This window comes from Silurus aristotelis (assembly GCF_946808225.1).
Source record: "Silurus aristotelis genome assembly, chromosome: 26".
NCBI lineage: Eukaryota > Metazoa > Chordata > Actinopteri > Siluriformes > Siluridae > Silurus > Silurus aristotelis.
Window position 1 is genome coordinate 7028735 of NC_139599.1, and position 71842 is coordinate 7100576.

The following is a 71842-nucleotide window of genomic DNA, read 5'->3' on the forward strand; positions in this document are numbered from 1 at the left end:
CTGTACTCTAAAAGATCTACCAACTCTCCAAAGAGCTCCTGCATATCCATAATATGTTTGTGGGCCAAAGAACCATCTAGCGGTCCATCCAAAAGACCATCATGAGAACCATCCAGAGAGCACTTATTCTTCCTAAGGGGTCTTATTAGCATGTTTGTGTTAATAGGCTTTAACGCATATGTATGAGCTCTTCTGGATGGTTCCTTGGAAATTACCTTTGAAGGTTCTACCTAAGAAACATGTTAGGAGATAACCTTTGGAAATCCACTTACACTTCCTTGTGTGTTTGAAAACGACAAGCAGTGTGTGTGTTATCTCTTATACTCACCCTGAGCTCATGCTCGGTTCGATGGAGCCCGAGTTTCTTCAAGCCGATGGTCAGGTCGTTCACGCAGATCCCTCCGTCTCGGTTCACGTCCAGGATCTGGAAGAGAACTTTGAGGCGATTCTCCTGCTGGGGGCCGCCGCACGCGACGCACATGTGCGGCTCGTCTTTCGCAGCAGCGATCCGGGCGCTAACTGCGGCATCAGCTCCGCTAATACCGCCGCCCGGGTCCGAAAGCCGGTACTCCTCCGAGCTGCACTGGCATAGAACATCGCCCAGGATGGGGGAGGCAAACGAGCCCTGCTGGTGCATCATGCGATATAGAGCGGATTGTAGCCGAAAAAATGAACTAGTCTTTGTGTGTGTGCGCGGGTGAGAGAGTGTGTGTGAGAAAGAGGTTTCACGGAATCCCCGAGAACACGTTTTCACACAACTTTTGCAGTCCTATACTCGCTGTACGAGCTAACGGCTAGTTTTACTCTTCTATGATAAAAAATATTCTTTTCACAAATATTTGTGATAAAGGATAAAAACACCACAACCAAATTCCTTTTTTCTTGTGCTCCACAAAAGTCCAAAAAGTGTTTTAAACAGGTCCTGAGTGAAACCCGTTTAAGCTCCTCTGAGAGAGATGAGGTGGATGCTAGCGGGAGTTTAGCCGGGGAAGAAAAAAAAAACCCCGCCGGTTTTCACACCGACAAGCACCAAATATAGAATTCGATAATATCAGACTTTTTTGTTAAATATATCCTGTGACACATTCGGAGAATAAATGTCCGCTCTGGTTGAACATCGCCGGATAATCCGTGTCGAACCGCCTACTCGCTGACAGATGATGAGAAAAAACGCCGGTAGAGCGGTTCCGAGTGGGCGGGGCTTCGACAAAAGGAAATGTGACGACTTGCTAAGGAAAAAGGGCGGAGCGCTAGAAACCGGGCGTGATGGATGGCTTGGTTAGCCAATCATATGTTTGTAAAACGCAACCGCCTTCAACCCGCCCACCCGGCTTTAGTCACGCGCGTGAATTTGCAGGCGGCTTCCGTTTCAAAAAAGAATGTATCCGGCATGTGCAGGCTGGAGACTGGAGCACTACAGTACACTCACGTAGCAAGTGTATCCAGAATATTCATGTGACGAGAGATCAAATCCCAAAATATCAACAAATAGTGGACTATATATCAAATTATATTATAATAATGTAGAAAACTGGTAGAAAGAAAATGAACAATATTTTATTCACAGAAATACAGAGCTAGCATAGTTCATGGCTTGTGTAGTGCTAACCAGATCTTAATCTTTAGTCATAAAATATATCCTTGAAAATAATAATGTAATAATAATGTAGTTTGTGAAAGTAATGTTGTTACACAGTTATAATTACTAGTCTGTATATAAAAAATAAAATAAATGATTATCTGACATCACTATAAATTAACGGACATATACATATCTGACGTCACAATGAATAAAGGAACATATACATATCTGATATCACTATAAATAAAGAGACATATACATATCTGACGTCACAATACATAAAGGAACATATACATATCTGATATCACTATAAATAAAAAGACATACATATCTGACATCACTAAAATAAAGGGACATATGCATATCTGATATCACTATAAATAAAGAGACATATACATATCTGATATCACTATAAATAAAGAGACATATACATATCTGATATCACTAAAATAAAGGGACATATACATATCTGATATCACTATAAATAAAGAGACATATACATATCTGATATCACTATAAATAAAGAGACATATACATATCTGACATCACTAAAATAAAGGGACATATACATATCTGATATCACTATAAATAAAGAGACATATACATATCTGACATCACTAAAATAAAGGGACATATACATATCTGACATCACTAAAATAAAGGGACATATACATATCTGATATCACTATAAATAAAGAGACATATACATATCTGACATCACTAAAATAAAGGGACATATACATATCTGACATCACTAAAATAAAGGGACATATACATATCTGATATCACTATAAATAAAGAGACATATACATATCTGACATCACTAAAATAAAGGGACATATACATATCTGATATCACTATAAATAAAGAGACATATACATATCTGACATCACTAAAATAAAGGGACATATACATATCTGATATCACTATAAATAAAGAGACATATACATATCTGATATCACTATAAATAAAGAGACATATACATATCTGATATCAATATAAATAAAGGGACATATACATATCTGATATCACTATAAATAACATATACAGTACCATCTGTATAACATATACAGTACCAGTCAAAAGTTAAAACACACCTTCTTCTGTGTTTTTACTTTATTTCCTTATTGTTTTCAATATTGTACATTAATACTGACGACATACAAGATATTACAGATGTTTGGAATTATGTAGCAAACAAAAAAGTGTTAAATATCTTAGCAAATGTTTCATGTTTTCGATTCCAAATTGTAGCCTCCTTTTATATATTATATATAGTATATATATTCATTCATTTATTTTCTCCCGCTTATCCGTAATTCGGGTCGCGGGGGCAGCAGTCTAAGAAGGCCCCTGCCTTCGACTGCTGCCCAATCCTCACAGCACCGTCCCTTACGGTCCCTCCTGCAGGTGGTGAGCCCACGGGAAGATATATATATATATATATATATATATATATATATATATATATATATATATATATATATATATATATATATATATATATATATATATGTTTTTTTTACCCCAGAGAGTTGATTGTGTGCATCATGGCAGATATCAGACTTGGCCCATCAATAAAACAAATGTTTACTGATTACAATTATTTTGGTCACATATCTATCCAATTCCAGCCTTGCTGAAGCACCCCCAGATCATCACTGACCCTCCTCCATATATTACAGTTGTTGCAGGACACTGTGGGTTGTAGGCCTCTCCACATCTTCGTCTAACCAGAACACACCCGAGTGTCAAGCAAAGCTGAAAACTGGACTCATCAGAAAAGTGCAGTACATTTTAGGGCTTTTTTGTGGCTTTGTATGACTTCAGCTTTGCATGTAGAAGCATGTTTCAAACCTTTCTTGCTGTGCAAGTCTCAGTTTGCCACTGTTGTTGAAGGTCACTTCAAATGATCCAAAATGCAGCTGCACGACTTGTGTTCAATCTGCCCAAGTTTTCACTGATGCTTGCCTACAAGGCCAAAAATGAACAAGCACCATCTTACCTCAGAGACCTCATCACATCTCGCACTGCACCACGCTGGCTGAGATCCTCCAGCACTGCTCGACTGGTACCACCTTCTTTCAGAATGAGAGGTAAGTACACTTCAAGGGTCTTCTCTGTTCTGGCACCGAGGTGGTGGAATGAACTTCCCTTAGATGTTCGTACAGCAGAGTCCCTGACTATCTTCAAGCGACGATTGAAGACTTACCTCTTCCTGAAACACTTAAATGAGCACTTTCCAGGTTTGCTTTGTAGAATTCAAGAGTTATATTTATATTAAGTTTGTAATCTTGCGTACCAGTGTAGATTTATTCATTGCTAGAGACTCAAAGCACTTTTGTACGTCGCTCTGGATAAGGGAGTCTGCTAAATGCCGCAAATGTAAATGTAAATGTCACTTGAGGTCAGACTACGGTTCTACTGACCCGTTTTCGGCCTGTTCCAGGCTAAAGCTTTGTTGCTTCTAGTGTCTGTTGCTTGATCTTGTTTTAGAACTGCTGTCTCTGAAATATTAAGGATAGAAGCAACTTGACACTTACTGAATCTTTGTGCCAGTAATGCTAGGATTGAGCCTCTTTTTCCACTGTTTTTGGCATGTCATTTACCTTTGAAAGACTTCTAGAACTTTTTACTATCCTATTGGTCACATTGCTAAAGGATTGTGTTGATTACAGCAGTGCTTTTTATACTTTTTACCCCATTAAATACGATTGGATTCAGGTGGTCACCAAATCGGTACCTCATTAAGAAGATTGAGGTGCGCTTGTGTATAAATTAAGCAAAGCCTGGCATGGAATGCTTGTCATACTCAACAAGATGCTGATTTAGGAATAAATTGCAGCGGTCTCTTATTTTTTTCAGAGCTGTATATAGTAAACACACCTCAAGGTGTGTTTAGCGTCATTGTCTTGTTGGAATACAAATTTTGGTTCTACTATGTGCAAATCAGATGGCATATCACTGCAAAATGCTGTGGTAGCCATGCTGGTTAAGTGTGTCCTCAATTTTGACTAAATCACCAACTGAAGCAAAACGCTTCCACACCATTACACCTGGATGCCATAAGTCATTAAAGCTAAACTTATCTAGTTTGGACAATATAAAACAAAAACATATTCTGGGTTGTTTGTTTCCTACATATATCCATGTGTGTTCTTTCATAGTTTGGATGTGTTCTGTGTTAATTTACAATTAATTCCCCCAATTCCACATTCCAAAAAGTTGGAACACTGTGTAAAATGAAAATAAAAACTCCCTGTTGGCCACTAGATGGCGGTACAGGAGCTATTTACATTTTTTTCAGTTGTTTTGGAGCGTTTCTCAGATCAGACATGAAATTCTCAAAACTACTTGTTGAACCGCCACATAATTTAGTCAATTGTGCTCATCATAAGAACATTTCTTGTTGCTTTGATCAAATTGCGAATGCTTTGGTACATTCGTTTAATCGACTTTGACAATTGTCTGCTGTTTCCTACACTATCACGTGTTTATGTCACGTTGATCAAAATATATTATACTGTTTTCACCTAAATAGTCTTAACCCCCAAACAATCTCAGCATCAGTTCCAAAGCATCTGAGAAAAACTGTAAATACGCAGGGATCGAGTTTTCAGCGTAACCGGACACGTTTGAATATAACTGCACTTCAGAACTGGAGTATGCAAATGAGCGGCGTTAGGGAAATAGACACGTCACTGCAGTGGGCGTGGCTTACCCGCGGGGGGGGGGGGCTCTATTTAAAATGCGCCTACTTGCGTACTAGTGAGTGTGTATGCGTGGGCCGCTGCAGTAAAGGCAGCTCGCGCACTCTGTAATAAGGAAGGGTGCAGGGCGCTCAATGGACGTTAGTCAGAGATTGAACTTGAGTTGCGCTGCTTTGTTGCCTTTCACTCCACACCGAGAGTCAGGTAGCTCTTCTGCTAACGTGTTAATTCACTGAAATACGTTAGAAAGAAAGGTTAGTATTTTGTAAGGGTTTTCCGACTGTTTCTTGCGGGACTTGTGTTGGTTGAAACGCTCAAACCCGTCGTGGTTCTTCTCTCCATTGACTGCTCTTCTTTGGTGTCTTTGGAAACGACGGTGTTTTTCTTGTTGGGGTGATATATATATATATATTTTTACCATAGTCTCCATTCCGAGCGGGTTTTTTCTTGTATTAAAAAAAAAAAGTAGCTCGAACGTAAAAGAATAAGATTTACGAGGTTTCTCGATAACAAGTCGTTTTTGTTTCTCGTAGCACGGAGTTTTGTAGACCTTGGACCAGAGACGAAAAGCAGCTCAGGCTGCACTTTCACCAGCCTTCAGGTAGGTGTTTATTAATAACCCGAGTCATATTAATGCTCCATGGTTCACTTCTACACTTATTTTTGATACAGTTTGATTGGTTTTGTTTTTTTGTACAGTCTCTTCGGGTTTAATATCTATTGGAGATGCTAATCCCAGTCCTAGGCGTCAAGAAGGAGGACTTCCAAGCTCCAGATTAACCACCATTACCTACCTCTTTATTTAACGCCAACCATCGGTTTCCCACTCCAGTTTACAAACACCATGGCTTTTCTGATGAAGAAGAAGAAGTTCAAGTTCCACGTCCATTTCACTCTGGAAGAGCTGACGGCTGTGCCGTTCATCAACGGGATGCTCTTCTGCAAAATCCGGCTTCTGGAAGGGGGAGACTTTGTCATATGCTCGTCTAGGTAGGAGAAACGCTTGAGCCTTCATCTTTCATCTAGAAGTCTTTAATATATCTGTCTTTTCATTCAAACTAGATCTTGTGGTCCTTCAGCTAAGATTAGAAGGTTGTGTAGAACTCTGGTATGAGAATTGGATTTTTCTTTAATAAATATTACGTGACTTTTTTATCATCAGTAGTTTTTGTTTGACCTCTTCTAGAAGTGATCTGGATTTTCAGATGTTTAGTGAGAGATCTGAATTTCTTTTGGTCACTTATATGGATCTTCAGACTCTATTATTTGTGTGTCTTGAGACAAACGTTACAAATCTGTAACTTTTGATCTTGAAAAAAGATATCGTCAGTATCTTGTGGTTTTAGAATTGGATTCTACTTTGCTAAAGTTTAGTAGACCTTCATCATTGTCATCATAATTAAAGAGGACTTGGGGTTCCTCACTATTAAAGCTGGCCATTCAGATCCTCTGAGATGAGCGCTATTGATTTTAGAGAGGCCTCCTCTGATCATCTGATCTCATTTATTTAGAGACATCTGGATACTTCATTTAGATGTTTGTACCTCCTAATTAGATCACATCTTTTTTTTTTTTTATCTCATTTAATCTCTTTATTTATCATTTTAACATGGCAAATTGCAGTGTTGATTTCAGAGAGGTGTTCTGATCATATGATCTCATTTTTTTTTAGAGATACCTGGATTATGCCACTTCATTTAGGGTTGTCTAGATGTTTGTACCTCCTAATTAGAGAAACCAGAACCTTCTATTATCTATGTAGGATATCTAAATTGTGGCCATTTGTTCTCGCCTATTAGCGATATCTGGATCTTCTGACCTCTTCTTCTTGAAGTTATCTAATTATCTTAAAATTCAGAATGAGAATATCTGCATTTCTATTGGTTACCTGCCTCGATCTTCAGTCTGTTTATTGTCACTATATTTTGATCTTTACTACCATATATATCTAACATTTGTTGTTTATTTATGAGAGATTCTTCTTTATTAAGTCGACCATCATCATCATCATTGTAATTAGAGAGTATTTGGAGTTAATCACTGTTGTAGATGGTAATGGTGAGATGAGAGCTATTGATTTTTATTGATTGAGGTTTTGCCATTGTCTGATCTCATTTTTTAACATATCTGTATTTTGCCACTTCATTTAAGGTTGTCTAGACCTTTGTACCTCTTATCTATCCTTTTTTTTTGTTTGTTTGTTTCTGAGTCAGTCTTTTGCTCAATTATGGATCTTCAGACTCTTTTTATAATTCAAGTGTTTTGACCTTCAATACTAGATAAACGTTACAAATCTGTAACTTTTGATCTTTATTGACAAAAGATATCGTCAGTATCTTGGGGTATGAGAATTGGATTCTACTTTGGTAAAGTCAAGTGGACCTTCCTCATTGTCATCATAATTAAAGAGGACTTGGGGTTTCTCACTATTGAAGATGGCCATGGAGATCCTCTGAGATGAGAGCTATTGATTTTAGAGAGGCCTCCCCTGATCATCTGATAGCATTTATTTAGAGACATCAGTCACTTCATTTAGGGTTATAGAGTTTTTTTTTTATTTTTTATTTTTTTTAAATAGCGTTCATTCATTTAGGGTTGTCCAGACCTTTGTACTTTTCATCTATCTGGGTTTTTTTTTTTTTTTAGTTTTTGAGTCTTTTGGTCACTTATATGGATCTTTAGACCCATTACTATTTGTGTGGTGTGGGTTTTTTTTTTTTTATTTTTTATTTTTTATCATTTTTTTAAAAATAAATCTTCAGTACTAAATAAATGTTACAAATCTGAGAAAAACTAAATATCTATTGGACTGTTTTTGGATCACCAGGCTGTCAATTATCAGTGTGCTCTGATTTTTAGTACTAGATTTATCTGCAACAAAAAATGATTTAGTTAGAGATCTTTAATATATAATTGTATTTGAATTGGCTTGCTCTTTACTAAAGGTATCTGGAACGTCATCATTCTCATTATTATTGTAATGAGGGAGTACTTGGGATTCATCACTGTTCATCACATGTTGGGATGAGGGCTATAGATGATCAGTATCCTAATCACTTCATTTAGGGTTGTTTAGACCTTTGTGCCAGTAATTAGAGAAACCAGTACCGCATAATAGCTTCTCAAGATAAAAGATTTGGATCTTTTTGTTTCAGAGTGAGAGAGATCTAGATTTCCATTGGTGACCTGTCTGGATCTTCAAGCTTTTTATTATAACTATCTCTATCTGTAACATTTGATCTTTATATGTGAGAGATGTACAGCACTTTGTAGTATGAGAATTGGATTGTTCTTTACTATAAGATAACTAAGATATTATAGTAATTAGAGGATACTTGGACCTCATCACTGTTGTAGGCAGCTAGGTTGAGATGAGATGATCGATTTTGATTTATTTCTTTTTTTTAAATAGAGATCTCGATTTTGTAATTTAGGGTTGTCTGGTCCTTTGTACCTGTAATTAGCAGGACCAGGATCTTCTAATTTCTATTTGAGCTTTCTGAATTTTGTAGTCATTTAATCTCAATTATCAGCAGGGTCTGGATCTTGTGACCTATGCTCATCTGCATCTTTTTTATTTTCTGTGTGAGAAATATCTGGATTTATATGGGTAATGTTTGGTTCTTTTTTTTTATTTTTTATAATAATGTATTTTCTCTAATACCAGATATATCTGTAACATTGAATCTTTATTGGTGAGCAATATCTAGATCTTCTAGTTCTGCACACCTTAAATGGCTAAACCACAGTGTTGTCTCACAAATGCACTTGAAATATGTTTTGTTGTTTTGATCCCAGGATTAGCCTGAAGCGAGCTGTTTCAGCTCCCGCTAAGTGTTCGCCTAAATCAGGTGTGTTTTGCGCTGATGAATCGCCAGACTGATTATCTGGTCTATAAGTATCTCACAAGCTGTTTCACAAACCATAATTTTGGGAAAAATATTCAGCAATGCTTTACAGATCAATAAGAGAATTCAGAATTGTAGTAGTCATATTCTATAGATGTTATAGTCACTTTGGATATGAGTGATATTTTGACATGGTGTATTAATAGGGTTCATGGTTTTTGGTTATATAAATGCTGGTTACTAGGAGTTTACATTCTGTTGCTTATATGGAATAATGTGTATTTTTACCATCATGGGTCACTTGAGGTGAACACTTTATATTCATTTTGGGCATTAGAATGTCCATTATGTGCATCTCATCTGAAACGGGGTTTTGTCGCTTTATGTGGGTGTTTTTTTCCGATGGTATTTTTGGGCACATGCTATGGCGTGGTAAGCGCTGATTCTCTGGCAGTGCCAGGCACGTTTGTGTACTTGTTGCACTGAACTGCCCCCGTGCATTCATCCTGCACAATGCTGTGTCTGTCTACTGAGTCCAGGCATGTAGGGGTTATGTCCCCATCTCATTACCATTCCTTCAAAAGGGATGGTGAGATGGCAGGAGAGAGGCTATGCAGAGCAGACAGAATGCATGTTGCTTTAAAACCAACAAAAAAGAAGCGAAGATAAAGGCTGTCGGGAGAAAAAAGAGAGAGACTCGGCCTGAGAGAGAGAAAGAGAAACGCACAAGAGACTCGAACGATACTATACACAGAGGGCTTTTTGTCCCCTCCAAGACACACTGTTCAGTTTCTTTCTCTTCCTCCTCCCTGGTTCTTTTCTCTCATATTTCTCCTTCCCTCCCTCTTTATCCTGGTGGCTTGCGCTCGCGAAGCGGCCTATCAACAACAGCGAGCTCGGTTTTGTTTAAGGGTGAAGACACGCATGAGTTGACTCGGTGAAAGAGGAGCTCAGCGCTACGGATGAAGACGAAGTATCCGCTTCGGATTTGTCCCAGAAGCCCGGGAAGTGGGGGCTTGTAGGATGGCAGGGTGACTGAATGGGTTGCAGTTTATGGATCTGGGATGTAAACCCTGATCTAAAAAAAAGTTACATATCGTCTATCAAATCTGCGGACACGAAAAGGCTGTGATCCAGATCCAGTAAACTCTTCGAAGCACGTTGTGAAAATAAATGTTTTGTATTGGATTAAACCTCTTTATCTCCCCACCCTTATTTCTCCTTCCATTTTTTTTTTTTTTTTTTAAACCACCAATTTGGTCAAATCCCATTCACTAGTTAATGCAGGGCTCACACTATGCGATTTTGGCCACACTTTGGCTGTCTGAGACAAAAAATTTTTTAATCCTAAAAGAATCCTTTGAAAATCTGTCTGACATTAATCTGATCTGTGGTGCAAAAAAGGTTTGGGACCACTGAGGAATGTACAGTGCATGAGCAGCCTCAGTAGTCCTGCAGTTAGTTTGCTGTATTGATGTGCAGAGCAGAAATTCAACTGAAATTGCATTCAATCTGATTCTTGTTTAAACCAAGATCATTCTTTTTGTAATTTTAAAATTTTTCTACATTCAAGTTCTCTGTTATTGGTTAACCTGCAATTTATCAAATTTCTGTTTGATTCCTGTTGATTCCCGTTAATTCCCTTAGAAAGTTCCCCGTCTGGAAAATTCCTGGACCCTAGTTTTTACACATGCTGTGCCACAGGGTATTGTGTATTGCCCTGAGGAAAACGCCACCTGCCCTCTTCCTTGTACACGAGCTCTCAGATCCCCACGATCAGCTCGGGTCACTGTGATTGGCTAAGAAGAAAAATAGCCTGTTATCTTGACTTTTCAAACTCGATTTTGTGAAAGCTAATTTGTTGCACCACTTTAGTGCAGCAACTCCTTTTTTTTTTTTTTTTTTTTTTTTTTCTTCCCCCTTTGCTTGCTTCTGATATGACTGTGTGTTTTGGCTGCACCGTGTTTGATCGGCAGGTTCTCTGTCTGCTCTCTTGCGGTCACCGGAGCGGCACCCTGAACATGTTTTGCAAACCTGCGGGACGTCTTTAACTTCATTCGAACTGTGGCTCCTCGAAACCCTTCAGAACCGCCGATGACGGGGTCTAGTGTAATTTTAGCAATCAATGGGATGATGTACACGTGAAATAAGACCAATTAGGTTCCTGAGACAAAGTGCCACAACGTGTTTCTTCATCTTTACACTGCAGCAGTTTTCTGACCTGCACATTTTAACCATAGCAGATATTGTTTGATGAGTCGGTTCCTGTTACCGCTCGCTTTTTGACAGCATTACCTCCGCATCCTTTCCTCTTTCCTCTCTCACTTGTAGTTAATATAAAGCAGATAATGCCCTTTCAGTGTTTGTAAAAAATCTTTATGGTCTAGTTTTGTCATTTGAAAGCTTTTGTCCGGAGCTGAAATGCATATTATTACATATTATTTCTAAAGCAAAGGAAAATAAATAAAAGGGAAGCAGACCTATAAAGAGTCTGGTGTGCAAGTTTAGCATTGGTATACATGGAGTAAAGGTGTGTGTGCGTGTGTGTGTGCTGTAAATTCTTGTTTTTATTGTGCTTGTCTTGCCAGTCTGACAGGAGGGTTTTCGCTTTGGATGGAGTGATAAATGGATCTCTGTATAAATTCCTTCTAAAATTCAAAGCTGTAGCTTTCTGTGCAGTGTGGGGTTGTCTAGGAAACCTCTGTAGAGTGTGTGTGTGTGTGTGTGTGTGTGTTTTTAGATTCCAGTGATGTCTGAATGTTATGATTCTAGACTGTAATTATAATCAATGTTATTCTGTAGATGCTGTTCTAGAGTATTACACACATCTATCTAATATATATATTTGTGTGTGTGTGTGTGTATATACACACACACACCCACACAACCAGTGATTCAAGTGTTAAACCACATGTTTTGGTGCAAATATATGAAGGCTGTGTTAGGAAGTGAGCACCGGTGGTTTGGACTGAGGAACATTCCACACACACACACACACACACACACAGGGAGTCATGCTTATGTAAAAGCTTAACGCATTTGCTTTATTGGTTCATGTATCTGGACTCTTTGTGCGTGGTTACTCAAAAGCAAAACACTCAGTATCAGCACACACCTAAACACTTAACACTCCCAACACAAACAAGCATCACTCATGATAACTGTTCCAAAAGGGCAACAGGTGCTTGTACTAAACCTGATTGTGTTTTCAAGGTGTGAGGAATTATGTGTGATCAGAATGGATGAAAGTATAGCTCAGGGTATGTCTGAGTCTGGTTTTTGATCAGGAACAGAACTGTACCATGATGATGGAAAATCATAATGAAATTGGTGGCTGAGAAACATCAGTTTGAGATTAGAGCAGAACTGAAGCAGAGGAGCTGCTTATTTAATCAGGGATAACAATATGGTCATGTCTGTCTGTGCCAGTGTGTTGTTTTTTTTCTTTTTTCTTTTCCCCTCTCTCTCTCTCTCTTTGTCTTGTTTTCTGTTTCTTGCTCTCCCTGCTTTTTCTTTTTTTTTAATTCTGTCTGTTGTCTTTTGCTGTATGTCTTCCTGTCTGTCCCCCCCCCCTTTTCTAATCTTTTTTTTTTATTTTTTATTTATATATATTTTTTTATTCTGTCAGTGTTTTGTCTCTGCTGCTCTCTTTGTTTTTTTATTTGTTTCCTCTTTTTATGTTTTGTTTTTCTCTTGCTCTCTGTCTTCCTGTCTGTTTCTCTCTCTCTCCCTCCCTCCCTCCCTCCTATGTCTGTGTCTCCTTTGCTCTGTAATTCCCATTCCTTGTCTCTGATCACCGGGTATCTAATGTCTTTCATTTTCTGGATCAGCGAGCCTCTGTTATAGACACAGAGAGAGCGAGAGAGCGAGAAATTAAATTTTGTAAAGAGCAGTGTGAGAATAGAAAGTTGTTCGAGTGCAACCCAGCTCCATAAAACTGGAACAGGGCTGGGCATCTGGCACTGAGATTTAAAGGTTTATAAATTCTCTCACACACACACACACACACACACTCTCATACCTTATCTGCCCTTAGCGTTTTGCTGATTTGGCCCCTGCGGTGTTGTGAAAAGCCCGTAGCCTTCCCTTATCTCTGTCCTACAAACACAAGTGCACATTATCCTGGCCGTACTGCACACCGCCTGCCCTACAGCTGATTATCAAGAATGCTGGGAAAAACATCTGACGCTTTACCAGGCGCTTCTATAGCATGTGTGTGTATATAGACATTTATGTGTTCATTTGTTAACCTGTGTGTGTGTGTGTGTGTGTGTGTGTGTGTGTGTGTGTGTGTGTGATATCCATACATCAGTTTTTGTAATGTAATGGTATGACATTTTCAGTAGAGATAGGGAGAAGAAATGCAAAACATAAAATTGCTTGTCGTTTTTATTTTTAAAAGCAGTTTATTATTAACATTTCTTTAAACAATTAGTTTTTGTTAAAAACACTTTGTATAGCTGTGAAGATCTAAGCATCTGAAATATAATTAATTTAATTTTGTATAATAATTAAATGATATATGCATAAATTAAATATGCAAGCATTGAACGTAGTAAAGCCGCAGTAAATCAGATTTGAAAACATCCGATTAATCGATTAGCAAAATAATCGTTCGTTGCAGCCCTGGTCTGAGTAATGGCTTCTAATTGTGAAGCGAATAGAAAGAGAATGACCAAACACTGGAATATCCTTTTAAACCCCCCCCCCCCCCCCCCACAAGCCATGAACAACACACACAAGCAATCACGGCTCTGTTTCGGCTTGAGGAATTTGACCTCTCGGGAATAGCCATTAGTGAAGCTGTTTTTTGTTCCTTTTTTCCAAATTTCTGTCTCCAGGTTCAGTTTGAACAAAGCCCATAGTCAATTCAATTCCTTTTTATTTGTATAGCGCGTATAAAAATGAACATTGTCTCAAACCAGATTTTGCTTAGACTGCTGCCCCCGCAACCCGGCTACGGATAAGCGGGAGAAGATGGATGGATGGATGGATGGATGGAATACGGTGATAAAGAATAAATAAGGTGTTCTTTTTATAAGTGGAAGTTTGTCCCTAATGAGTGAGCTGGTGGTGACTGTGACAAAGAAAATCTCCCTGTGATGGCATAAGAAAGAAACCTTGAAAGGAACGAGCCTCAAGAGGGAACCCATCCTCATCTGGGTGGCAACGTATGTCAGTTTATTACAGCGAAACAATGTTGAGGTGTGCAGTGATTCTGATCAGATGCAAACTGTAATCCTGAGTCAGTGTAGCAGACTGTTGACATATTAACTACAATCCAAATCCTCAAAGCTCCGGTTCTTACTTCGTAATTTAATGGATCCCCAGGCCGTTTATGTGAAACCATCCACAGATGCCCGGGGTGGCCTCCAATCGAAGAGAACACCATCCAGAGGCAGGCTGGGATGAAGCAGATCCGAGAAGAGGAAAGGTGCAGGAACAGTGGTCACTGGTACCTCAGGAGCCTTTTTTACTCTCGAGAGAGAGAAAGATCTGGATTATAAAGTATTCTTATTGTTGTATAAAAGTTAACACTGTGAAATTGAGGACTCTTGCAAGACTTGCTATGAACATTTTATATCCATGATCTCTCCAGATCTTCTTCTTTACCTAAAAAAAAAAAATCTACTGATAAAAGACTTAAATATGTTTTCAGCCTCGACTTGAACACTGAGACTGTGTCTGAGTCCTGAACATTAGTTCCAAGGCTGTTCATAACTGTGGTGCTGTATAAGAGAAAGATCTGCTCCCTGGTCTGCTCAAAGCCTGCACCTTTTGATCGAAGTGGGCGTCGGGGATCATATTGGTACAGAAGTTTACTCAGATACTGCAGCCTGAGTTAAGTGCTTTATACGTCAGTAGTATATCAATGGGAGATTTAATGGGGAGCCAGGGTTGATGTGGTCATATTTTCTAGATCTAGTGAGGACTATTGCTGCTGACCTGTGCTGCTGGTGCCCCTAAAGGTCTAGTTAATTTCTCGTGCCTCAGAATTGTCTCCTATAACCAGAGCTCTTTCAGGTTTCTCAGCAGGTGCGTCACTGAGGAGAGTAGCCATAGTCCTGGCAACTTCTCGTGGAAAAGATCTTGTCGATTGGTTTCTATACACATATGTGCACACACACTGCGTGAACTTTTTGAAGCAATACATTTGTGTGTCAGGGTTTGTCAAGGGTTTACTGAGCAGTATAAAGGAGTGTTTTGTTTTAAGCATCTTGTTAGTAGAACTATGCTCCGAGTTAATAGCTCAATAATAACCCTGTTTCTTTGATTTCTACTTTGTTTTATTCACTAAATGCTAAGAATACCACAGAAGGCATGTAGATTCCCTGTAAGAGGCACAATTACTTAATATTTTGTATTTAAAAAGAAATGGTCTCAGAAATATTGTGATTTTACTGCAAAACAAAAAGAAAACCTTTGGCCCGAATCATGCGAGTTATTTCATAATATTTAACAAAGGAAAGCATGTCCATGTTTTGGTTAAGCCTTTTGTAAGGAGATTGTTCCTGTCAGGACAAAGAGCTTTTTCTTGCTTATTAGTATTTGACAAGCTGCATTTATTAGCTTTGCGGGAGAGAGACCGTTGGGGGAACAGTTGTAATTGTGAAAGTGGTATTAGGAACTTGTTTTTGCAGACACTTCAGAACATCATATACATCCTTTAAATGTAAATATGTAAACGGATGTAAAGTGTCATGTGCTTAAAAAGTTGCTGTGGAATAGGAAGAATGAAAATTCTCTGCACAGAAATACTCCATAAAAAGATTTTCTATTACAGAAGTTTATCACAATATAAAATACAGCATTCAAACCGTATCGAAACAAAATTGTTCATTTAAAACGAATATAAAAGCATCAATTCTTATACCTTTATCATTATATGAAATTAATTGTTTTGTATTATTATAAGGATAATACTAATTAATTGTCCATATTTTCCAGTAATGATAAATGCATATCTAACAATGAAAAGAGGGGGAATAAAGTGTAAAATGCACAATAAAAATGTGCACAATATTAGCAATTTGTTATAATGTTAAATGTAGTTGTATTACAGAAACCTTAAATAAAATGTAAAGAACTTGATATGATGATTAGATTATATTATAATGAAAGAAAAAGGTCTACAGTATCTCAGGAAAGCTTATAGTAATGGATGGGGTCGTAATATCATTGTTTCTTAATGGCTTGAACCCGTTTCAAGATGTCGCCAACGGCAGTAACGCGAATGTAAGTTTTCCCAAATCACTTTTTTTTTTTTTTTTTTTATGAAATAAAGTCTCAGCTGAACATGGAAACTGAATATAGCACTGTGGTAACAAATCTGACCCATACACTGATTTATTCCCAGACCAGACTTAAATAACCCCAAAACTTAATGGTCCTGTCTCTTTCTTCTTCTTTTTTTTTTTTTTTTGGATCCATCTTTATCATCTCGATTGATTTCTCTTCAATTGGAAAATGGTTGGAGGATGGTTCCACCTGAGCATGAGGTTCCTGTTAAGGGTTAAACTCAAGACTGGACTGTAATTTTATAGAAAGTTTGCTAGAATGGATTAGGGCTACAATTGGCTGGAAAAGTTTGGAAAGTAAGCAGTTGATAACCTCAACAATGATGGAACTACAATGATTGTGCATTCATATTCGTTCCCATTTGAGCCATGTTTAAATTTTTTATTTTTTTTCCCCTCATACTATCTCAGGGAGTTTTCTTCTTGGCACTGTCACCACTGGCTCGCTCATTAGTAATCAACTCATAGGGACTAATTGATGATTCTGGAACTTATGTTCACATTCTGTGAAGCTGCACTATACAAATAACATTTGAATTGGATTTTGGTTGTGTTCAGCCTTAACTGTTTAAAGACGTCAGATATTTAAAGCGAAACAGCTGGAGTTCTTCCCAAGAGCCAGGCAGTTTGCAAACGCAGACCTCTGTTTAGTTGTTTAGCAGTCTGCCTTATTTCTTTCCTTCCCTCTTTTTCTATCTATCTTTCACTGTAATATAGGGCTGTTATTATTCCGAATAAAGAAAGAGAAACTTTGGATAAAGCTGAGGAATCCGAGTCTGAAAGCGAGCGCCGAAGAGAAGTAGGTTAATCGTAGTCCCGGGGGAATAGAAAGAGAGAAGAGGAGTTTGTCATTTCAGCTTTAACACAACGTTTGACTCTTCCTACAGGCAAACATTTTTCTTGTTACAATCCGAGCTTCTTGCTTGACACTGTTTGCAACACACAAACAGACCGTTCTCTTCCTTCTGTTGTGCCTCTACACGCTTCTTTTGCTCACTCGTGGGTTGCGCAAAGGTCAAAGTTCAGAGGTCAAAGTATTCCATGTCTCGAGTGTGTGTTTGTGATCCTAGGTAACCCTTCCCCCATTTAACTCTTCCAGGACCAGTTTAAAGGACCAAGCTGGAATTGTTCAACTTGAACTCTATCCACTGTATGTACAGGTTCCTCAGGCAAGAATCAGAAGTATTAAATGGAACTGAAAGAGAAACTGAATTTTTTATTTATTTTTTTTCCCTTTAGTCCAAAGTCACTAATGGTGGAAGGGGAGAATTTTGTTAATGTTTTTGCAAAGCAAATTTGTTTGATGCTTTTTATTATCATTATACAGGTCTGAATATCATCAGTTCTGAATGTATGTAATTGTCAAGAATTGTCTTGCAAGAAAGGCAAGAATTTCTTGTCCTCATTTTATTTATTTTTGCCAGTATGGGTGCAAATATTTGGGTTTTTGTTTATATCCATGCTGAACTTCTCTTCTGTTACTTTACTTCAGATTTCTTTATTTAGCATTATTATTATTTTTTTAAAATAGTTGCTATGAAAAGCTCACCTGTGCATGCTGAAGTGCTCAGGCTGCCAAGCTCACTTTTTATAACATATGATGATTCAAACTAGTTTTAATACTTAGCTTGGATCTGGTAGGGTTGAAGTGGAGAACGTGTTTCCAGCTGTGGGTAAAACCCACAGAGGCTCATCACAGTAAAGGTACTGGGTAAAATCAGGTATTTTCCATCACCCAACTTTGTCAGTATTTACACTATATATTTACAGTAATTCACACTATATGGCTAAAGGGTGATGGAGACCTGAGTCTAAGGGTTACATGTGTGGTTTTTTTTTTAAATCACACCCTATTCTTTATATAGTTCCTATTTGCTGTTAGAACCTCCACACTTTTGGGAAGATGTTCCACTATATTCTAAAGTGTTTTTATGGAGATTTCTGCTCATTCAGCGCTAGTGAAGTCTTCTACTGATCTGCGGTGCATTCTTCATTCCAATTCATCTCAAAGGTGTTCAGTAGGGTCGAGTCAGAGCTCTCTAGCAGGCCACTCAAGGTCTTCCACTCCAACCCATGTAAACCATATCATCTTATAGATGGTGTACAGGAACATTTATCATGCTGGAACAGGTTTGGGTCTCTTTGATTAAGTGAGGGGAACGATTAATGATGCCACAGCCAAAGACATCCAATATTATTTGCCTCTAACTTTGTGGTAGCAGTTGGAGGCAGGCTGGGAAAAGCCAGGTGTCCCAATACTTTTTTTCATATTGCGCACAAGTGTAAATGGTAATAGAATAAGTTTGCGCAGCAGAACATAAATTCTAATGTTTATTAATTGAGTTCTTGCACTAGATTTCTTATGACTTTCTGTCCAGGAAAATCATCCATGCTAATCACATATAAAATTTAGTTTTAATCTTTTGAAAAAGTCTTGTTCACATCGGTAGAAAGGGTGTGTGTGTGTGTGTGTGTGTGTGTGTACGCCCTTAAAAAATCCATTAGCAAATATCAGCGTGTTATTGCTGAATAATTATCATATTATTATAGCAGACTTTTCCATCAGTGGCTGTAGATTATAGAACGTTAGCTAGGATTCTATTATCTTAGAATTGTTTTCATGGAAGTATAAACTTCCTGTGAGTCATATAAATCATGAAATCCGGTTGTTCTGGTCACTTCCAAGTGTGTGTGCTTATGAATGAGCGAGTGTGTGTGTGTGTGTGAGTGTGAGTGTGATCGTTGTTTATGACTACCATGATCTCAAAATTAAAATCCTTTTTCCTGTAACTCAAGTAACCTTTAAAAGATTTTGTGGATTATTTGAGTGCGTGTGTGTTGGTTGGGGCTGGCCGATTGTCAGAGAGATTCAGACTGAAACCAATATTGAGACAGCTTGGAATATTTGGAAGAAGCCAGAGTGCATGGTGGAGAAGAAGAGATTGAGTTCATGACAAATGTACAGACTTCTCTGCTTCCACCTATGCGCTCTCAAATACATCTCCTGGTCAGGGTTTTTTATTTGGTTCGGATTGTTTTATTATTTTTTTGCTGTACATTTTGTGTACAGTGTGCTCTTCGCCCTAGATATCTTTCGTGGAGTTCCAGGTCTATCTCTCTGATCTCCGAGAGTAGGATTGTAGGCAGACCGAGTGTGGGGGGGAAATGCAGATCACAGTTCCTATTCCTACACAGTCACAGACTTGTTTCCTGACCGCAGTGGAAAGTGATTGGCAGGTGTGTCAGCGACTCGTTCTCTCCGCTTTCTACCTTAATGGATAGTAGATTGGGGGCAGAAGTAGCTCAGTGGCTCAGTTACGACCTTTCAATCAGAAGCCCAACATCTTGAGTTTAAATCTCAGCACCATTAACTGTTGGGTCCTTATACAAGTGCTTGGTTGCATAAATAAGAGAATTGTAATTGTCAAGTTTGGATAAGGGCATTTGCCAAATTCTGCAAATATAAATATAGATTGCCATAAAGGTTTGTTTTTTATTAAAAATATATATTTTTTTATTGTTAGCATGGCATAGAGTGACGCTTAAATTTTTTATTTTTTTCCCCCATTGTAAAAATCTTGCTTCTGGCTGTTCTCTTGACCAGGGTGGGTTCCAGGCCCTAAACCAGCATTCCTGGGATTGGCTCCAATCCACATGAGTGAGTGAGTTAGTAAATTAATGTGTGCATGTGTGTTGATTAATGCTAGATTTGCTAGCTAGCCTTATAAGACTGCTGAAGTGTGCTTCCCAGTTTTATGTTTTCAAGGCCCACATCTTAATGAGTGATGTCTGTACTGCATTTAATTAACTTACAAAGAAATGGACATACGAATGGACCCAGTGGTGGACAATAATGAAGTAAATGTAATGCGTTGCTGTACTTAAGTAGCAAGTCATTAATCAGGGTCGAGCGTGCGCTCTGTCTTGAACTTGTTTTGCTTGGCGGTATCTACTTATCACCAACATACAGTTCAACAGCAAGTAGAACATTTTAGGAAGAATAAATGATGGAAAGAAATTCCTGATTTGAACTCGCCACAACACTCGTGGCCTAATTTTCATTTTTTAAGTAGTTAAAAAGAAGGATTTGGGCTCATAATAATTTTAGGATATCACTGTTTGACTCATTAATAATATTCTCTTAATAGATTGATGTGCTAAGAGTTTTTATTTTTTTCATAAACTGAGTTGATTTAAGCAAAGTGTCTTGTGACAAAAATGATAAGTGGAACATTATAGCCATAACAAATCAGTTCTTCGGATACTTAAGTACATGTAAATGCAAATACTGTTGTGAAAATTTAAATCAAGGACTTTTACTGGAGTAATATTTTGTCTCTACTTTAACTTAAGTACTTAGTTTGTGTATTTCATCCACCACTAAACAAACCTCATGTCAAAATTCGGAAATACTTGCCTCAAAGCACATTGTTTTTCATATTAATAATCATAAAACAATCCTTTTTTAAATATGGCCGAATCACAAAAGCTTTTGCAAGTTATTAGATCTGGTGGACTGATGAGACACCAAACAGTTTTCTGAGGAAACTGATTTCCTCCCGGTTTCAGTAAGTGAATTTATCCTGTGGTTTTTAGCTCTGCAATACTGGTATCTTGTTAAACAAGACATTTTTTTTTTCTATTCTCCAGTCGGAGTAACATGGAAATAGCTGCTTTTGTTGCAGATTATGCAAGTAACTTGCTCATTTGACATAAATAAAGAATATGGTGTCACTTCCTGTAGACATGTGCGAATAAGTTTCCTGCATCACTTCTGAGAACATTTGGCATCCAAATCTCCCCCTCCCCCATTTTATATCATCAAGATCCTCAGTCACAGAAGCTTTCTGTCCTGCTTTTAATCGAAAGCAGACCGAAACCTTCGAAAGAATGTGTGAGCATTTTGGGGTGAGAAAGCAATCAACACATTCCTGACATAATCAAGCTCACGGTTGCTATGTTATTCTGCCAGTTTGCAATGTACGCAGCAGCTCAGGGGTGTGTATGAGTCACGACGAGCTCGGTTGACATTTACGACAGGGACTCAGGGATTTCCATGGGCACAGATAAACACATACTCGCACACCCTCTCCTACAGGCATAGAAAAGCCATTCATCATGACGTCGTGATCTTTTGCATTGTGAACAATCTCACACATTTAGCTCTGAGAAATCAAGTGGCATAACCTATTATGGTGTGTGTACATTTGTGCCTAGACTTGTCTGACGAAGGGGGGGGGGAAAGTAGGTCGTGTGAAAGAGAAGCGTTTCGGCTAAGATCAAGCCTGATCAGCCTGCACCATCTTGCATTGACAGTTTGAGGTTTTGTTGTTGTATCTACCCCAGTTGTCAGGGTAAATGCTAAGGGGGGGATCCAGTGTAGTACAGACTGGGGATTTTGTTTTTAATTCCCCCCTCTCCCCTTGCCCTGAAATTTGGCGACTCATTTTTCCCAGCACAACTACAGCTATTAGTAATCAACTGTGATGGTCAACAGTGAATATATGAATCATGAAAGTTTCCCAAAACATTTTTTTGCCAAGTCCCGCCTACAAGCCAGCTTTCACCAATCGTGAAAAAAAATCGACTTAAGTACAGAAACGAAGTATTTGCATTTTGTTACTTCCCACCTCTGGCTGTACCTCAGCCCAAGCAAGGATCTTGAAGGCTACCAGAGGCATCTTTCAAGGCTTTTCCACACTGTTGCTCATGCCGGGGTTTTGCATTTAGAGGAAAGCTACTGTCTGCCCTAAACACAAACTCAAAAATTAATGCTAAGTGCTTCTCTGATTGACAGGGGACAGAAAGAAGTGCATCCCTTCTACCCATATCACATGCTGGCTGGAAAATCGTCGGGATTTGAATTTACAATAGTGCAAATACAGCAATTATTTTTCCTATTTGTGCTCTGGAGTTGTGATTAATTAAGAATCTGGGCATGAGTGCCATTGCTTTGAGGGATTTCCCAGAAACGCAACAATCCTACCGTCTCTTCTGTGCGAAGTTGTGCGTGTATATAAGAGCATCTTCTGCTTTATTACTGGCTCTGGAAAGAGCGCACTTGGTTTACATTTCCATTTCTGTTAAAGTACACACACTGCAAATTGTCTTGGCTTTTGACGGACCTTTAGCAGCGACTCCTTAGTCTTCTAGCACGCTTGTTTATTGGAATTGCCTCTAAGCCTCTTTGTAGAATTCCAGGCTGCAGTAAGTGAGAGATGTAGAAAGGGTTTCGATTCGCAGCGGGTTTAGTGCTTGCGCGAGACGTCTGCATACAGGTCTATAAACAGCACCGAGAGGATGTAGCTACAGTCGCAGACTGAAACTGGAAGAGGTTTAAGGTCATGAGATGTACTGATGAAGAGAAGTGTGCATGTGCGTGCCTAAGCGTGTGTGTGGTTTCCATAGTTTGTCTTGTAACTGTGCTCACGCCGATAGTTTGCAAAAATGTACGCGTTGCGTTTGCATAGTCGTGCAATGGAAAGGAGCAAGGTTGCAATATGTGAAAGTGGCTGCAAGTGTGTTTCTCTAGACAAAGGTCAAATATAAGCATTCACGTTCCTTTTTTTTAAATTTCACTATTTTTCGAGCTTGTAATTACGTAATTGTATTTTAAAGGGCCGATTGCTGACACTTGGAACTCCTTCCACGATTGTCCTACACCTCGTTGTGTAAACCTTTTTTAATCTTGGATTAGCCTTATTTGGAACATCTGTCCTGCAAATCTCTGAGAATTAGCAATTGAGGCTATAGCAAAGGGTGGTTTTTTTTTTTTTCCAACCAGGCGATGAAGGATAGTTTTGTATGGTAGTAAGTAAAGGATGGTCAAACCGGCTTCAAGAATTTGCTGAGAACAATTCTTTGTATTTATAGATTTTATCTTTATGACTCCACTTTGATTCTCTTTCATTTAATTATTATTATTTTTTTATTATATCAACTAACTAACATAGCTTAGGTGTGTGTGTGTGTGTGTGTGTGTGGCCAAGCCTTCCTTTGTTTCCATTCTAGTTATTCATTTGCACTATGACGTCTACAGGGACATGTTCCTGGTTTCTCACATGACTTGTTGGAAGTTTTAATGGAGCCGCCTTCATTCCACAAACAAAAAGAACATCACTTTCCCCACAGGTGCAATTCTACATCTTAGGATTTTAACATTGCGAGATAAATTTGGCTCATATCCCGGTTAGTCCGACGCCTCTGCCTGTCTTTTGTTCCTCTCAGTTACAAGGAGAATCGCTTTAACCTTTAGTCTAATAAAAGAATAGATCGGATAGATCAGCTGCGTATTAGGTTCGATCCCAGACTTGAATTGAAGGCTTTCTTGAATCCGATTGGCTCGGAGATGTGAACAGGCGTGCCAGGCAACGTGATTTTATATAAACCGATAAAATATATTCTTAATTATTTAATTTTTTTAAGGTGATGATGCTCTTTTTGTGTAGGACTTTTTTTTTTTTTTTTTTTTGTATTGTTGGATCAAGTCTCCAATGTAATTGTCCACCATGAGAAAGTTTGGATTAAAAGTTCATGAGAAAAGTTAAGGATCGAACACATCAAGAGGAAGAAAAGGGTGTAGTGAAGGAACGATCGTTCGATGCTGTAACTGTGTGTGTGTGTGTGTGTGTGTGTGTGTGTGTGTGTGTGTATATATGTATATATGTATATATGAGAGAGAGCGAGCGATATAGAACAAGAAATGCATAAAAAAAAGTGTGATGTGTTCATGTAGCATTATAAATTGTATTCATTTCCAAAGGGCAGTGCGTTTTATGGTGGTAAGAGCAACTTGATTATTTTCCACCAGGTGCTTTATTATTGGGTGAGAGTAGAGTGAGAAGAGAAGGAGAAATGCAGGTTAGTGAGAGATTTGAGAAGTGAAAATTTAAGTAAAAAAAAAGACTGGTTTTTTTAAACAGTGTTTTTGGAGCAATGCAGTTCATACGAGTTCTTGAATGACTTCTGATACACGCACTGCTTTTTGTCACAATTTCGTCCCTTTGCCATGGCGAATCCGAATTATTTCGTGAGCCAAAATATTTCTGATGTAGATTTGTGAACTTACGCACACAACATGGACGTGTGTGATTTGTTCGTCACACATTTACAGCCGATCTTCGGCACCTTTTATTCTGTGACTGCAGTTAACTTTCCAATTTGTCACATTCGGTCTCAGGTGTGGCAACCTTTTTTATTGAACCTTACCGCTGAGACAGGATACAACTTACAACATACTCAATTACACCCAGTAACTGATTGTCAGGATCAGGATGGATCATGGAAACACGTAAAAAAAACAAGCGCACACATGCATTCACTAGGGGGGTGAGTTATCTTGACCAGTCTGCCTACAAGCCTACAGGCATGTTTTTAGGATGTGGAAGGAAACCGGAGAAGACAAACATGCACACAGAGAGAACACACACAGAAACTCTATACGGACAGTAACGTGAGCTCGGGATTGAACAAGGAACCTTGTTGCTGTGAGCGAACAACACCACCCGCTGCACCACCATTTATTTATATTGCATTCTTTTTAATATGAAAAATCTTAAAAAATTAAATGCAGAATAACTGCATGAAAAATGTCGTATGTGTACACATATACACAATATGGACAGTATTGGGACACCAGACTTTTTTAGCCAGACGTGTTTTTTTTTTTTTTTTTTTCCTCAAACTATTGCACAAAAGCCAGCTCCTCACCTACATCACTACCTGACCTTACTTAAACCCCTGTGGCTAAATGAGCGCAAATCTTCAGGCGCACACTCCTAAATCTAGTGGAACATCTTCCCAGAAGAGCGGAGACAGCAAATGGGGACTAAATTTGAGATTTTCTGACATTCTTTTATTGGCGAGGACTCACATGACACCCGCAGAACCCTGTACAAACATGTATACACACTGACATTGGCTCCATGTGGGCAGTGTTACTTGAGTGTCCTTCACTTTTCTTTCCTTCTGCTTGTCTTTCTCCAAGTCAGCACAGGTGTAATCTAATCTCGGTGAACAGAGGACCGTTTGAACACATTTTGTTTCTAGCTCTGTGGTTCTTTCCGTTGTGAGTGTTGTATAACGCATGCCTTTGTGGTACTTAATAAGGAAAGATGATTTTTTTTTTTTTTATCCTTTGATTTGGCAGGGATTTTTATATGCATTTGTATAGAGTTTAAATGTAGGTGTTATTGTTTGTGCTGCGACTGTGTGGTGATTGTAGATCATTATTTTGATCCAGATAGTTATAAATCTTAAGAAACAGATCATATAACCACCAAGTATTCTTCCTGGCCTTTTCTTCCATCAAATAAACGGGTCAGTTAATGAAAAACTGTAGCTATGTCTGTTCATGATGCAATTGGTTGACGTTTTATTTAAACTTCCAGGATGAACCGTGAACCAATGAATGAAGTCTATAATTAATACAATAATCAATCATATATATATATATTTAGGGATTATTTTATTGGTTGCTCTCTCACATTGATTAAGAAAAAAGTTTCTGAAAACGGGGAAGTGGTGGCTCCAGCGGTTAAGGCGCTGGGTTACCGATCGGAAGGTCGGGGGTTTGAGCCCCGGTATCTTGGGCCCATGAGCATGGCCCTTAACCCTCTATGCTCCAGGGGACCCTTACGAGAAAAATAAATCAAGGACCGTGACGTCGGAGCGACGTGGGGCCGCCTTCCCGTGGGCTCACCACCTGCAGGAGGGACCGTAAGGGACCGGTGCTGAGAGGATTGGGCAGCAGTCGAAGGCAGGGGGAATTTGCTTAGACTGCTGCCCCAGCGACCTGAATTACGGATAAGCGGGAGAAGATGAAATGATGAAAATGAAATGATGTTTCTGAAAACCTGATTATAAGATTCAAATATACTTTTTGAACATCCCATTCTACATTTGTTGTCATGATGATATCCTCCACTCTTCTAGGAACGTGTTGCACTAGATTTTGGATTGTGCTTGTGAAGATTTGTACTCCTTCATCTAATAAAGTCAGGTAATGATGCATTGTAAGATGAGGAGGCCTGGGGAGTACAGTCAGTGTTCCAATTCATCGCAAAGGTGTTCAGTAGGGTTATATAGCAGACCACTCAAGATCTTCCACTCACGCATGTAGTCTATATCTTCATGGCACTTTGTGCATATAGGTATTTTCCTGCTGGAACATGTTTTGGGCCTTCTAATTTAAATGATTGAAAAATGTCATGCTATAACACCTAAAGACACTTGTGTGCCTCCAAATGTACCCCAATTTATCCCAGCACCTTTGTCCATATTCAGTAGTGTAGCTGCATTGGAATGCTATCTAATGTGATTTTTTTTTTCTTTTTTTTGTCATGCATTATGAAGTAAAATTTGCAAGTATTTAAAGCATTTAACAACAATTTCAAGTGCTCTTAAAATCTGAATCGTATGTCCAAGGTTTTTGTCCCTGTCCATTAGTGTTGTAGTGGACACCACTACAATAGTATATTTTGTCCCTGTAGGTCGATCTTTCTCTAGAAAATTATAAGTTACTGAATTCACCAGCAGGTCATGGACCCCCTGAGTCCTATTGCTGTGAACTTGGAGAGCTCAAGCTCTGGAATGACTGGCATGCTCTCTCCCAGCTTGTGCCAAGTGGATCTGCACCGAAATACTCAAGAGATTCCATACCATGGAGCTGCAGTGTAGAGTCTTTTTATTGCTCACAACGTGATGGAAAAAATAAGAAGGGGCTACAGATCATTAGAGTGAAAGGGTGTATGCATGAAGTATGTGCTTTGTTTTCCTTGATCTCAATCAGCTCCCAAAGGAGTCATGGCTCAAATCCAAAACTTCACAATATCATTATCAGTTCGCATTCCTGAGATGAGCATCATGGGATAGCCATTCCAGAGTTTGCTTTCTTTCTTGCCGTCTTTCTCTTCTTTTTCTTTAAATAAACCCAGCAAGTTATTTAGTGGTCTGTATAAAATGTTATAAAATTAAGACATTATTCCTCATCAGTGAAGCACATTCATGATGAGTTACTCTTCATAGAGAAAAAGCTTCCTCACACATTATTAATGGTTAATATGGCAATATTTCCATCAGCTCATTTCTACAATGCACTATTTTTAGATTGCGCTTCAATTCTGGATTTCTTGTAAGCATAATCGTGCGTTGTGGACTGAAACGTATAACACACGCCTTATATCAAAGAATGTTGGCTGGAGCTGCCAGAGACCGAGTCAGACCACCCTGCAAACCCTCGATGAAAGATTACCATTATTAGATACAGCATTCCATCAGGGAATATTCTGGCACAGAGGGTGGGCTCATGCCCATCCATTTTAGGCTCTTTTTTTTTCTCCCATTTTACTACATCTTAGCTCAGTTTTTATAGGACACAATAAATCAAGATGAAGACGAATAGCATTTGTTTTGCATCCGTAACTGCTAGTGTTGATGTTAAGATTAAGTAGACAGGCATAGCATATACCATTATGTTATCTGGTCGCCCCCCCCCCAGATTCCAGGCAGAGGTCCCAGGTCTGACCGATTCTTGTGTTCTCTTAAAAGCTCTCTGATGCAACCTGAAGTAAATGTTTAGACCTTAAGTAGTGTTTTTTGCTACGACTGCAAGTGTATTTACAAAATGAAGCACCTGCACTGGCTTAAGGATATACTGACGTGTGCGTGTTTGAGGTTGTGGTTGTGTATATTTGTTTAACTGGCATGTAGATTGTTCAAGTCCGCCTTGTGGATTAACTCGGACAATAAAGTGTGACGTGCTTTCAGGTCTGTGTGTGTGTGTGTGTGTGTGTGTGTGTGTGTGTGAGCGAAATGTGTCCCAGAATTTGCTGCCACTCTTCTCTCTCTTTTTTTTTTTCTTTCTTTTTTTCTGCATGTCCTCCATTTCTCCGGTACTTTATGCAGTCCAGATGAGGAATGCTTCTAGAGTTTGCCATTATTATTATTTTTTTTCTGATTCGACACAGATGTCTGGCCGAGAGTGTGTAAGAGAATACATAACACACGTGGCTATGCGTGCCTCGCTCAACTTGATTATAAAGCCAGCACATGTATCGTTTCGAATTCCTTTTTCTTTGTCTGCACTTGGCTGTAGGTTTTCTATATGTTCTGACATGTTTCTCGACTCAGGTCTCCTACACGCTGTTTGAACTTGCCTTACATTTGCGCGCCGCTTTAAACGACCCGTCTGACTTTAATCAGTTTGGTAGGTATTTGTTTTTTACGAGGCACAAAAAACAATCCGAGCCTGTGGACGTTCAAGGTGCTGGGTAGCAATTTAAGAACTATAGAAATATGACTCCTGTAATGTCGGCATGCTGCAGTCTCAAACTGTAAAATGTGAATAAAGTAATCTGGACGCACAGAGACATCGGCACGCCGAGATTAAATCGGCAGAATGCGTTTATGCCGCAAGTGTTATTTATATCCCAGTGGACAGGCTAAACGTGAGGGGCCTAGAATGAGATCAGGCCATCGTGTTTATTAAAAAAACAACCGTGCATTGCAACAACAAACCAAGAGATATACTTCTGTTTCATTTGGGGGAATTACATTTTTATAATGAAAGTGATGGTTTTAAAAGCATCCGGACCAGTTTCTAGCATGAGCTATTATATAATGTTTGGGGTCGCTTTATTAGGAAACACCGGTACATTTGTTTATATTTTTGCAACTATCCAGTCACAGGCAGTAGCACTATGCATAAAATCATGTCAAGGCAGGTCAAAAGCTTATTTTAATGTTTCCATCGAACATCAATATGAATTAAAATGTGATCTCCGTGACTACGCCACGGTTGTTGGTACCAAAAGAGCTGAACCATGTCCTATTCAGAAAGTAATCCTGAAACTGCTGATGTTTTTGCTTTTTCGGTTGCACAGAATGGTGTGGAAATTGCCAGTAGCTTAAATAATCACTCTTTGCCTCCGTGGTGATCAGAAAAGTATCGCGAGTGGCTTCTTTTCCAAAGTTGGTTCCACATAGAACTTTTTTAGGAAGCCAAGACGCCTTGACCTCTCCAAGGAATCCAGAGTGGGTCCTGCATTGTCTCTTCCAGTTCATCACTATTGGCATTTGGTGAAATTTTTTTTTTTTTAATAATAGTGTTTTTAATCCAATTGTAAATAAATGGAATGAGTTGTAAGTGCAAAATTTGGATTGAATGGTTTGTTTGTCCGTCCCTTTTTTAAAATGTATTTATTTATTTATTTTTATTAAAAGCTTTATCCTGCAGTACTGTGTCCCCAAACCACCAGCCTTCCAATTACAAGCCCACAAAGCTACCGTTAGCTTTTTTTTAATAAGACCACATAAACATTTCACCATGTGCCCACATCACCCTGTGTACTGCATACAACTATGTTAAATAAAGAGTAAGAGAATCTATAGAGAATCAAGTATGGGACAGTGGACAGACCCATGATGGACACCTATAAAAATAAAAGTGAAGAGGAAAAAAAATACACAAACCATAGCTCCTTACTAATTACTAGCCTTCTAGATAATTAATAGCCTCACTGTTTAAAATCTGTGGGTTTAAAGAGCACTGGTTGAGACTAATGCTGTGATCATAATCATTATTTGTGAAATCAGCTGTTGGGCTGGAGGAAGTGCTTTCTTGAGAAACTCCCTTCCGACCTGTGCTTCAGTGTGTTTAGTGCGCCAACAGGCAAGTGAAGGCGTCGAGGTGTTGTGTTTTCACATGTGCCACACAGAAGCACGTATGCAAACCGTAAATGTAGACCAGATGTTTGTAGACATTTGACCATCTGATTCCAAATGTAGCCTTCTTTTGTTATAATAGCCTCCAGGGAATAGGTCATTTATAAATTGTTTCTTCTCAGTGTTGAAGCATGGATTTTCAGTGGTGGTGTGGTCCGGGTTTTGTGCAGCAGTTCTTCTGCTCTATGTCTTGATCAAGCACGTTTTTTTTTATTGCACACTGGTACTTTTGTGCTAGAACAGGTTTAGGTTTTTTGGTTCTAGTGAAGAGAAATTGCAAAGCTGCATCATACAAAGACAGATTTAAGGTGCTTGGTTCCGGTGAGAGGAAATTGCGAAATCGACCAAAGCAAAGACATTCTATACAATCAAGTTTTCCGTGTTCTGAAGGTCTGCCTGAATCATATGAGTGAGTGAGTTGTACTTTAAATGCATGGCTATAGAGCAATTCAGACTGAATCTGTTGAACGGGTGGGCATTGCATCTAGACAGCAATAAAACCACCAGAAGGGAGTATGAGATTCTTGTGGATCGTATTTAATTGCAAACATGACGTGATTATGAACATCGCATCCAAGTAATCAAAAAGATCACCAGAGAAACGAAACTACGCTGGCTTTTATTTTAGTTCGGGGTTGAACCCGTATTCCAGCAAGAAGCCTTAATTTTTTTTATTTTGTGACTTCTATGACTCATGTATATGAAGAAAAATCCCTCAAAAATCCCTCATAATTTTACCTACAAATCTTCTTAAGGAGGCTTGAGAAAATCACAATCATGGCCAATTTACAAGGAAATAAATTTTCAAAGACGCACAAGAAAAATACCTTTTAAAACCAAATAGTATTGCTCTCGTCCAGAATGGGATTCTGATGTAGTAATATAAAAATCTGTACCAAAGGCTGGAAAAAAAAAATCATGAATCCACCCATTTCCACATCCAACAGATTTTTGCCCTCAGAAAAAAAGTCCTTGGCATTGAGTTTAATGCTTTATTATTTGAAGGTCAGTTGCACTGTACCAGAACATGATTAGTTATCACTGTAGTTGTGTTGACTGGTCCAAATCTAAATATCTGATCTTGTTCCAGGAGGCCAGCGGTTGCTTTCGTGACTTTATTGCCACTGTATATGACACACTTTTTTTAGTCATGATGTGAGAAGGGCATGATCTGAGTCATGGTGTCACAAGGTTGGTAATTATCGTCTGACCAAGGACGACGTTTAGAAACCAATAGGATCCCAGGTTCTTGGGATTGTTTTGTGTAATCATCTGACAACTATTCTTGAGAGCTTGCATGAATGTACAGTGTGAGATCAAAAGATATGAGGCGAAAATCTGTCAAAAGTCCTCTTTAAGACATTTGTTACATTGAAATATTTTTTATGAAAAGAAGTATGAGGTGATATCGACAATGTTTTATCTTTAAAATACAGACGGGGCCATTTTATGCCCCATGCCCAGTCGATAATGTAGCTTCCGAATATGTAAATGAAGATTTTGTTAGGACATGCTTTAGGAACTATTCTATTGTTTCAGTGTCTTAAATCCTATGTAGATTTTTTTCAAATTATATCGCATATGGTCCTTCAAATCATTTTTGGTTTCGTGTTCAAACCCGGAGGCTTGTTATGTCTGCGCGTTTGTGTTGTCCGATTCTCCTCAGGGAATTCCACACCGCCGAGCCCCACACATGGAACAAATTTCAGTACAAAATACTCTAAACTTCTTTTGCTCTATTGTTGGTGTCTAATGTACTTTCATTCACCCCCTTTTTTTTTTTTTTATACATCCGTATAGTTTCGTAAGGGCACGATATTCTCACGATTGCACATTTGTAAGAATAAACAAACACATTGAGGTTTGGTAATGTTTGGGGGTTTGGTTGCATGAAGCTCATATAAAAATGCTTCTTCTTGCCTTTCGTGCCACTCTCGTATGTAAACAGGTTGGCCTTTAGACTATTCTTAAGGGGAAAAAGAGTTGCAGCATAGTATGATTTGTATGATGTCGAGAGCGGTGATTATCCGCTTTTATTGCAGAGTCTGAGGTACGATGGAGGACACCAGAGTGCACTGAGAAAACTATCATTTGGAAAAGCAACATGGGCAACAACCTCCAGACGAATTAACCTCCAGAATTTAAGCAAAGAAGGGAGACATAACGAACAATTAAAAAGGAAATGACCTTGCTATCTTAGTACTATTGCAAAAACAGTAAGATTTTCAATTGCGATTCGGGCAAATTTTTTTAGTCCTGCCGTATCTGAAAGAAATTAATAAATGAGCGCTCAACAAAAAGGATTTTTAACTGGAAAACATGCATAAAATACAGGCCCCGATTTTGTTTTTCCTGCTGTCCATTCACACGAGCAGATCAGTCTCCCAGAGTCATTTCCGTTATCAACTTGCTTAAAAACAAAATCTACGCCTTAACCTTTTTCAATCCGCTGCCAAACCTCTGCTTCATTTTCTTGAACCCCCTCCATCATCCTCAGCGTGTTGATTCCACCTACAGCTAGGATCAAACAGTGCAGTGTTCTGATGTTACGCCGCTATAGAGGCCATCAGTAAATCTGGTTACTCGTTACAGATGTGCCAGCGAGCTCTGTGCTATTAAGAAACCAGGTGGGTCTTCGCTACATCCTGACAGGAAGAGAAGAAAACCTTTTTCTTTGGGGGGGGGTGTACACTGAATTTGTGTTTTAAGATCACAGGCGGAGGTTTGTTCAAGGTTTCCTGCTTAATGCTGCGTTATTGGGTTATAGAATGGTGTAAAGAATTCTTTCCTCGTATTTTAGTAAACTATATGTATCGACTTTCATTGAGCAGGGACGAGAGTCAGAATCCAGCGTAAAAAAGATATGCTTCTATTTTAACACTCGCTAATCAGTAATCAAAAATAATAGAGGCTTTTAGGCTTTACTGTACTTAATAAACGAAATAAGCAGTATTTAATGGCTTTGCAGCCACTAGGGGGCATCCCATCAAACCATGCCCTATGCTTGAACGTGTCAAAGTTTAAAAGCGAGTGCGACTAATTAGGTATGTGTTTTTGCCAACTATTGTAGAGACATGTTGTGAAGAAAACCTACACACCAGCCTGTTATGTAATAAAGGGAAAACTGTAGCGTACTTATATAATATGCCTGTAACTTATAGTAACTACCAAAAAAGAATCTTTTTTCATTTAGACATTACACCCCTTCACCGCGTTTGCAGCTAAATTCAGCGAAGCGTGTCACAAAACTCCTCCCCATCCTCCTGAGTTGTGGGTCATATTAGCTAAAAAAAAAAAAAAAAAGTCCATCCATGTACCTCTGGGACACACAAATTCTAATCTCAGACACTATTTAGGACGGCAGTAAAGCACATGCGTATGGATTAAACATTCAGCCTCAGATTCAGGCATCACCAGTCCTTTTGATGCATTTTGAAATGTGGTCCCTGCTCCTTGTACACGTGCCTAAGCAGCTTTTTATAAATGTCCTTGCTGGCGTGTGGTTATGTGAGGTATGAGGAAGAAAAACACATTTAGCCTGCAGTTTAATTTAATCGTAATTCTAAATGTAAGAATTCAAAATTCAGGGGTGAGAGTTTACTATGTGTGTGACCAGTGCAATGAGAAGTGGTACAGCTGCTGTAAGTTCTGCTAAATGAATGACTTAATATAGCCAAATGCAAAGGTTTTGTCCTACACATTTGCATAGTGTAGGACAAAATGAACAAAAAAAAGGAACGCTTTTGATCTCATTTTTAAATATTTTTTTTATTGCCAGGATTTTAGATACATTTCCCCTCTGCCTCCAAAGAGGTCATGAGGCTTTGTGTCATTGCACGCATTTATGTTTTTCAAATAACAATATTGTATGAAATGAATCATCTGACTATAAAAAAATAAATAAAAAATCACCTGGTCTTTTCCCAATCAGCACCATTTTTTTGCATGTGTTTTTCCCCACTAAAGCCACAGACCTCTGTTATTGCCTGACTGGATGAGAACCTCATTGTTGTTCTGAGACGCTTTTCTGCTCACAGCACTTCTAAAAAAGTGGTTCAGTTGCTGTAGACCTCCAGCCAACTAAACCACTCATAGTGCTGTTTTATTATTTTACAGACTGCTTTACAGGGTTAAAGTGTATTATTAAAAGCTGAAATGAGGTATCCGGTCTGGGCTCTGTGTCTGGTTCTCATTGTGATTCAAGCTTATGTGTGGTGCCTTAGATCTGCTTTGGTCAGGGTGTGTTGGCTGTGCTGTCTGGTTGAGATGGTCTGACATTCTACCAGATAACAGAGGCAGATGCCGTGGCATGATGCCTATTAGAATGAAGAGTGGCTGAGGCTTTCAAAGGCGGTACAGAGGACAAGCTGTTGCATGAGCCTCCTCGAGTAATTTACGCAGCACGGACACTTGACTTGCAAATGCTTTTTCTACCCAAAAGTTCCAGTAAGTTCCTGAATCATCTTACCGATTTTGGTTTACAGATAGGATGGCACAAAAATAAAAAAGATTGAGGGATAATTTGGAAATGTGAGAACACAGCACAAACACTGAGACACATGGTGATAGTGGGAGCTAAGAGAGATGTGTAGGAATAAAACAGGAAGTAAAGAACATGCTGACCTCCGTTCATCATTAAAGCACTTCAGTAAGAGGAGGATGGAGAGGAAGAGGGAATAAAAGATCAGAGTAATCGATGAGGTCCTTTTCATCTGTTTAATGAGCCTTGAAAGCCTGTACTCAGACAGATATTTGCTTTAAGATGCACTTGAAACTTTTTCTTTTTAACTGGAGGACTGTTTAGGTGCTCTGAATGCTGCAATTGTGACGTTTCAGGCAGGAGATATTTGTTATATTTGGGTTCAACAACCAGAAATGTTTTTTTTTTTTTTACTTGCTAATCTACACTATATAGACAAATGTTTGTGGAAATCATTTGATTTGTATGTGCTTTTTGAACAGCTCATTCCACATTTAGTCCCCATTTGCTATCATAATAACCTCCACTCTTCTGGGAGGATGTTCCACTTGTTTTGAAAGTGTGCTTGTGGGAATTTGTGCCCATTCAGAGATCAGGGCTTTAATAAAGTCAGGTACTGATGTAGAGTGTGGAGGTCTGGGGTGCAGTCAGCATTCCAATTAATCTCATGTTCAATAGGGTCGAGTTTAGAGCTCTATAGCAGGCCACTCAAGCTCTTCCACTAGAACCCATATCTGTAAATCATATCTCCATGGAGCTGTGCACAGGGGGTTGTCATCCAGGAACAGGTTTGGGTCTCCCTGTTCCATTAAAGGCTACTGCATCCAAAGTCGTCCTATACAACTGTGTGCTTCCACATTTGTGGTAACAGTTTGGGGAAGAATTACATATAGCTGAAACGGTCTGATTCCCCAGTGCATGGTATCAGTGTATTTTTCAACTTGACACACTTCAACGCGACGTGCCGTGCCGCCATGTCAAAGTTAAGTGTGGGGTACAAGTTCAAAATCTCTCCCACACACATTGTCCACAACACTGACTCTGACTAGTAAATGTTTTTGTGCCAGTCGCACAGATACGCGATGATTTGAGAAGCTGTGCGACATATAGTCGCGTGCAAAGCTTTCAGAACTTTTCTGCTTCTGCACGCAGACGGTTGCGGTTAGACATGCCGACAAAACAGGAAGCCGCCAGCCAGACACGAGTAGTATCATTTACTAAGAATTATTTGCTGAATCTGTTACACCAGGTAAATTGGTTTACAATTAGCAGTAACTTCAAATAGCAAATTTTACTCGCATTTGTTAAAATAGAGCGTCACTGGAACAGTATTTAAAACTTCACCTAAGGACTTTAGTAAGATATTTAAAAACGTGTCCCATTGCTTTTATCAAATGCTCAATTATTAATGACGTATTTTCCCTTTAATTGCTTTAATCGTTCATTGATAAAATTTTCACAATTATCTTTATTTCTGATTGTTTTTTTTCTTAGCAGGTTTACGCTTTTCACATTACATTTATTCCTTCTATAGTCCAGACTACAGTGGAACTCAAATATGAGTGTTGTACGTTGCTCAGTGAGCGAGCGCTGTAGATCCTGTACCGTGTTCTTTTCCCGAAAGTCATTCGAGCAGTGCTGCACATTTTGTGCATTTGGTGAATTAAAAGCGCTATTCACTAAAGACCATCCTCCGACGCATATTTTGTTGCTTTGGAGCCGCACGTTTAGATCACGGTCTCTGAGCATCTTTACAAAATGCTATATTAATATATTTTTTCGACCAAGAGAGATGTTAAATTCGCTACCTTTTATCTACTCTGATTCTAATCTAAAAGATTCAGGAGATGAGGGTGTAGGGTGTGTAGACTTTTTGTTTAGAGCTTTAAAATCATAGACTACTTTGAAAGGAAATAATTTTAGAGGCCGCTTCATTTGCCGTTTGATTTGCTGCTAAATTCACGTCATATGTTTATAGATTCAGTGTGTCAGACTTCATGCATGTTCACTTGAGGACATGTAAATAATGGAAAATAATGAGCGGCGCATTTTTATTTTATTTTTTTTTATAAAAGTGCACTCTGTATTACATATTAAATAGCAAACTGTTCATTTGATCCATTTTTTACAATTAACTCTTGATATTATACATATTGATGTTATAAACAGTTGTTCTTTCTTTGTGTGTCTCTCTCTTTTTTTTTGTTGTTTTTTTCTGCAATGTGAAGCGAATGCATTTGCCCTGCAGCTGAACATCATATAGAGCTGTGCTGTTGTAGAAAAACTAGTCATTTTCTAACAAAATCGCTAGGATTAAATAGAACACGTACACTATATGGACAAAAGTATTTTAATGCCTGAGGTTTTCAGCCACGTGTGGTTCTTTATTACAAAGTTAGAGGCACACAATTGTATAGAGTGTCTTTGGGTGTGGTAGAATTAAATGCTATGCTTCCAGGAGACCCAAACTTGTTTCAGCATGACCATGCCCCTGTCTGCTCTTATTTAAATGTATAATATAAAGCTGACCCCTTTTTTTTCTTTTTTAAAGCACATGATGAAAATGGTGATGATCCATATTCATCCTCTTTCTCCCTCTCATGATTTTTTTTTTTTCTTTTCTCCATCACAGGCAAGAGGTGCAGGAGAACTGCGTTCGCTGGCGAAAGAAGTTCTCCTTTGTGTGCAAGATGAGCGCCAATCCTACGACAGGGGTGCTGGACCCCTGCATCTGTCGAGTGTCTGTGCGAAAGGTACTTAAACCCTTTTCACATCAAAGGCTTTAAAATGAATTTAAATGTAATATGTACCTTAGTGTTATTTTAGATTTATACGAAAACACCATTACTGCTTTCTCCTCGCTGGTATAAACATGTGGCAGTTACTGTGTCAGGAGTCTGGTGTTTCTTTTGCATTACACATGAACTTGGTGTCCTCACTACCTGTCACCATGGCAACAGCTGACCGATTACATAACGGGTTCTATCTCTCACTTCTCCGTCTGTCTGACTTATTTTTTTTTTCTCCCCCCCCCCCCCCCCCCGTATAGGAGCTGAAGGGCGGAAAGTCTTTCTCCAAGGTACGAGCTTGACGTTCTGTCTTTCTGAGATTGCTCGCTCTCTCTCTTTCTCTCTCTCTCTCTCTCTTTCTCTCTCTCTCTTTTAGATATATATAATAAAATAGAATAAAAACATTCACACATTTTCCTATTTTAAATTTATTTCTGTACAGCTGAATCTTTAAAATAAAAGTAGAATCTAAAAATGTATTCAACTTTGTTCCATGTTTGTCCCTAAAACTTTATCCTATAAGCAAAGAAACACAGCACAAATACACCACTACTCTTATTTTGATTTCTTGTAGGTCTAATCTATTTTCTTTCATGATCTTGGGTCTTGCCATCCTCTGCAGTCTCTCTATGTATAGAAAGCTGAAACCGGAAATGTAGATGAAGTGCATTGTATGATTGGTCGGCCTGTTAGAAATATGAATTGAGGCATTGTGATTGATTTATCGGAACATAAATAAACCGCGTTTGCCGATTTGCTAACTTTACTAGCTAAGCTCATCAACTCCGCAGTGACTTTTGTTGAATTAAACAGGAAAACCAAACATTGCGATCACAATTAAAATGCCTTTTTTGCACCTTCATAGTCACACAAACATTCACGGACGTGCGCGCACACACTCACGAGAACAATACATTCCCCAAATGGGAGCGTGTTTCTCGTGCCTTGAGTAAGCTAAATGCCATTGTGTAAAGTCTAAATATGTATAAAATGTCCAGGTTGTTGGTACATTGACAGAGAGAGAAAGTTCTGGTAGGTCGTTTAAGGGATTTGGGCTGCTTAATGCTTTTGTGTGTCTTTGTCAAGTCTTAACTTGTGCTTTGGAATGAAGTTCCTCCTTGGAATTCCTACTGTGGGTGTTCTCATGTGCATCTACTTATGTATATTTTTGTCCCAAAACCCTATATAATTTCCCTGCAATATTTTTAAAGCACTGCAAATAGCTTTGAAGGTATTTTTACTGAGATACTTCTGAGCATAGAAACTTTGAGTCCAGATGCACTGGATACTATATGTAACTTGGAAAACCCAGACCAGTAGCATAAACTTTTACTCGAATTTAAGTCAAATCATAGATCCGGTTATAGCACCGTCATAGCACACTCTCCACCCACCTCTGAGATTCGTCAGGTGTTGAGTTACGTTCTTTTATAACGCCACTTGAGCTCTGGCTGTTGTTTCGAGACGGAAATACTCTTGGATGTTACAGTATGTTAAGTTGTTGCCATCAACACCTCAGCAGGTGAAGGATAGATGTGTTTGGGTATTTTTTTTTTTTTTATGAGTGACCATGTACTTTGGCTTTTTCCTCATCTGCTGATGCAGTAGGAGAGCAACACAGCAGAACATTCTGCTGACTGTGCAGATTCAGAGAATGAGGGGGGAAAGGGCAAACCTTTTGGACCCTGGCTGACTGACCGAGACACGAAAGGCGGAAACAAGACCCAACAAGCGTGTGTCTCAGTTCCTGCTGCTTTTTAAAATGCTGATAATGCTCAAAAACACTTTTCTGTGCTTTATCTTTGTTTCTGCTCAACTGACTGAAGGCCCTTAGGGTTTCATGGGAAGTGCGATGCTTTAAGCGTATAGGAAGCGTCCGAGGCCCAAACACACATCCTCATGAATCCTGTCTGGGCGTCAGGAAGCCCCTGAAAACGGATGTCAAGAGGAAGGAGCTTGCATCAGAGAGAATGTACATGCTGAACTGATTATATCTTTAAGTGTATTGTATAGGGGCTATAGTGCGAACATTGTATTTTGTTTTGGTGGTTGTTGTTATATAAAGGGGTACAGATACACTTAGGAAATTTGTTTTTTTTAGTGCAGTGTCGCGGATTCAGTTTCAGCTTGACAGCCTTATAGTAATATATAATGTAATGTAATATATTATACTGTAGGTTCCAGAATATTTTAAATATATATAATTATCCCCAATTAGCACGGGGTGATGGTGACAAGAAAAAAAAACCTAAGATGAGCTGAAGAAGAAACCTTGATTAGAACCAGACTTAAACATGAACCCATCTTCATGTGGATAAAGTGCAGTGCAGTGCAGTGCCAGTGCAATTATAAATATTTTCTCTTCTATAACTGGATTACTATATAGTCCTGTAGAAGTGAAGTCATTACTGGTCAGTAATTGAGAATTGAGTTTTTTGCAGCTGCAGTTGGAAAATTATCCATGGAAAAGCATCCACAGCCAGCATTATGGTTTCTCTGTGGAACCATCCACGGAAATCTCATGGTGCTCTTTAGGGGCCGTCCAGTAGCAGAGTGATTTTCAGGATGGCAGTAGGAGCCAGGATGACTGCAAGATTTGTGAAAATTCAGGACAATTTTTGCAGTGTCCCGATGAAACACCACCAATTTAAAGAACATCCACCAAAGAAGTGCATTTGTTTTTCTACAATAGACGGCCTCATTCGCCATACTTTATTCTAAATTTAATTCACAAATATCCACTTTCTACGGATGTTCACTAGTAGTAGTCGGTGTTTACAAATATGCTGGTTAGTAAGCCAGAAAAAGGCAGTATTTATTGAAAAATCCACTGTAATTATTGAGAGAAGAATCGAGCGATACGTTTGACGTGTTTCGAACTCGATACAAAATGGCGCAGTGAACAGGCAGACTGTAAAGGACACACACCGACACGTACACACAGAGTGAACTGAACCACCTGTCTGACCTTCTGTCCAAGTCTCTTCTGCAGACTTTAAGCTGCTTTCTGTCAAAGCTTCTTATCAGGAAGTACTATGAGCGGTGCAGGAACTACACGTGGTCTTTTCCCAGCTACAGTCAACAAACCAGCTTAGATCTCTGGCTGTGCAGTAAAACAGGAGAGGAGGCTTTCGGTTTTCCGATATTAATAAAGTGTACTTGTTTTGCTGCATTCAATCAGAGCTTGTTTTCTGAATGAATGATTGAGCATCTGAGCAAAATCAAAGAAAAACAGGAATGGAGAGGACATTCTTATACTTCTAATTTCCTTTGTCAGCAGTTTTAAACTGTATGTGTAAACAATTGAAAATTACTGATTGTTTATGCTTGATTGCTTGATATTCCCAAATCTCAGAATTGTCTAAAAGTACTTTCCCAGAGAGCAGAAAAAAAAAGGGAGCATTTTTTTTAAAGGCCCCAGTTTGATTCTTGTGTCAGATACGGTGCCGTACTCTTGTCTTCACTGGAAACCTGCAGGAGGCAGATGGGTCAGTCAGGACTGTTAGTGAAGTCATGTGTCTGTAACCGAGATGAAACGATAATACAGTTCGAGAACATTTTGTACACGAGCGAGTGTGTTGGCAGAAGCCGTTATCACCCCAGAGAGAGAGAGACTGACGACCTTGCTATTTTTCAAGTGCTGTTAGTTGCATAACTTCAGCCAGCATCCTCCTTCTTCTTCCTGTGCGCGCGCACACGGCAAATTTAAACCGAGAATTCTTGAGCGGAACAGACGGCGTTAGAAAAGTAGGAAATACGTTAGGAAGTTCCAGAGCCGGAGTATTGAAACCCAGCAAAATGACGCTGCACACTAAGAACATGACTTCTGTTTATTTATTGGAAACCGAAAAAAAAAATGTAAATTAAAGTAAATGAAATAGTGTCTGAAGTAGTACATGCATATATAATAAATATATATATATTTTTTTTTAATCATTAAGCTCTTCCTCATCAAATATCAACTCAATAAACCTGTCAGGACTCGTATTCAACTGAGCATTATACTGTGTTTCTGTGAACTGTTTCACAGGCAAAATGTGGTCAGTTACTCATCTTGTGTGCAACAGCTTTTAATATCAAATAATCTCTCAAGTTTCTATCCTGTAAAAGCAGTGTTGGGCAACCGACTGTTAAAACACACCTCAAGCTACACTGCGAATGTAAAGAAATTGCATCAAACACGTCTCTAATTAAGGGAAAAACTCTTGCTGAATACGAAAAACACAGCAGACGGCTGTTAATTCTGGTTGATCAGCAGGTGTGGATTCATTTTCATAAACGCAGTACAGAGCTGAAGGTTTATATAAATGTGCTACGATTATATTTGTTATGGTTTATACACAGAACTCTATGGCGGATATTTAACACGTTGCTTGGTTTTCAAAGCAACACCAAGCTGCCGCTGCTGGGCCCTCAAACAAGGCCCTTAACCCTCTTTTTATTTTTTCACTCCGCCGTTTCACTGAGATAACTGTAAGTCGCTCTGGATAAGGGCTTTTACCAAAAGTGAATTTAAATGAATAAAAAGGGAGATGTTTGCATTTGGAGGAGTCTCCAGCACCTGAGCATCTCATCACAGTATTCTAAACAAAGAACTATTCCGACATGGGAAAGTCTTTAGGAAAGAGGGCTTTCCTGTTTCTCAGTACCAGGACATGCTCCTTTTACTCTTACTAACTTGGGGCCTAGAAAAAAAAAAAAAAGACAAAGACTGGCAAGGGAACAGCTGCGTGAGAGTTCAGGAAATGGCTTCGTGGCCGTACCTTAACATTAAACCAAAAATAGGCCAAATGTTTGACGGGCTTTCTTGATGCGTAATTGTAATTGTTGGTAAATTGCCAGGGTTCTTAGAACACTAGAGTTTAGGGTGTGCTGTTACAAGAAACATTAACCGCTCTGGAGAGGTTACAGTAACTCTTCTCTTCAGGTCATGTTTTATTTCTTCGGTTGCTAACTGAGAAACCGCATTGACTAACCAGACCCGTTTCAGGCCAATAAAGTGTCAAGCAGATATAACTTCCAGCAGTGAGGATGCTAGCAAATGCAAAAAGTTAACACTGTAACAGTGCCAACGTTAGAAGTCACACATTAGAAGCCAGGTTGCTTACTGTGGCAGCAGTTCACGAGTGGAGGGCGGAGCCTGACGAAACTACACTTATAGCTGATGAGATTAATCAGTGTGCCGTTCTGAGACTCTTCAGCTCTCCTCTGCTTGGTGTGTCCCTCACCCCTCCAGAGGCTGGCGTCTTTCTCTTTATTGGCGTCGCTGGACTGAAACAGAGCTCACTGATTAGTCTCCTCATCTACAGGTGTAAACTCAAACCGTGGCCACACTTAGTCTCAAATATTTTTTATTATTATTATTTTGTTATATATATTTTTTTAATTTATTATTTTTATTATTTTTTTCTTTTCTTTTTTGTTCTACCACTATTATGGGCAACCTTAGTCACTAAATGAAAGTACACGTCTTCTATTATTGCCTGCCAGTTACAAAAGTTTCCTATGAGGCTCGGTCAGCGAAGGCTCCAAACCAAACCCTAGATCCCATAAACCTTTTGGTTTTGAACCAAACCTAAGATCCCGGAACTCTTTGTTGTGGAATTGAGAGGCCGGAATTTGAAAACTCTCCAATTAAACCCTCTCAAGATTTCGGATTTAAAACGCGTTTTCCGTAGTCCGCAGAGGTGCGGAGCAGCTGCATGAAGACGAGATCAAAACCATCAGTGGTTTCTAGAGATCGTTGCGCCTTCATGGGAAAGGTCTCATGGGAAAGCTGTGTATTGTTTGCCTTGGCAGCTTTAATTCTCCCTGGAAAACTCCATCTTCAATAAATTTGGGTAGCTCACATGGTGCGTTGTTGTACTCCGTTTACCTAATGCATTCTCTTTCTCTCTTCTGCGCACAGCTTGGGTTTGCTGACCTCAACATGGCGGAGTTTGCGGGTTCAGGCTCCACCGTGCGCTGCTGTATCCTGGAAGGCTACGACACCAAGAACACTCGGCAGGACAACTCCATTCTGAAAGTGCGTGAAAAACGAGCGAACGAACAAAGAATTCCACATCCATGTCTACTTTTAACTCCAAACTATATGTGGAGATCTCCATGACTACCAGCAATTTTCTCCACAATCGCAGCCTTCATCCGCATCCACGCGGTGTCCGTGTGGGAGATGTGCGACTCGAGCAGCCCACTCGCAGCTAAATTTAAATTCGTATGCCTTAATTTAGCCCGACTCACAGTCTGGTGTATTGTCAGAAATGAACATTTTGCACTTAGAAACCTGGAACCAGTGTTTTAAGCTAATTATGTTCCTGTATATGTGGATGTGGATAAACATGTGGCTTTACAGTAACTGCTATTGTTACAGAGATTTATGACTGTTAAGTAATTGTACTTTTGTTTGTTGATTTCGTTCAAGGTTACCATTGGGATGACTCTGCTCTCAGGGGATCCTTGCTTTAAGACGTGAGTCATAATTTTCCTAGACTTGATTTAGGACGTTTTTTTTTATTTCAACAGGTCTTTCCTGAAAACTTGTCTATAAATATATACCCGACACTTTGGAATAAACATCTAACAGGTCATTGTTCATCGCTATGTTTGTACTCGTGTACATTATAATGATTACCTTCTTTTTCCTACAGTCCAATTGTGTGTACTTTTATACTGCCACCTGCTGGGAGGTGACCAGCTTTTCTATGATCCTATTGTAATTTAAAAATTAATTTTCAGCCAAATAAAGTGGACATGCTCATAAAAAATAAAAAATAAAAGCGCACTCAAAGCATTTTAGATGGATGTTCCCAGGCTACTTTTATTTATTGGAGAGAATTGTGTGGGTGGTTTTTTAAAAGAGCACAGCATTACAAATGATTAATTACTAGTTAAACTATTTATAACGATTGTGTGTAAAACACAAAATATAACACATTCAAGTGATGAGCATTTTGTTTATAACTCATTACTTTCATTTGTTACACTACTAGTACCAGAAAAAAATTAAATAAGATAAACGGTACATTTTCTTTTGTACATTATACAGCAGGAAATCACAACAAATGTAAATAATGTGATGTTATAATACATAAACAAGATTTGAAATTCATTAGCATTTTTATCTCAGATATAATGCTATTAATTGGTGCATATCTAAATCACTTATTTACTGTCCCATGTGCACATGTATTAGAGATTTCATTTGTGGTCACATTCAATGCAACCACCAGATTTAAAACACAATGTTTAAAACATTTGTCAATTAATGAATGTAAAAATTGTGAGTTTGCTCTGGTAAGAGAATGATGAACACTTGGGGGGTCCTGTATTGGGTAAACGATGGTAAATAGTGTCTAATAATATATTAAATGAGAACTTATTTCTTAGTGTACTTTATTTAAGGAAGTGTTTTTCCTTCTCAACAGGCCACCAAGTACCGCGAAAAACACAAGCCTGGCTGGTCAGGACCCGTCTCTACAGCTGGACTGTAAGGGAGAGGGCACTGGCAACAACTCGACTCTAGCAACAGGTATCAGCCCAGGAATCAGCACCAGCCGTACACTCAAACCAAGAACAGGTATAATCTGGGCCTCCTATTTTCTTTTTCGCTCTTACACACACACACACACACACACACTTACATTTATAGCATTTGGCAGACACCCTTATCTAGTGACATACAATTATCTCTTTCATACACTGAGCAGTTGTAAGGGCTGCTGGGATTTGAACTTGTGACCTTCCATACATATGAGCACGTGTGTGTGTGTGTGTGTGTGTATATTTTATTTTTATATTATATATTTATATAATATTTAATAATACACACACACACACATATATGTATGTATGTATGTGTGTGTGTGTGTGTGTGTACGTGTGTGTGTGTATATATATGTGTATATGTATATACGTATATATATATATATATATATATATATATATATATATATATATATATATATATATATATATATATATATATATATATATATACATACAGTGGGTACGGAAAGTATTCAGACCCCCTTAAATTTTTCACTCTTTGTTATATTGCAGCCATTTGCTAAAATCATTTAAGTTCATTCTTCTTCCTCATGAATGTACACACAGCTCTTCATATTGACAGAAAAACACAGAATTGTTGACATTGTTGCAGATTTATTAAAAAAGAAAAACTGAAATATCACATGGTCCTAAGTATTCAGACCCTTTGCTGTGACACTCATATATTTAACTCAGGTGCTTTCCATTTCTTCTGATCATCCTTGAGATGGTTCTACACCTTCATTTGAGTCCAGCTGTGTTTGATTATACTGATTGGACTTGATTAGGAAAGCCACACACCTGTCTATATAAGACCTTCCAGATCACAATGCATGTCAGAGCAAATGAGAATCATGAGGTCAAAGGAACTGCCTGAAGAGCTCAGAGACAGAATTGTGGCAAGGCACAGATCTGGCCAAGGTTACAAAAAGATTTCTGCTGCACTTAAGGTTCCCAAGAGCACAGTGGCCTCCATAATCCTCAAATGGAAGACGTTTGGGACGACCAGAACCCTTCCTAGAGCTGGCCGTCTGGCCAAACTGAGCTATCGGGGGAGAAGAGCCTTGGTGAGAGAGGTAAAGAAGAACCCAAAGATCACTGTGGCTGAGCTCCAGAGATGCAGTCAGTAGATGGGAGAAAGTTGTAGAAAGTCAACCATCACTGCAGCCCTCCACCAGTCGGGGCTTTTTATGGCAGAGTGGCCCGACGGAAGCCTCTCCTCAGTGTAAGACGCATGAAAGCCCGCATGGAGTTTGCTAAAAAACACCTCCAAGACTCCAAGATGGTGAGAAATAAGATTCTCTGGTCTGATGAGACCAAAATAGAACTTTTTGGCCTTAATTCTAAGCGGTATGTGTGTAGAAAACCAGGCACTGCTCATCACCTGCCCAATACAGTCCCAACAGTGACGCATGGTGGTGGCAGCATCATGCTGTGGGGGTGTTTTTCAGCTGCAGGGACAGGACGACTGGTTGCAATCGAGGGAAAGATGAATGCGGCCAAGTACAGGGACAATATATCCTGGACAAAAACCTTCTCCAGAGTGCTCTGGACCTCAGACTGGGCCGAAGGTTTACCTTCCAACAAGACAATGACCCTAAGCACACAGCTAAAATAACGAAGGAGTGGCTTCACAACAACTCCGTGACTGTTCTTGCATGGCCCAGCCAGAGCCCTGACTTAAACCCAATTGAGCATCTCTGGAGAGACCTATAAATGGCTGTCCACCAACGTTTACCATCCAACCTGACAGAACTGGAGAGGATCTGCAAGGAGGAATGGCAGAGGATCCCCAAATCCAGGTGTGAAAGACTTGTTGCATCTTTCCCAAAAAGACTCCTGGCTGTATTAGATCAAAAGGGGGCTTCTACTAAATACTGAGCAAAGGGTCTGAATACTTAGGACCATGGATATTTCAGTTTTTCTTTTTTAATAAATCTACAACAATGTCAACAATTCTGTGTTTTTCTGTCAGTATGGGGTGCTATGTGTACATTCATGAGGAAGAAGAATGAACCTAAATGATTTTATCAAATGGCTGCAATATAACAAAGAGTAAAAAATTTAAGGGGGTCTGAATACTTTCCGTACCCACTGTATATATATATATAATGTGTGTGTGTGTATTAGTGTATACATAATGTATATGAGAGAGAGAGAGAGCGAGAGAGAGAAGAATCCACACATTCACTGCAAGTGTATGTTTGTAGGTCTGCCAGAAGTGTTAGATGAGAACCTCTCAAGCCCCGAAGAAGTGTTTCACACAGGCCACTCGAGGAATTCCAGCTATGCTAGCCAACAGAGCAAAGTTTCAGGTAAAACCCTTAAACAGGTTTTACTACTTTATTTATTGTACACGCCTCATATCTATGCTGTATTGGTTTTTAAACATGTGAATTAAAGGCATTAAATCTAATGGACTGATGCCTGTACTTCCTGCAGGCTACAGCACAGAGCACTCGGGCTCATCCAGCCTGACAGACCTGAGCCAGCACCGGAGAAACACATCCACCAGCAGCAGCAACGCTTCAGCCGGGACCGCCACGGTCACAGAAAGCTCAGCAGAACCAGAAAAAGAGCCAGTGAAACCCGAAAAGCCTCCTCGTCCACCGAGGCCTACTCTAATCCCTAACCGATTGTCTAGGTAACAAAACCTGGGACTCTAGTACAGAGACGCAACTCCCTGCGTTACTTATTCTACAAGTGCTATGTGTTTTACTTTAGTATAATGTTCACACGTTTTTATGCTTTGGAATGCTGCTTTCTTCTATACTTCCTTCTTTCCTTTCTCAACCATTATTCTTCTTTATATTATATTATATTATATTATGCTTCCTTTTTCCACTTCTTGTTTTTCCCTTTTGTCCATTCTTTTTTTTTTTTTTTCCCTTCTTCACTTGTAGTAAAAAGTTTATATGTATGATGCATAATTACTGTTTCTTGGGTTATTTATGTTGCAAACTGTATTTAAGGATTTATTTGGTTATGCAGTTTTTGTCCATCTTTTGGTGGCCAGTGTTCCATCTGTTGTTATTTCCTGAATATTTATGTAGTACATTTTCTGTTCATGTTCTAGGAGGAAGAAGGACTCTATGGAGAACCACCCCACCTGGGTGGATGACACACGCATCGATGCTGATGACATCGTGGAGAAGATTGTCCAGAGTCAGGACTTTGCTGATGTCAGCAACAACGAGGGTGCGTCCAAAAGCTCACGTTTAAGTATCAGTTTTTTCCGACGCAAACCCTAATAATGCGTAGCTAATGCTTTGTTCGACAGACGATCCAATTTCTCCATTGCGTCGCAAATGACGCACAAACCTTTTGCATTCATAGCAGTGTTATTGTTTCGTAAAAGTTTCGCAAAACCATGCCATTAAAAGGCGCTCCTTTCTATTGTGCTTTTTTACAGATAGCAATTTGCAACTGTTTGTCAGTCGGGATGGTACCACTGCACTTAGCGGCATCCAGCTGGCCAACAGGTGAGTCAGGCCACGACCTTCAGTCAATCCCCTATTAACTATTTCAATTATAATATCCCCCATCACAAATAATTAATACCCGTGTTTCATCCTGCAGGGTGTCAGCGGGTGTGTATGAGCCCGTCGTGATCGAGAGTCATTAGCAGCACCAGCACTCCAACACTCCACCTAAAAGACGGCCAAAATAAGTAAGGATGAACAAGACTTCGGGGAAGACCAGCATCCCACCATCAAGATGTTTTTCCACTTTAAGGCCTTTTTTTTTCCTTTTTATTGTCTTCACTGATCAGTTTGTTCACTCTGATGAAACATCGGAAATCCTACATTGTTTTATATGCAAAAGGTGGTGGGTGTTCTTTTTTTAATTTTTTATTATTAATAATAATAATAATAATATTGTTGTTGTTGTTGTTATTATTATTAGCCACATAATCAAAAAGATGTGTTCCTGACACCCTGTTTGCAAGTAAACTAACGACTTGAAATATCTGAAGTAGTCGAACACTGTGAAAAACTGGCTTTGGCCTAGGAAACATCGTATTTATGGCCTAAACGGCAGCCCTTAGGAATTTCAAGAAGAAATACGATTCATATAATACTTAGCCTTACAGTTATTATTTAATGGTTCCGATCTGTGTTTCTCTTCTACCAGATTTGTTTTGCTGAAAAAAAAAAAAAAATGATTCATGCATTATTACAGACCACTAAAACGTGTTGGTCTTAGAATCAATATTCCTTAGCATTGATCATCCTGCTATTACTTAACCACTATGTTTTTCCTGCACTGGGAGTGATCTCGAAGGAAAATGCCGCCTTCTTTGTTATGTTTAGCAGTGCTTTAAAACAGTTTTGGTTAAATGCATGCTTTTAACTTACGGTAAATTACGCTAATTACCTAGAAGGTGTCTGCAGGGCAAAACCTATTCAGTTTCAGATTTATTTATGTCCAAATGTGGAAAAGAAGAAATGTTTTTTTAATCCTTATTGAATATTTAAAGCCAAATCTATGGGATACAAATCTGGTTTAAACGGCTACCCGACATATTTGTGTGTGTACAAGTGTGTGTGTGTGTGTGTGTGTGTGTGTGTGTGTGTGTGTGTGTGTGTGTGTGTGTATATATGTATATGTATATGTGTGTATATATACACATACAAACACATAATGTTATGTCCCTGGCAATTTCTCCAGATTCTTGAAGTTGAAATTATGTAAGGGACGTGTTTAATAAGAAAACCGATGCAGAGGTGGCAAAATCTACAATTTTCTGTAATATTTACATTATTTACTCATGACCTAACACACGTGAGAACTGCATCTTTAGGATTACTATTATTGGTTATTTAGCTTTTTGTTGACTATCTGTGATTTGATCTATGAACCTTTAGACCTATGAAATGATGAGCCTCTGACTTACCAAGCAATACCAAGCAAGCAGGCCGAACTGTGGTCTTCTAAAATGATGAGTAGCAGTGTGTAGTCACGTTACAATTTTTTTTATTGTGCCAGTGGGTTGGGGGATGCTGTCTCGTCCATCAATTAGAAAAAATCTAGCTAGCAGTTTTGCCCCCTCTGCAGTTCCTGTATTATAGCAGTGCTGTTAATTGAAATACAGTTAAATGTGAACATTTGACGATTTTGGGTTTAACTTGATTCATTGCCATATAGACTCGTTGTTTTGCAAGCTTACAAACTGAGTAGGTCTAGAAAAGCATGCTATTTTCTTGTTTTTATGCCCTATAGAAGCCTTTATGGCCTATATTACACAAAAAATTTTATTTTATTTTTTGTGTAATATGTTACTTGAAGAAAGTCATGTGATTTGCTTTAAAGCACTGCAAACATGCATAAAATATTATTTTGCTATTAGTTGGAATTTCCAAACCGTATGAGACAAAGGTGAATAGATGGATAAAACTGTATGGCTGGCCATACCGAAACACATCATATTCAGGTTAACAAGCTTTTAGTCATTCCTCCATAGAGTACAGCCTTTTGACATGTTTTTGTCGTGTGTGTGTGTGTGTGTGTGTGTGTGTGTGTGTGTGTGTGTGTGTGTGTGTGTGTTTGAGGGAATTTAAGCGTTTGGACTTGTGACTCATGTTCTCCAGCTGGCCTGGGGAATCCCACAAGTCAGATTGCTTCACATTTTAACTCCCCATCCGTGCATCCACACTCATCCTGCGCGTTTTCACTTGATTGTTTGTGCTGCAGGATTCAGCCGTTCATGCAAGTGTTCATCATAGTGTTTGTATTGTACTGCAGGGCAGTGCATAGAATGTGTTGATTTTCACTCCATTTTTCACCAGTTTGCACCAGTCGTGTCGCACGAAAATGTGTTGCTCGTTGTAAAACAGGAACCCGCGAGTTTGTGCACAGGCTAGTAGAATGCATGTGAGTGGACGATTAAGGATGTGGCTTAAAAAACTGGCTTTTTTTTTTTGCAGGCTTAAATCAGAGCAAATGACTCACAATCACGCCACTAAACTTGGCAACTGCCCTCATGTCTCCCACTGCACCTGGTGTGCATCCAGAGACGGAGAAGCTCCACCCCGTGTGTGTGTGTGTGTGTGTGTGTGTGTGTGTGTGTGTGTGTGTGTGTGTGTGTGTGTGTGTGTGTGTGTGTGTGTGTGTGTGTGTGTGTGTGTGTGTGTTTTAAAAGTCTGTGTACTGTTTTATTTTTTTCCCCAGTTTGAATGAGCTAACCATTATGTTGGTCATAAACAGTTTCAGTTGATCTGAACTGTAAACTTTTGCACATTTTAGTTCCCATATCTTTATGAATAAAAGTGCAATGTGTGCTTACAGGAGGATTTCATGCTTTAATACTTAAGCAGCGGAATTTGACGGATACAAAATATTTCCTACGTCTGTGAAAGGAATTCTTAACAGTCCGGTTCATAAATATTTAGACCGTGACTGGATTTAAATAAAGTGTTGCCTTTCAGCTTCAATAAAAACGAAATTGACTGAACTCTTTTAGAAAAGTTTTAACATGGTCCCTCCATTTCTGTAGTCTTAAAAGTAATTGGGTAAACTTGCATAATTATAAATATACGGATTATTTTTAATACTTGGATGAAAACCTTTTGCTTGAAGTCTAGAACCCCTGGACAGCATCCAGAATGTAGTTTCCCCCCCCCCCCCCCTTGCTTTGCTAGGCCTCTACCATTTCTGCCTTTAGTTTTGCAGCATTTGTGTGACGCTGAGCAGAAAGTATATCTCAATACACTTCCTAATTCATCCTGCTTCTTGTATCAGCAGTCACATTATCCATTAACTACACTGACCCAGTTTGATCTGCAAGCCATGTTTTTAAATATGATGTATATTTTGTATCATGAGCCCTTCCTTTTCTTCTCCCTTTCTATAATTTGTTTAATTCTGGTTAAAAACCATACTGCGAGTTCCCTTGAACAGCTGGAATCGACTCCAGACCTTTTTCTATCTTATGATATCATCTTATATATTTATAAAAGTCAGTTAGCCAAATACTTTCGAGCTTGGGGAAACGAAGGGACCGTGAAATCAATAGCTGCAATTCCTAACCGATAAATGGCATATATTTGTTAAACTCATCGAAGTAAAGCTGAAAGTCTGTACTTCATTCGCATTGTGATTATTTTATTACAAAGTAATTTAGGTGGTATATAGAGACAAAATGAATGGCACGGTCCAAATTCTTATAGACATGACTGTGTATAAAGAAAGTCGTCTCCCCCCCACCCCCACCCCCCCCACCCACACACACACACACATGTAATGCTTACTGGGGGGAAAAAGCCTGAATATTGTTTTGGTTTTTTTTTTTTTATATAAAATTATAAAAACAGTTACTTGATTAAAATCAAGTAATGACAAGCAACTCCACACATCTGTAACATCTGGCATTCGCTCAGGTTCGTCAATAATGCTTTACATTCAGAGAGATATAAAGATGTGAACCCATTTCAGGTTACATAGATTTTTAAAATCCTTTTGGTTGATTATTGTGGAAGTATAGAAACGTGTCAATAGGAGCTCCAAATTGTAACAATGAAGTACGCAAGGATTCGTTTTCGATTAAAACCAGGTCAAACGAGCAGATATTTTTTCCCCCTCTTTTCGCTCTCTCTCTCTCCAAAAAAAAACAACCCACCAGATGGCCCAGTTGACAAGCAAATCTGGAATGGTTAAAAGTTGCAGACGTGGAGTGAAATCCACGTGTGCAATACGTTGACGTTGCACAATAACATCATAAAAAAATATTCAGGAAGCCCGTAATTTTATATTGACACAACTTTTCTTGAAACTGATGACGACTCCTATTTCCTGTATCAATTCACACGCATTGTGTCACATTGTGCCAATCTTGCTCGCGTACGTTATCAGCCATATTCTAAAGCTGATACTGTGCTGTTTTTTTGAATTTCCGAACCAGCAGGCTGGTTCTTTTTTTTTTTTTTTTTTTTTTTTTTTTTTTTTTTTTTTGGATGGCTTTTCCAGTCACAACTCTTTATATTCTTATTTCACGAGTGATTAAATGAGTATTGTGCCAGTTTGAGATGATGGATATAGACACTACTTAAGAGGCTTATACCTGCTTGCTCTTTCTTTCTACTTTATAAAGAGCCTTGTGCCATGCTGTTGCTCAGGCGTTATTGACTGTAATCTGTGATTCCTTTTTTTTTTTTTTTTTTTTTTTTTTAAATCACAAACGTTAATGTAAACCTGATTAAGTTTGCTGTGTGATTACATTATTGGGATGTATGAGGGGCAACATTATTTCATGCACCATAACGTTTTTGTGTAACATGCAGTTGTGAGTTAGAAATGCGAAAAAAAACAAAAAACGCTTAAACGAAAAAAACTCGAACAGAGACGGAAATTTTTTTTATTTTGTGGGTAAAATGTGCCGTGTGTACACATTTATGTGAATCAGTCAATTTTTTGGTGAGTTTTTTTTGGGGTATTATAAATGAATCGATAATCTACACTGTGACGTTTTAGGTATGAGACACACACACCACACAACGGCACTTAACGACTAACTTTCACGTAACAAGACACAACTTTTTCGCTTTTTTTCCCCCCTCCATAACTGATGACATCGTCATCTCTGTTTTGTAAATGGTTTATAAAGCTATGCACTTGGCTTAGAAAGATCCTTTTAATAAAGTGGTTCGTTTTCACCACTATATTCTGACATTTATCAGAATTTCAGCATGTATTGGAAAATGTAAGATGTCTATTTAAAAAAAAGTCAGTATATATATTTAACTCACAAATGACACAAATTATTTTTCTGATTATTACAAAATATAGAATTATGGATGAATACTTATATTTTATGATCACACAAATAATATTGTTTCCAAAGTTTTCTTGACCTCATATTGTATTATTTTGATGTATTACTGTTTCATGATGGATCCAGACTGTATTTGACACCCAAATATGGTTGTTTCGTATTCTGTAATGTAAATCTGTTTATGGATACGTATTACTGGACTGTTTGGGAGGAAATAAAGGACGATGGATAATAAATGTTTGACTTTTTATTGTTAGAATTACATGATTCAGCTGTTTTAAACTGTTTTTATAATATGTTTGCATTTGAATAAATGTGCAGGTATTTGTGTAAATAAAAAAAAAATAGTCTGGTCAAAGGTGAATTAAAGCTTCATGTGGTAAAGCAGAACAAAATGACAGAAGTACAAGAAAGATTCACAAACAAAGATTTACTGCCACAGAGAAATCAGGGGACGAGTGAAATAAGCTAAACTGACTACTTTTCCCCCTCAGTTTCTTAAATAATACACTGTGCTCAAAAGAGACCCGTCCATCGTACCCATTTCAGGTTTACTCTTCCGTTGCTGGTATAATAACCTTCACCATTTTAGAAATACTTTCCACAAGATATTGGAGTGGGGATATCATTCAGCATCAAGACCACTCCTAAAACAAAGCAATGATGTTGGATGAGGAGGTCTGGGGTTTACTTGGTTTCCCAAATCATCTCAGAAGTGTTCTTTGGGGTTGAGGGCAAGGATCTGTGCAGGACACACAAGTTCTTGCAAACAAACTTTGGCATTCCAGGTCTTCACGGAGCTTATTTTGTGTACAGCAGCACTTGGATGATAAAACATACGTGGGCTCCTGAGTACCAGTGAAGGGAAACTAATTTTACAACATACATGGACATTCTAAACTATTGGGTGCCTCCAAATTTATGCCAGCAGTTTTGCGGGAGTGATGTTTAACTGTTTTTGGTCTTGTAGTGTAATTATATGAGCTAGATTTACTGCATAATCTACCATGTTGTCCTTTACAACATTTAAACTGTATGGATATTCATACTCATACGGATAGTCATACTCTTTGTAAGTACAGATATGAGATGTTGGTACTATTAGTACACTAACAAAATAGGTACTCATGTCTCTTATCTCATCACAGGACAGGACAAAACTGGACATAGACTAATATAATAAAAAACAATAACATAGGGATGGGGCTGTGAAAATATACCTTAGAAGTTGACACTAAATGTACACATATATATATATATATATATATATATATATATATATATATATATATATATATATATATATATATATATATATCTCCTGCTCCCTGCCTTACAAACAAATAACCCAATGCAAACAATGCTGAGTGAAATCATCGCGTTATGCTCTATCGCCATCTTGCGGCGTTTAGTTATATGAAAAACTATGTTGCTATTGTTCACGCTTCTCGTGGACCGGAAACCGGAAGTCTAAAAACCAGGAAGAGACGGACGCGTTCGACATGGTGAGAAAAAAAACAAATAAAACTTGTTTTAATTTTTAAGTTGATTTTCTTATGTGATAGATAGACAGACAGACAGACAGACAGACAAGACAGTGACCTAAAAACTGACAGACTGAAAGATAAACAGAAAACAAAAAACAGATAGACTGATTGGTTTATTTATCCATCAATCCTCCAAAATCCATATATTTTTAAATAACACAATTTTATATTTTATTTGGCATTCTCAACGGAAAAGATATTGTTATTTGTGGTGAGAGTAGTGAGCAGGTTGAGAAGAGCCTGGAGAGGTGGAGGTACGCGCTGGAGAGAAGGGGAATGAAATTCAGTAGGAGTAAGACAGAGTACATGTGTGTGAATGAGAGGGAGGGCAGTGGAGTGATGCGGTTGCAGGGAGAAGAGGTGGAGAAGGTGGAGGAGTTCAGGTACCTGGGGTCAACAGTGCAAAGTAATGGAGAGTGTGTTAGGAAGGTAAAGAAAAGAGTGCAGGCAGGGTGGAGTGGGTGGAGAAGAGTGACAGGAGTGATTTGTGATAGAAGAGTATCTGCAAGAGTGAAAGGAAAAGTTTATAGGACTGTGGTGAGACCTGCGATGTTGTATGGATTAGAGACAGTGGCATTGACTAAAAGACAGGAGGTGGAGCTGGAGGTAGCAGAGCTGAAGATGTTGAGGTTTTCGTTGGGAGTGACGACGATGGACAGGATTAGAAATGAGTTTATTAGAGGGACAGCGCATGTAGGACTTTTTGGAGACAAGGTGAGGGAGGTGAGATTGAGACGGTTTGGACATGTGCAGAGGAGGGACATGGGGTATATCAGTAGGAGAATGCTGAGGATGAAGCCACCAGGAAGGAGGAAAAGAGGAAGGCCAAGGAGGAGGTTTATGGATGTGGTGAGGGAAGACATGCAGGTAGTTGGTGTGAAAGAGGCAGATGTAGAGGACAGGGGTGGTATGGAGACGGATGATCTGCTGTGGTGACCCCTAATGGGAGCAGCCGAAAGAAGAAGAAAAAGATTCTCAACGCAAAACAAATTTTTTTTAAATTACAATTCAGTCCACCATAGTAAGCGATTAATTATGATCTATTTTGTGGTATTTGAATATTTAAACAGATGTAAACAGATGGTATTACACTTTACAGATCTGTACAGAACTTAATTAAAATGCAGTTTTCAACATTTCAGGCACAGAATAATAGTAATAAATGAATTACATATTGATTATATAAGTAACAAACTAAGTATTTGGATATAACAAGAATATTTGTTACTATTAGTGAAAATGGTGTTATTTATACATACAGTTTTGCTTATGATTCTGGGTTTAACCCTGGCTGTGATTTGTATATACTTCTGTCTTTGAAAAGGCAACTGGTGCAGATCAAGCTGTGGGTTTGGGCCTTGTTGGCTTCAGTCTGTTACTCTTCACATACTACACCATATGGGTTATAGTTCTGGTAAGTAAAATTAATTTACCTCTTTTAAATACCTCTTGCTCAAATGGTTTATTCTGTTTTGCTTTTACTTTTTTTTTTAAGATTTCTTAAATGGCTGTGGTGACAAAATACTTGATACAAGGAGAACATACACTGTGTGAACAAAAGCTATTCAAGAAGCTTTTATTGTCATTTGAACCATGTATGAGTAAAATGAGACGTTTCTCCAAAACCATGGTGCTACATAAAACAACACAGAGCTACATCACACAACATAAACCTACATAACAGGACATAGTGATAAGGAGGAAAGTAAGTTGTCCAAGCCACATAAAGTGCACCGTGTGCTTTTTAGTACAAACAGTGCAAACAAAAGGCAACACAAGACAGTGAAGGACAGATACACAAAATACAAAATTGCTTCACCAGTAAACTTCCAGTAGAAAGTACAAAAAATAAATTTAAACAAGAGTGAACTAGTAAATATAAACACAAAATGTAAACACAAAAAAGTTGTGCAAAACAGCAACAGCAGCATTCAAATAGATGTGCAAAACAGCATCTTCTCGGCTGTCCTCACTATCCTCTGTAGGGTCTTGCAATCTGAAATGTTCCCAAATCAGACCGTGATGCAGCTGCTCAGGATGCTCTCAATAGTATCTCTGTGGAACGTGGTCAGTATGGGTGGAGGGGGAGATGGGCTTTTCTCAGCCTCCTTAGGAAGTAGATACGCTGCTGAAGGCCAGCAGCAGTCCATTGATGGAGCTGGTGTTGAGTGACCAGGTAAAGTTCTCCACCAGATGAACACCAAGGAATTTGGTGCTCTTGATGATCTCCACAGAGCATACATCAGTGGAGAATGGCCGCTCTGTGCTTTCCTTAAGTCAACAACCATCTCTTTGGTTTTGTTAATGTTCAGAGACAGGTTGTTGGCTCTACACAGGCATACAGGCTCTCTGTATGCCGACTCTTCGTTCTTGCAGATGAGACCTACCACGGTCGTGCCATCGGGGAACTTGATGTGGTTCGAGCTGTGCATTGCTACACAGTCATGAGTCAGCAGAGTGAACAGCAGTGGGCTTAGCACACAGCCCTGATGTGCCTCAGTGTGGTGATGCAGGTTCTCGATCCAGACTGACTGAGGTCTCTCCCAGAATGGTTTGGATGATACACAAACTGCATGTGGTCCAGCGAGGGTGGTAGATGGGTCTTGATGTGCCTCATGATGAGCCTCTCGAAGCACTTCATTACAACGGGTGTGAGTGCATCGGGTTTATATTTATTGAGGCAGGAGACTGTAGACAATGACACTATGACGATGGTCATCATCTTGAGGCACATAGGAACAACGGTGCTGCACAGGGAGATGTTGAAGATGTCATTGTAGACATCCGCTAGCTGTTCCGCACATTCTCTGAGCACTCTGCCAGGAATGTGATGTCTGGTCCAGCAGACTTCCGTTGGTTAATTCTGCATATAGTTTTCCTCACTTCAGCCGTGGTTAGACGAAGCACTTGGACATTGGAAGGAGGGGTGGTCTTCCTTGCGAGGTTGTTCTGCGCTTAAAAAAGTCGTTTAGTGCTATCTTGGAAGTGGCCGTAGATTATCTTGTTGTGTGTGCGTTCGCCTCTTTGATTTCACGGGACAGTTTGGCCATCTTCTCCCCTGCTCTGAAGGTGGAGTCTCAAGCCTTTCCGGTCATCCACGGCTTTGAGTTAGAGCATGTAGTGATAGTCTTGGAGAGACATTATCAATGCACTTGCCGATGTAGCTGGTCACTGATGATGTGTACCCCTTTAAGTCGGTGAAGTTGCCATTGGTTGCAGCCTCCCTAAACATGTCCCAGTCAGTGTAAAAAGATCCTGTTGGCCAGGTTCTCACCTGCTTTCGAACTGGTTTTGAATGCATGTTGAGTGGTCTGCATGCTGGGATCAGCTTAACAGAGATGTGGTCTGAGTAGCTGAGGTGGGGTGGGGCTTTGCCAGGTATGCGCCCAGGATGTTTGTGTAAACAACATCCAGCATGTTTTTCCCTCTGGTTGCAAAGTCCATATACTGATTGAATTTAAGGAGATTTTAGGGAAATTTAAATAATTAAAATCTCAATATACAGACTTTATTAACACCCTTGTGGCTGAATGATCACAAATCTCCACAAGCACACTCCAAAATCTAGTGGAACATCTTCCCAGAAGAGTGGAGGTTGTTATGGGAATAAATTATATAGAATAAATGCGTAATGAGATTTTTGAAAAGCACATCGGAATCTTGGTCAGGTGTCCACAAACTTTTGCCTGTGTAGTCTAGCTCTAGCTCAAATGGCTAATTTGAGTTGTTTGTTTGAGCGTTGCATTTTTAAAAAGCTTATTTGATGATGTATTACTTCCATATAAAGAGAAGGTGTATGGAGGTAATAGAACTATGCATGGTTATAATTATATAATAATTGCTATGATATATAATTATATATATTTTTGTGTTTTTTACTGTTTGATATTCTTTCTTTGTTGCATTATTGAAACTTCAAGCACAAAAATGTAACACATTTAAGGTCTGCACAGATATTAAATAGGAAGGAACTGCATGGGAATGTGGTTATAATTGCTCACATGACTGTAGTATCCAAAGTGATTATACTTCACACTATATTGCATATAACAGCATGTAACCTGAAGTGTATACACAGCTAGAATGTAGTGCACAGACCGAGTTTTCCAGACTTACACTGGTTTCAAACTTTTTGGTTTAATTAAAATCCCACAGAACAAATGATTTCTGCATGTCTTCAACTTCCTTTTCAGCCATTTGTCGACATTGATCACGTAATTCACAGTTATTTTCTCCCTCGGGAGTACTCGGTCATACTTCCTGGCATCGCAGCACTGATCCTCTTACTTTGCGTTGGTAAGTAAAGCGAGCGTACTGTTTATTTCCATGTAATAGTTTTGTATATATTTAAAAAAATACATGCTGGGCATGTTTTCCCAACATGATTTAAATGATTCTTGGTACTTGAACCCCGTGTCATAATACACAAATAAACCGGTCATGAAAGATGTTGTAAGCCGTCGCAAGCTTCCATGACGATCCGATACCTTGATGTATTATGTAGCACACACAGTTTATGACTATTATCTATGACTTGAGAAAGCAATAACTTTGTACCATTTTTCCAGGTACCTTCATAGGAATAGTAACTTGGAAGAATCGCAAATCAAAGAAGGTCAACTAGGACGCTCCATTCTCTGTTATTCAACTGCCTGAGAAAAGAACGTGATGAAAACTCAACCTTGCCTTGTACCAGCTCCTGTATACATCACTGTTCTCAGAAGCTTCCTGGCTTTTCACATAGCACAGTTTAGCCCTGAAGAAATGACCAACGAGTGTAAAGGTGCCTATTAAAAACCAAGGGTAAAAAGGCTCACTCATTAATGCATCAATGGAAATTCGTCATTTCGGTGACGTGAAAATATAAAAGCGTTACTGTACTATCTGCTGGTACATTGTATACAGTTGCTATATTCAGTAACAACTGTCCTGTTAGATTGTAAATAGACATAAATGTATGCTATTAAAAGTATAAAAATGCACAACATGCTCATCGGTGGCAGGTGGGCTGTAAATTTGAGAAGGTACACCAGTTTGGGTTGTTTTTTTTGTACACGGCAATAAATAATTATGTAGACATTTGCATCATGGGTTCTATTTTTATCAGATAATCTCAGGTTTGTGTCTTAGATGTTGGGATGATGGTGGCTCATTGAATTCAATTCCAAGCTGAGGATAGCAACTACAGTTATATTGTTATGTTGAATCTTTCCAGAAGTGTGGAGGTTATTGTAACAGAAAGATATTTAAAAAGCACATATAAATCTTACGGTCAGGTGTCCTCAAATTTCTGTCGATTTACTGTCTATCCATTGTTATAAGTAGTAATTGTAGCGTAGTATTATTCTTGAGTCATTAAATAAAGTCAATGTAAGTTGCTTCGACAAACCGCAAATGAAACACTTCTTTTATATATGTCTATTTATCTATTTATCTATTTATCTATTTATCTATCTATCTATCTATCTATCTATCTATCTATCTATCTATCTATCTGTCCGTCCGTCCGTCCGTCCGTCCGTCCGTCCGTCCGTCCGTCCGTCCGTCCGTCCGTCCGTCCGTCCATCCATCCATCCATCCATACATACATACTTATGCACACACATACATATATATACATACATACACACACACACACACACACACACATATATATATACACATGCTGTGCAAAAGCATCAATATAAAAAAATCTATATTTGTGATGTGTGACCACCCTGCAAACCAGCATCTAACAACAGCACCATCGTCATCTTGTAGCTACGTTTGCAGGTAGGTCTTATCACAGATCTTTTGTGAATGTAGGCTGCCATGAATCCTCTATATAATCCCAAACAGGCTCGATGACGTTTGAAATTCTGTTCTGAGGGGCCAAAACTCCTTGTTCTTCTCAACAGTGCATCTGGATAGTAATACAGCACTTCACTTTTTCCACATCTAGTTATGTTACAGCCTTATTCCAAAATGGATTAAATTCATTATTTTCCTAAAAATTCTACAAACAATATCCCATAATGACAACGTGAAAGAAGTTTGTTTGAAAGCTTTGAAAATTCATTTAAAAATAAAAATTACATGTACATAAGTATTCACAGCCTTTGTGCAATACTTAACCCAATTACAACAAAGTTTGGACAGTTTCTCCCCATTTTAAGATAAGATATACTTTATTCGTCCCACAATGGGGACATTTCTGCAGAAGCTCCATTAGGTTGAATGGGGAGCGTCGGTGCATGGGCATTTTCAGATCTCTCCAGAGATGTTCAATCGGGTTCATATCTGGGCTCTGGCTGGGCCACTCAAGGACATTCACAGAGTCGTCCCGTAGCTGCTCCTTTGTTATCTTTGGCTGCGTGCTTGGGGTCATTGTCCTGTTGGAAGATGAACCGTTGCCCCAGTCTGACTTCCAGAGTGCTCTGGAGCAGGATTTCATCACTAATGTCTCTGTAAATTGCTGCATTCATCTTTTCCTCGATCCTGACAAGTCTCTCAGTTTCTGCCACTGAAAAACATACTCACAGCATGCGGCCCGCTCTAGGAAGAGTACTAGTGGTTCCAAACTTCTTCTATTTACAGATGATGGAGGCCACTGTGCTCATTGGGACCTTCAATGCTGCAGAACTTTTTCTGTACCCTTTCCCAGATTTCGGAGGTCTACAGACAATTCCTTGGACTTCATGTTTGGTTTGTGCTCTGACATGCACTGTTAACTGTGTGACCTCATATAGACAGCCGTGTGCCTTTTCAAATCATGTCCAATCATCAAAATTTACCACAGGTGGACTCCTATCAAGATGTTCAAACATCTGTAGGATGATCAGTGGAAACAGGATGCACCTGAGATAAATTTTGAGTGTCATAGCAAAGGCTCTGAATACTTATGTGTGTGATTTTATTTGTTTTTTTTAATATATATTTGCAAAGATCTCAAACACACTTCTTTCAAGTTGTCATCAACTCTATTTGCAGAAATGTAGCCCCAAACTTGCAGGAAACCCTCACCATGCTTTACTGTTGCCTGCAGACACTCATTATCGTACTGCTCTCTGGTCCTTCTGCAAACATATTTCTGGTTTGTCTGAATCCTGGTACAGCCAAATATTTTACATTTTAACTCCCCAGTCCTGCTGCATTTTTTTTGCACCCCTGATCCTATGTTTTTGTGCATGCATGGTTAATTCGCTTAGCCTTGTTTCTATTTTGGAGGTTTGGCGGCAATTCAACTATAAAGACCATTTCTGGCCAGACTTCTCCAGACAATAAATAGATGTACCTGGGTACACTTTGCATTTTGTATATTGATAATAATATACAAAAATAATTTTTTTGTATATTATTTATATTCTATGAAATATTAATGAAGTTAAATCAGCAGTAATATATGGATTGCGTGATAACTTTAGCTCCGTGGAGTTTTGTCAAGTTACTTTAGGACTTGGTAAATTAATGTTTGGTTTAAGTTTTATAAGTGTTTTATAAAATGCAACAATTTATACATCATCTTGCAGACGTAAAGCGCAAATGATTATATAGGTGTTAAATAACATGTTTTGCGCAGTAATTGCGCAGTACTGATGTTCATAGAACGTTAATAAAGCATTCGGTCCTGAATGGTTTTGCTTTATAATATTTTATTGACTAACCGTTGCTTGGGTGAGATGTACAATTATTATTATTATTATTATTATTATTATTATTATTATTATTATTATTATTATTATTAATAACAATATTAATAATAATATTATTGTTATTTTGTATTATTATTAGTTATTTATAAGTTAACAAATTGTTGGACTTTTAATGACTTGTTTATTGTTACAATAATACAATATTGTTTACAATAATAATTACATGAATAATTGTTACTATTAAAATACAACTAATAAAATTATAATGTTATTATTAATAATAATAACAATAATAATAAATGTATAGTGTATATATACACACACACACACACACACACACGTGTGTGTTTCTGTGTGTTAATGTGTGTTATTGTGTGTGTGTTGGTTAGTTAGTTTTTCCTGGGTCTGTGGCAAAATTGTCTTGCTTTAAAGTTGTCCACTCTCTGAAATGATTAAATAACAAATCGTCGCCATCACCGTTTATATTTACTGTCTTGTATAAACCTCAATGCCATGATTTTATATAATACATTACTTCAAAATTTCCAACTGAATATGAACCAAAACTGGCGTGGAATCGACTCCCGTTTTCTCAGCGCCTTTCATTAAAGAGTCGACTCCTTTTTTCAGAATCGACTCCGCGGGGCAGAGACAGAGCGCTGAGCGAGGTGCCTGCTGAAGACAGGAAGAATGCGCTGAAACCGCAGAGTGGACATGAACCAGAGTCTCCATGATGAGTCAAACTGAGGTAACATCTTTCTCATTTTCTTCCTTAAAACAGTTTCCTGTTTAGCAGACAGGAAGATATAAGCATGTTTCTACTGAACTGTATAGTAATTCCTAAAGCAAGCCTCCATCTCTGGAGTTCACTAACAGGGAAAAAAAAGATTTGGCTCCACTAACCAGGAGATAGAAGGTAGGTTTATTTTAAAATATTGAAAGACCTACAGAATAGTACAAAATGACTGTATAGAATCCATGTAACCATGTTAGGTGTTGATGGCAATCTTTATGTGTCCGTTTCATTCCAAAAACTGGTTAAAACGCTACTACACTAAGTCTTCATGCCAAGGAGCTGAGATCACATTTAATCTACTGCCCATAGCACCTGATTCTCATCACTGCAAACAAATGAGTTTCTATGAACTGCCTTGAGACCATAAAACACTCAGACCACTCACTAAGTATATGCATCAATTAATTTTTTTTCCAAACCCATAAATTCTCAGTCTGAGCCTGATGATATTTTAGTACATGAATAAGAAACATTCAGATTTTCATAGATGTAGAATTGACAATATGATTTAAGACATCATGCATCTGATTTTCAGTGGTTTGTTCTTGTTACTCTTTCTGTGCCAAAGCTCCAGGGTCCATGTTACGATCTGAAGTCTTGTGGAGCCTTTTTGGAGTCTTGCAGGTTCTCATTGGGTTTCTTCCAGGGTTGTCAGTTTCATTCCTCCTCTTAAATCCTTGGGATTTGGTGGATTGAGTATGTTAGTTTTTCCCACTAGTTGCTAATGTGTGTATGTGTGCATGACAATGGCATCCCATTCAGGGTGTATTCCTGCCTCACACCGAGTATTCCCAGAATTGGATGGTCTTGAGCACAAAGCGAACCAGGATGAAACGGTTCGTGAGGAAAAACATATGAATGCACGTTAATGAAAGATTCTGTGCTGAATCTTTTAACAGATATCACTGAACGACTTCAGTGATAATAAGTCTTGTCTTTTTGATATCGAGCTAGCACTTTGAGCCAGGGGTATAGCAGTGTTTCTTATTTCTCAGCCTACCTAAGCTGCATTCTCATGAATAAAATGTCTTAGCAGTGACAACACAGGGATTTCATTACAGATGCTACTTATTAACGGATTTACAGCTTGAGTACCAATCTTTGGTATAATGCAGGATTTTTAAGTTGTTGTTTTTTGGGGAGTTTGCAGTGTCAGTGCTTTGCAACATTCCAGACAGGTGACAATCTTCAGGACGGAGGATTTTGTGGTTTCTGGTGGGACAACTATTTTTTTTTTTAAGATGCTAACAGATCTTAACAACTCATTTCGCTGAAAATCAACAATAATAAATCGAACCATACAGGAATAGAACACGCGTGTGCCATTCTATGATGTTTGTTGACGAAGAAGAAGTTTTGTGACATTCAGTTTCAGGAAAATTGACAACTTCCTCTACTAAGAAGTAGAGTATTCTTTAAAAATTGAACTCTGCTGGAAATATAACATTATATTATGGCTTACATTCTAATGACACTTCAAATATTATCTCATCTAATGGTTGCCAGAAGACGACTCATTCGTGATGCAATTACAGGTTCAGATGGGAGATATTCAGTGTCGTACTGATCGAATTGTATCCTAATGGAAGAGTTCTATCGAGATTGATGCTACGTATCAGCGCTCTTCTGTTTCTTTGTTGACAGACGGGTTATTACTGATTACCACAAATATCACAGAAGGCCATTAGGACCACGACATCAGCCCCAGGGTTATCACCACCAGATCTCCACCCGAAACCACACTCTTAAAACCCACCGTCTTATAAGCTAATGTGTCTACAATCTTTCTATCAACATGCGAAAAACGCAAAGCCTCTAATGGTCACTATGGATGCTTGAGCAGGTTTAGATTATTCAGATCATTAGTGTAGAACAGAGGGATGCGCTTTAAGTGATAACACGCTCCATTCTTTAACACTTGTCGTGTTGTCAAGGAGACGGGCAGCAGCAGGTCTGTCATCTTCTGTTGTGATTTAACAGGATCTCAGCGTGAAGCAATATCACTTTGTAGACGTGCAGCAAAAAGCAGCATCACTTCTGAGTGGAAAATGTGCACATGAACACGACCTTTTGGGGAGAAATTTGGAGGGGTTTTGGAAAACAGAGAGATACTTTAGATCAAATACAGATAATAGTAAACACAAGATATTAATATGATTGCAAACAATATTTATATATGAATAGAGAGATAAGGGAAGGCGTTAATATGTGCTACATACACTATAAGGACAATAGCTTTGGGACACCTGACTTTTCCAGCCATACGTGGTTCTTTCCCAATCTGTTACCACAAAGTTGAAGGCACACATTTGCTGGATGTTAAAGCATTCAACATCAAATATGAGACCCAAACCTGTTCCTGCATGACAGTGCCCATGTGCACAAAGCCAGCTCCTTAAAAATATGGTTGGAGTGGAAGATCTTGATTCGCCTGCTATAGAGATTTGACCTCAACCCTTTTAAGGGAATTTTTAATTAATTTATTTATTTTTTGCTAACGCACAAACCACACTCCAAAATCTAGAAGTTTAGGAAAGGATTCCAATTCAGTTGTATTTCCATGCTTCACCACTAGAGGCAGACATACAGTAACCCAATCATGATAAGTTACCTCTGATATCACAGTGCACCGTTCTCCATCAAGAGTAAAAAAAAAAGCCAGAACACAGAGCAGCAATCGTTATTCAACATCGTGCGACCTATCGAACAGCAGGTCATTCAGCACTGGGCATTCGGCATCATGCAACCTACCGAACAGCAGGTAGCAACTGACAGCAAGAATCACACATGATCAATTCTAAACCCAGTAAAGTTTGAGTGTTCTAAATCCTGTACCGTGTTTTAAATGACACAATGGGCCGAGTACAATCACCTTATCAGCATACACCAGACAGAGAAACTCCCTTATAATTGGTCCTTCGAGCTAAATAGGAAACCTTCCTAAAAAGAATGGTGGAGGTTGTTATAACGCAAATGGAGACTAAATATGGAAAAAGCACATACAAATCTTTTAAATAAGTGTCCACAAATCTTTCTTCAAATAGTGTACCAAATGCACAGTGAGAAGTGAAAGTACCATGCACGTGTGGTGTTTTATCTAAAAAAAAAAAAAAAAAAAACATTAACAGTACACGACTGGTCATTAAAGAACACGGATTAAATGACCTATTTAAAGCACATACACACCTTCCCAGGGAAAAGAAGCATCTTAAAGGTATAAAAGGTACATGGTCCAGAGCGGTGACAAGAAAAAGAAAAGCTACGTTCACATATTCGCCAACTCGTGGCGACAAAGCGACCCTAGACCCATCGTTTTTTTAACAAGAGCTGACGACTTACGATGATACGAGCGATTGGTGACTAGATGTGGGTTTCCAGTGATGTGAGAAAAGTTTGGCAAATCTGGAGCACATACCAATGGGTGTAAAGACAGTAAAGCTCACTTGATTCATCGTTCTTATACTCACGCTCAAAGAGCTAAACAGACCAGAAAATACCCACAACCCAAGTACTCCTGGTAAATGCTAGTTACACCAACGGCTGAAAAAAGTTACTATGGAAACAGTTAGAAGGGACTTCCTAGAACAGTGACAAATGCATGTGTGAATGTTGCTTGACACTAGCACAGCTTATCATGAGTCAGTGGATATTTAACAATACAAAGGTCTCTCTATGCTAATTACATTGACGTGTCCCTTTTCACTGTTGTGCAACAAGGGACTTGTATGAATGCTGACAGATATTGTTGAACTGTTCTGCTTCAGGTTTCACAGGAACCAGCTTCTTGGCATCTCTTGTTTTACTAACAAAATGATCAAATCATTACATGTCATGTGTTAAATCCTTATTGTTAATATCCGGATTCATATTTCCAGCAGATGGAGATGGCAGGGCCAAGTAGCAGCGGTAACACTCGGCCAGTGAAGAGGAAGACCTGGGGAGGTCTGCGCCAGCGCTGGAAGCTCCTGGGTGTGTTTGAAATCGACCAGCAGCACGAGTTCTACCCTCTGACTTGCATGATGAAGGAGGGCCTGGCTGCTGCTGTGCAGAACACAATCGACAACCCAATACCCGTAAGTAACACAAATAAGCAAAAGCACTTTAGAGTACAGAAATTATGAGAAGCTGGGGGAAAAAATGCAGGAAAACTGACCTTTGAACTTGACCGGCTGTGAAATCCTTAAAATTTAGAATGATTGTTCTAAAAATGAATAGTAGTTAAACCCTTTTTATGATTTAAATGATTATTTAACTGATTTCCATCTTCATTATTTTAAACTATAGCTCTGTGTCCTCCACTACGTTTGTGGAGGTTTGTGCTCATTCAGCAAAAAAGAATGGCATTACTAAAGCCAGGTACTGATGTAGGTGAGGTAAGGAGACCTGGGGTGCAGTCAGTGTTCTAATTCATCCCAAAGGTGTTCAGTAGGGTTGAGGTCCGAGCTCTATAGCAGACAAATCACATCTACTTTACAACACAGTGAAATTCTTTCTTTGGACATCCCAATGATGTTAGGAAGCTGGGGTCGGAGCGCAGGGTCACCCATGATATAGTGCCCCTGGAGCACAGAGGGCTTTGCTCAAGGGCCTAGGAGTGGCATCTTGATTTATACTGGGATTTAAACCCCAGACCAAGCCTGAGCCTAATTACTGAGATACCACTTAATACTGGCTTTGTGTGGGGAAAAAAACTAATGCTACCACATCCAAAGACATACTATACACTTGTGTGCCTCCAACTTCAAAGTCAGATGTCCAAATATTTTGCCTATGGTGTATGATTCTGCCCACCGGTCACCAGTCCTGAGATTGAATATAATAGGCATTATTAAAGACACACAGAGTTCAAACATTGTGTTTATACGTAATCGGGGTAGTGATTAAATCCCAGAGAGAGAAGGGTGTTTAGTTTTGGTCCCATAGTGACCATGTGTTTACGAATTATGTACTCCAGTCCAGGGTGTTGTATTGTTTTGGGTGCTAGCAGTGCCTGGCCCCCTGAGAAAGAAGAAAAGAACATTACAGTTCTGCTGACACAAACACAATTGTGAAGCCTGTGTAAGAGAGGGGTGGAGGGATATCACAATGCCCCTGTCTCCACTGCACAGACCAATAGGCAGAGAACAATATGGCAAAGTTTTTTCTTTTTAAAGGAATACTCCAGTTTTTTCCAACTTAATCTCTATCTACTACCATGTAGTGCCATTTTATTCAATGTTCTACATCACATGTAGTTCGATGTCAAGTGAACTTTATGACTTTATACAAAAAAAATGTATAATAGACCATTTACATGTATATTTATAATCATTTCTCAGGTTACATAATATTTGTAGTTTTACCTACAAAACAAATAATTTTTGCTAATGAATCATTTTCTCTGGAGAATTCTTGTGGAATGGATTCCACATGGTGTTGCATGCCCTCCTCTGGGATTCTGGTCTGTGTTGACATATTTGCATTTTATGATTGCTGCACACGTTATGCCTCAGATCTCCTACATCCCAACATTGCCGGTGAATGGTGAGGTCAGCAAAGAACACTGAACCCATTGTTGTGTTCCTATTCGAGATGGCTGTGTGACATGGTGCATTATTAGAGCCTTCACAAGAAGGCACATTGGTGGCTAGAAAAGAATGTATATGGTCAATAACACTATAGTGTGATTGCTGTTCTGGCTCTTGACGTGTGCTGAGAAAGTTCACCACACCAGTACACCACCACCATCACCTACACAGCATGAACTGTAGAATCTGTAGATTTATAAAATCAGAATAATAATGAGGAAAATTTGTATGGTCTAATTAGTCGCATGCTCTGCTGCAGCATACATGATGAATCCTTATGTCTTGTGAAACAGTGTGGGTGAGGATGTGGCCACTGTAGCTTCCATTTTCCGTTCTTGGCTGACAGGAGTGGGAGTCCTTCTGCTGTTCAAGCTTATTTACCGCACTGATATTTTTGATGTTGCCTGGATACATGAATTCATCCATCAATCCATCCATCAATCCATCCATCCCTCCATTTTTTTTGCCAACCCACCACAGGGTTCCACAGACTACAAACAATTTGGAAATTATGGACTTGAGGAGGAAAACCAGATTACTTGGTGGAAAAGATTATATAACAGTGTAGAGGTGGATTCAAATTACCAGGTTTTGAGGCAAACATGCTCATCTCTGAACCAAAAAAAAAAAAAAAAAAGAAGAAATTACTGTTTACTTTTATTTTGTTTCCAGAAATTCAATAACAGTACATAAGAACATTTTTATTACGACATTGTTTTATATGTACCCTTGTTACTTCTTTTTTTTAATAGTACTGTAAACAGTATTGAATTTTCTTTTTTCTTTACTGAATTATTTAGATGCATTTAGACTCCATATAAATGAAACTGAAGCTGTCAAGTGTGTATTGAAATTAACGTCCATAGCAGCGACAAGTGAAATGGATTGAGATAAAACTGAAATATGTTTGTTTTGTTAAGTTGTGTCCCGGGAGAACCAAAGGAATGAATGATGGAAAGGAAGAATGTTCATGTGAAACACATTAGGAACCCATTAGGTGGCTTTCGTTCTTATACTCAAGATCAAAGAGCTAAACAGACAAGAAAATACCCACAACCCAAGTACTCAAATGTTACTCTTGCATGGTTTTGCTAGTCTTGTGTGTAAAGAGAATGTGTATAGGTGATGTACACAAACACACACACACACACACACACACACACACACACACACACACACACACACACACACACACACACTCACAGTCATATGTTGAACTTTGCCTGCTTATGCAGCAGTTTGACTGTGAATAATAGTGAATGTGCAGTGTGTTGATTCTGACTCAAAGCACACAAATAAGACATGAAGACGTGACCTTATTGCATAACACAATACATTATTATAGTTTTATATAGCTCAGGCCATGTTGAACATCAGTATTGTGTGATGTTTAGGTTTGGTAATTCATTAATTAAATTAAGTTGCAAAATGAATGTTAATGTTAATGCTAATTCTAGATAAATGTGGGGTTGTAGTTGTATAGGAAGATTCTAGTCATTTGTCACATGATCCTCCTTTCTCTTTTATAAACAGTGGAAACTCTGGACAAGACCCAGAAAATGGTTTATGTTGATCAATCTTGAAATGAACGATAACGATCTACAAAGATCATTCTTGTGAGCAGCATGTGCCATTGTTTCATATCCAATGTTGAGGATGTAACAGTAGAAACATTTATTTGTGAAAATCTAAGAATCATAATGTAGAATCATTATATAAAGGGGGTTCAAAACACTGGTATACAAAGACCACATAAAGTGTACAATAATGGAAACATTCGAGGGTTTAAACCTAGAAAGTACATAATTGGAAACTATTCCTAACTTGACATAAAAAATAGCAAGTTTTTCTTGATCAGAGTATTTTTAAGGTCATTGTGGTTTCAGATCACTACATGTAATTATGAAAAACTCTACATAAATAAACGAACGATTCAATGGGCCACTGGATTGCAATAAGAAATGAATAAATATTAATAGATTGATTAAGATAGAAATAGAGCGATATAAGCTAATATTGTTCCGTACTTTTAGTTTTGATACTTATGAACATGAAGTACATTATTGGGGTATCAGGTTTTGGGACACCTGACTTTTTCAGGCCAGGTTCTTCCCCAAACTGTTACTACAACGTTTATGATGCAGTAGCATTACATTGTGTCTTCACATGAACTAGGACACTTAAACCTGTTCCACCATTACAATGCTCCTGTACACAAAAGATATGGTTTACATGGGTTGAGTCCTATACTAGACCTGCTATATAGCTCTGACCCTATTGAGCAACTTTGGGATGAATTATAACAGCAAATGGAGACTAAATGTTGAATGGGATGTTCAAAAAGGACATAGAATCTTATGGTAAGGTTTTCACAACCTTTTGCTTAAATAGTGTACGAGAGAAGAGTATTTACACTACACAAGTAAAGGAATAATGTACTTCATCCAGCACTGCTTTATAAATCTTGACCTTTTAGTGATAAATATATAAAATGATTGAACAATGGACTGAGAGACAGAGGATATAAAAAGGCAAACTAATCAAGCACTAACACAAG

The 71842-nt window shown here is 38.7% G+C and overlaps 4 protein-coding genes and 4 long non-coding RNA genes across 16 annotated transcripts in view; 6 read left to right on the top strand and 2 right to left on the bottom strand.

Annotated features, from left to right (window-relative positions):
- The window catches only part of slc25a25b (solute carrier family 25 member 25b), a 24474-nt gene extending 23256 nt beyond the window's left edge, over positions 1 to 1218 (bottom strand). For 2 of the 4 annotated variants that reach the window (XM_083530529.1, XM_083530535.1), the window contains exon 1: positions 329 to 1197. In XM_083530529.1, the coding sequence (XP_083386655.1) occupies positions 329 to 640 (312 nt within the window). In that variant the 5' untranslated portion in view covers positions 641 to 1197. Of the gene's footprint in view, positions 1 to 328 lie in introns of all 4 variants that reach the window. The other 2 variants (XM_083530528.1, XM_083530534.1) reach the window with 2 other exon arrangements.
- A 4134-nt stretch (positions 1219 to 5352) lies between these two features.
- On the top strand, positions 5353 to 48945 carry eeig1b (estrogen-induced osteoclastogenesis regulator 1b). Of its 2 annotated transcripts, none has more exons than XM_083531959.1 (13): positions 5353 to 5546; positions 5826 to 5893; positions 5992 to 6282; positions 37273 to 37393; positions 37690 to 37719; positions 43338 to 43454; positions 43851 to 43897; positions 44854 to 45005; positions 47185 to 47289; positions 47417 to 47618; positions 48051 to 48172; positions 48387 to 48456; positions 48554 to 48945. In XM_083531959.1, exons 3-13 carry the CDS (start codon positions 6137 to 6139, stop codon positions 48597 to 48599), a joined length of 1158 nt encoding a protein of 385 aa, XP_083388085.1. In that variant the 5' UTR covers positions 5353 to 5546; positions 5826 to 5893; positions 5992 to 6136; the 3' UTR covers positions 48600 to 48945. The 2 variants fall into 2 exon arrangements, with proteins under 2 accessions (XP_083388085.1, XP_083388086.1); XM_083531960.1 differs by having other exon boundaries at positions 5355 to 5496.
- LOC310720920 lies at positions 28285 to 32938 on the top strand. The gene is made up of 3 exons (XR_014531862.1): positions 28285 to 29717; positions 30243 to 30714; positions 30813 to 32938. It is a non-coding gene; the product is annotated as an uncharacterized lncRNA (long non-coding RNA).
- Positions 48946 to 49603: 658 nt separating the features above from the next.
- LOC310720911 lies at positions 49604 to 51178 on the top strand. Its single transcript, XR_014531850.1, has 2 exons — positions 49604 to 51080; positions 51117 to 51178. It is a non-coding gene; the product is annotated as an uncharacterized lncRNA (long non-coding RNA).
- Positions 51179 to 51848: 670 nt separating this feature from the next.
- LOC310720929 lies at positions 51849 to 52546 on the bottom strand. The gene is made up of 2 exons (XR_014531871.1): positions 52204 to 52546; positions 51849 to 52169 (listed from the first exon to the last, which is right to left on the bottom strand). It is a non-coding gene; the product is annotated as an uncharacterized lncRNA (long non-coding RNA).
- On the top strand, positions 51850 to 53980 carry LOC310720927. Its single transcript, XR_014531869.1, has 2 exons — positions 51850 to 52167; positions 52540 to 53980. It is a non-coding gene; the product is annotated as an uncharacterized lncRNA (long non-coding RNA).
- Positions 53981 to 55156: 1176 nt separating this feature from the next.
- Positions 55157 to 60370, top strand: dpm2 (dolichyl-phosphate mannosyltransferase subunit 2, regulatory). The gene is made up of 4 exons (XM_083532082.1): positions 55157 to 55249; positions 56616 to 56705; positions 59485 to 59587; positions 59860 to 60370. Exons 1-4 carry the CDS (start codon positions 55247 to 55249, stop codon positions 59913 to 59915), a joined length of 252 nt encoding a protein of 83 aa, XP_083388208.1. The 5' UTR covers positions 55157 to 55246; the 3' UTR covers positions 59916 to 60370.
- Positions 60371 to 63632: 3262 nt separating this feature from the next.
- pip5kl1 (phosphatidylinositol-4-phosphate 5-kinase-like 1) overlaps positions 63633 to 71842 on the top strand; it is a 17402-nt gene continuing 9192 nt past the window's right edge. For 2 of the 5 annotated variants that reach the window (XM_083531931.1, XM_083531935.1), the window contains exons 1-2: positions 63644 to 63838; positions 67594 to 67791. In XM_083531931.1, the coding sequence (XP_083388057.1) occupies positions 67597 to 67791 (195 nt within the window). In that variant the 5' untranslated portion in view covers positions 63644 to 63838; positions 67594 to 67596. Of the gene's footprint in view, positions 63839 to 67593; positions 67792 to 71842 lie in introns of all 5 variants that reach the window. The other 3 variants (XM_083531933.1, XM_083531934.1, XM_083531932.1) reach the window with 3 other exon arrangements.

Bases quoted from the DNA above. Each gene is read 5' to 3' on its own strand.
- eeig1b (XM_083531959.1), top strand. From the start codon at position 6,137: ATGGCTTTTCTGATGAAGAAGAAGAAGTTCAAGTTCCACGTCCATTTC. The intron at 6,283-37,272 runs GTAGGAGAAACG...TCTCCATCACAG, and splicing joins TTTGTCATATGCTCGTCTAG to GCAAGAGGTGCAGGAGAACT. The intron at 43,455-43,850 runs GTGCGTGAAAAA...ATTTCGTTCAAG, and splicing joins AGGACAACTCCATTCTGAAA to GTTACCATTGGGATGACTCT.
- dpm2 (XM_083532082.1), top strand. The intron at 56,706-59,484 runs GTAAGTAAAATT...CTTCCTTTTCAG, and splicing joins CCATATGGGTTATAGTTCTG to CCATTTGTCGACATTGATCA. The intron at 59,588-59,859 runs GTAAGTAAAGCG...CCATTTTTCCAG, and splicing joins GATCCTCTTACTTTGCGTTG to GTACCTTCATAGGAATAGTA.